This window comes from Tachypleus tridentatus, unplaced genomic scaffold (assembly GCF_004210375.1).
Source record: "Tachypleus tridentatus isolate NWPU-2018 unplaced genomic scaffold, ASM421037v1 Hic_cluster_2, whole genome shotgun sequence".
In the NCBI taxonomy this organism is placed as follows: domain Eukaryota; kingdom Metazoa; phylum Arthropoda; class Merostomata; order Xiphosura; family Limulidae; genus Tachypleus; species Tachypleus tridentatus.
Genome location: NW_027467782.1, coordinates 23,534,230 through 23,588,453, shown reverse-complemented (window position 1 = coordinate 23,588,453; position 54,224 = coordinate 23,534,230). Strand labels below are relative to the sequence as shown.

General features: G+C 34.4%; 1 protein-coding gene across 4 annotated transcripts; it reads left to right on the top strand.

The window, feature by feature from the left end:
* The first annotated feature begins 1,043 nt into the window (after positions 1-1,043).
* LOC143242839 (uncharacterized) lies at positions 1,044-23,226 on the top strand. 4 transcript variants are annotated; one of them, XM_076486439.1, is made up of 6 exons: positions 1,044-1,247; positions 4,180-4,284; positions 4,736-4,939; positions 14,030-14,295; positions 19,609-19,749; positions 22,646-23,226. In XM_076486439.1, exons 3-6 carry the CDS (start codon positions 4,888-4,890, stop codon positions 22,751-22,753), a joined length of 567 nt encoding a protein of 188 aa, XP_076342554.1. In that variant the 5' UTR covers positions 1,044-1,247; positions 4,180-4,284; positions 4,736-4,887; the 3' UTR covers positions 22,754-23,226. The 4 variants fall into 4 exon arrangements, with proteins under 4 accessions (XP_076342554.1, XP_076342551.1, XP_076342552.1 ...); XM_076486436.1 differs by lacking the exon at positions 22,646-23,226 and adding an exon at positions 20,375-21,566; XM_076486437.1 differs by lacking the exon at positions 22,646-23,226 and adding an exon at positions 20,375-21,566 and having other exon boundaries at positions 4,707-4,939.
* Positions 23,227-54,224: the final 30,998 nt, after the last annotated feature.

The following is a 54,224-nucleotide window of genomic DNA, read 5'->3' as shown; positions in this document are numbered from 1 at the left end:
AGATTAATAATGGTATAAAAGTATCTGTAATTTCGATCTGGACATTTTATTAAAAGTTTTATCTAGTGAGACAATTTATCATTTTATAAACAAAATCAGAGAATTAATTTACGTGTGTCTGTTTCGATGTGATCATAGTTTCATTTGATATGCAACTTATAATAGAAAACAAAAGATGAAATATCATATGCATATAGATGAACAAACTACTGATAATATGAAATACTTCAGGTTTAACGTCACACAACACACATGCTGTTTCGAAAAACATAACTTCAGCGGAAAAAAACAAAGTCACATGTATATTTTGAAACGTATTTTTAAACAAAGTTAATACAGAAACTTTTAATAGTAACCTTATAAAATTAGGTTATTATAATTATTTTATACCTTCTGTGTTCCATGATTCAACTTTATTGTCTCTTTCTCGACGCGAACAGAAGCGTCTAAGTCCGACTCACTTCTATAAAATTTCGGCTTTCTTAAAAGATGCGTTGTAAACACAAACCGAAAGTGACAAAAAAAATAAATTATTGTATTAATGAACAAAGTTAACTTATTTTTTAACAATGAATATAAACTTTGTAAATAAAAATTGTTTTTAAGAAAAAAAGGGTTAGTAAAAATGGACAATTTTAATAATGTACAGTTAACAAAAATTTGATTATGAAGTAGCAATATTATAACTTAATATATGTGTATATATATATATTATTTAAGTGCAAGTTAGTTTTCATACAAGTTGAAGAACATGTGATAAACCAAGCAGCCTGTTGATACTTAAAACTTTATTAAGTGTTTACTTTATCTTGTTTTAACTTACTGAGAACAAAACTCTTTACATTACCAATTACTATTATGTGAATTTCGTTTTCAAGCTGGCAAAGCACAATTATAATTAATTACACTTGTTATAAGACGTTAGTATTAAATCTATTGTATTTTGTAACACTACATTTTTATTCGGGCTCTGGGGGTTTGAAGGAGAAAAAGAATGTATAACAGTATTTTAACCTTATTAAATGTAAATAACATTTCTCTGTGTATGTTCTTATAGCAAAATCACCTCGGGATATCTGCTGTGTCCACCGAGGAGAACTGAAACCCTGATTTTAGTTTTCTAAATCCGAAAATTTACCGCTGTCCCAACGAGGGAAAGTGACATTTCTGATTGAAATACACAAACTATTGAACAACATTGGAGGTCATATTTCTGACAGAGATGATTATTACAAGTCTGTCAAACAGTAACTACCTTTCTAAATGTCTATCATTTAATATGGAAATGATAACTCGTATTCTCACCGAAATATCATGTCACTTTACATATAACGTATATAAAATTTAAAAAATATATATTTTTTTCTCTATTCACTATTCCACCTTCTAAATTAATAAAAGTGTCATAGAACTACCCTGATTTATTTGTCAGAGTATCAGTGTCAAGTATTTATAATCGAACAGCTGCTTTGACCTCATTCCAGTTGACCAGAACAACAAACTTATAGTTCTAATTTTGAAGAATGCTTTAAAGTATAATATGTGAAAGAATGAAACAGTTTTTAACAGTAACATTCAACTAATTAATGTGATTAATTATTCTATTTTTGTAGCTTTTGTGTTAAGAATTTAAAAAAATATATTTTTCTAGTTCTTGGTGTAATGATAAGTTAGTGGTAATAATTTTAAATCTTCTGAAGTGGATAGGGAGAGTGTTGATAATCTAGTTTTGTAGGTGTCTGCAACTTTCTAAATACAATCTATTTGAATTTTATATTATGAATTATAAGTCGAATGGCGATGATTGACAATACGCCTAAGTCACTTTCATTGGTGTCTTCTGAAAACAACTTGTACGAGCATAACGAATAGAAATACACTAACAATAACAATATAAAAAATTAAATCAAGAAAACCTTTAAAGAAATTATCCACAGGTATAGCTTAACTGAATCTTTAAAATCATAAAGCAAACTAAAATTCATATTTTCCCTTAAAGTTTTCTTACAGAGACAACTATTACTAATTCACACCAATAGATGACATTAAAGCATGAATATGTTATATTGCGATCAGTCGGATAATCCAGTTTACAGGTGGAGCCTATGTACAGTACTATCTCTATTGCATTGATAAGATCCCACGTGGCATGCATGTAACTAACTCTTCCAACAATTGGTCAAGCTAATATTTAGGAATGCATACAAGCCAAATATAGTATCCTATAACAAGTGAACTAATATTTTGGAATGGGAACAAGCCTATCATAACACCCCCGGAAATATCAAACTAGTAACAATAAAAATAACTGCCACTAATAAACATCAAGTCAGATTGCTGATCCTCATGATTATTAATGATCTACAGAGAAATGTACAGTAATATTTCATGTATACATGGTTTCATAACATTATGATCTGTATTATCTGAAGTATGAGTTTCGGTTTTATGTATTTTGCAGCTTGTGTTGTTCTTTATAATAGATATACATTACATGCAAAATAAATATTATATCGTAAAGCTAAAGTTATGTTATTGAATTACCAATTATCTTAGCTGAGCATTAAAAAGAGAAACTAAAAACTAAAATTATTTTCTGATGTATGAGCCTATGTTTGTTTTTGAATTTCGCACAAAGCTACTCGAGGGCTATCTGTGCTAGCCGTCCCTAATTTAGCAGTGTAAGACTAGAGGGAAAGCAGCTAGTCATCACCACCCATGGGCTACTCTTTTACCAACGAATAGTGGGATTGACCGAAAATTATAACGTCCCCACGGCTGGGAGGGCGAGCATGTTTGGCGCGACTCGAGCGCGAACCCGCGACCCTCAGATTACGATGCGCACGCCTTAACTCGCTAGGCCATGCCAGGCCATGTATGAGCCTACACAACTTCATCAGCACACAAGATACTGTGCGGTCACTTTGAATATAATAAACTCGTATTTTTAGATGGACCTTGTAATATAAATTCAAAAGGCTTCAAGTGAAGAAAGTCAGTGCAAAATTCATTTCTCATAAAAAGTATTCTTGTCTGGTAAACAATTATCAACATAATCAGTGATGTCGAGAAACCCACTTGTTGAGAAATTTATATGCAGAAACGGCTCGTTTGGGTTGAGAAATATTTTACATAGAAGAGCGAACAACGTTTCGACCTTCTTCGGTCATCGTCAGGTTGTTACCATGTAGAAAACGAAGCCCATGTTCAATTTCTTCTTAGCTGTATTCACACACGCTTTCTAACTTTAGAGTTCTTGTACAATAAAATTTGTCATTTTTTTCATATTGCATATACATCTACGTATGTAAAAATGCCAACTTTCTGTGCATAGTGAGAACATATTACAGAAAGAAACATTATCACCACTCGGAAATGCCCCATTCTACACAGAATCAGATCATGTAACCTGCCATAATGTAGCTGTAAATCACTGAAAACCAACACTATTATAAATGAACGTAAAAAGGTTCGATTTTCAAGAGGTGTATATAAATCTGGACTTGACAAACAACACATAATTATGTAATAAGTTCTTTTATAAACAATAACTAACTATAGGAGTCGTGTGTCCCCACCGTAATAACCTAAGGAACGCTCCAGGATACACGAAACAATTACATGTATGTGTTATTGAGAACATTTAAGTGGTAAATAAAGTTTCTGGGCTCGATATGGCCAGGTGGTTAAGGCGCTTGACTAGTAATGTGAAGGTCGCAGGTTCGAATCTCCATCACGACTACGCGTAGAAACTTATTTGATTAAAAGGGCGTATATAAATCTCCGGTGGCGCAATTGGTTAACGTACAGTACGTAGAAGACAAAGCTTGTGGGATATACCAGGGTTGTGAGTTCGAACCTCCCCTGGGGAATGTAGCTTTTACCCCCCAGTGGCTCAGCGATATGTCTGCGAACCAACCAGGCTAAAAATCGGGTTTCTGGTGAGGTAGAGCACGGATATCGTTGTGCTTAATTCAAAACAACAATAGCTTAACGTAAAACCTTCTGAAACAAACGAAACTTTAAATTTTGTGTGTGTATGTGCATGTATCACAGTTTGGAAATGAAAAAAACAATCTATAATTATTAATTGTTTTCAAATCACATAGTTTTTACAAATAGGTTTATTCAAAAGAAACACATTTAATAATTTGTTTTTGATGCTTCTTTAAAATGTAGTCTATGTGGAGTCGTCACAAAAGCTACTTGACTGGCATTGGCCAAACTGATTCAAAGGTGAAAGTTGTGAAGATCAGGCGGCGTACGTGAGTTAGGATATAATTTGTAAGTGTAGTCATTAGAATTTGTAATTAGCGTTAATCATTTGATTCTTGTTAATTAATTTTTTATAAATTAATAATATATTAATATTATTAATCACCACAATAATATATTATTAATCTGCTATTACTAGAATATCTTCATTATGCGGACATATTTAACACTTAAACTTTGAAGAAAAGATAGATTATGACTCAGAATCCAATTCAAACTGAATGAAATTGGATGTCTTATTCGATTTTGAGCCAAATGTCGCTATCTGAATACTGAAGTGACATACCAACTTGTTATGTACATGTAGGCCTCTTGTAACCAGGCTTAGATTTAATTATAATTTTATGTTGTAAATGTACATATTGTAAGTTATTAGTAATAATGAGCGAAGGAAGTTGTAACAATGTGATAAAAATGTAGTAATATTTTAGAGTTTCTTTGTTTTGAATTTCTCGCTGAGCTACTCGAGGGCTATGCGCTCGTCGCCCCTACTTTAGCAGTGCAAGGCAACTAGTGATCACCATCGACCGCCAAATCATGGGCTTACGTTTTACCAACGAATGGTGTTATTGATTATCACCTTATAACACCCCCACGGCTGAAAGGGAGAACATGTTTGGTGCGACGGGATTCGAACCCGCGACCCTCAGATTACGAGTCGAACGTAAGTTAAGAATTCCAGAATACTATATTAACAATAATTTGAGTAAATGAATAACATATATTGTTTATAATATTTACAGGGCCATTTTTCTATCGTTTTGTTATTTGAATTTTGTTATTTTATTATTTGTAATTAAACCATGAATTATGATGCTCTTGTTTCATGCTTGAGGTCTAACAAATAGCTTAATATTTAGTATTAAATATTTGTACTGACAGTACAATAATGTTTGATACTTAGAAGTTTTTACAATGTTAATAAAGTGTTTATTTTCTTACTAACTTATAATATTGTTTGTGAGGTTTATACAGTTTTTAAAGACATTCTCTGTTGATGTTAATTATTTTAATATTTTTGTATCATTCTGCATGAAACTTAACTATTGTATTAGTTTTTGTAGTATTAGTTGGAAGAGTTTCAGAAGTGAATAAAAATTTAATTATGTAGGAAGTAGAGTATGGTATAAAGTATACATCATTTGATTAGAATACCCATTATACTTTAAGTTTATCAGTGTCTTATTTTGGGACCTATGATATTTATGTCTTTCAAAAGCTTGTTTATATACTTCAGGGGAACTTATGGGTTTAAATGGGGAAACCTAGACATTTACAAGTTATACCTTTTTCTTTCATTAATGATGCATTAGTAAAGGCAGAAATGGAATATCAGTAATCATAAAATGACGCACGTGTTAGTTTGTTATAACTTGAAAACAAATTGAATAAAAAAAATGCTGCATTGACTGAAAATATCCCAGGGTACAAGCTACAGTGTGGGATCATAATATTTACCCTAGGTTTTGGAGGTGACTGAAGAAATAGGACCCACATTGCAGTGGGGATACACCATCTATCAGTCTTTATCTTTATTTGCCAGTCTCACATAAGAAATAAAGAGTAGCAATTGATATAGAATTAGAAATTAGGAGAGAGAGGTGTGGGTGCTCGAGTCCATATCGTCCCACATGGTTTTGAGTTATAACAAACAAGTATAATTAGTCAGAGGTTTAGGTTTGCTGTTTTTAATGCACTATTTAATTTCATTAAATGTATTTAGTTTCACTGATACATATCAATGATTGTGGTAAATATACTGACAGAAACAGGTTGTACATTGATGTTGTATAACTAAAGTTGTTAGTGTGAAATTTTATAAAATGAAAATCAAACAAATTCAAATGTTTGGAAAGACTTGAGACCTACTAGAGTGATGATAAGATGATGCTTTTGAGAAAGTCTTTAAAAGGTTTAATGAGTGAACATGAATTTTGAAAATTTTTTTCACTGATAAGATCAACAGGAGAGGAGTTTTATGGAGGATTAGACACTTGTTCTGCAAATATTAAGGCTAATTTGTGACACCTTTGCTATTTTTCTTGTAAGAGCAAAGAAAATTAATTAGCTTATTAAAATACACTCTATGATTTTAAAAATTTAAGAATGGGTTTCTCATGGTAAAACATACTATCTCAGGATATCCATCATAAGTATGATCTTTTACTGTCTTTTCATCATTGCTTTCAGACATGGGATGACAGCAGAATTTTGGGAGCAAGTCAACTTGTCAACTAAAATTAATCAGAATTGGTCTCTGTTGGTACTAAGTTTTGTAGTCAGTAAACAAATTTTCAATATCTTGTGCAAATGTGAACAACTATTTCTGTCTTTATCATGAAGCTAGAAACAATTAAGGAATGTTATGGAGAAAAAAGTATTTAAATGTGATTGTTTGTAAATTTTTGAAACATTCTGTTGTGTACTTGATTTGGGGGAAGGAAGTGAGTTTTTTCTGGAAGTTGAATTTCATGTTTAAGAAATAAGAGGATTTCTTTCAGTAGGTATGGAAAAACCTATGTTACATCATACATATAAATAGAATTGTATTATTAGGGTATTTGTCTCAGTTTATGATGACAGTATTGTTTGTTTATTAAATATAATCTTCTAATGTCTACAAATAATTTGTGGTCTACGTGGAAATGACTTCAAGATTATCTCTTCACATTATTGTAGTATGTATTGTAGTGCCACTTGCATGTTAAACAACTGAGAGAACTGTTTAGAACTAGAAAATGTAATTGGTTATCTTCAAGCAGTGTTTACATTGATTAGGTTTATACAGTCTAATCAAAACTATAACTAAATCAATTGTCAATATAATAATAAACTAATTGCAAATAGAGATAACAACTTTCTCTATTTTTGGTAATTCTATTTATCCAAGTAATAAAAATGTTACTTTGTTTGCTGCTGAGCACAAAGCTACATAACTGACAAATTAAATCATGAACATCAGATAATATAAAACTTTTAATTGTAAATATGCTTTAATATCTAGTTTATTAACATATAGTTAATAAATTTTGAATATAACTTATAAGGTGCACTTCAACTGAGCTTAGACTGTATGATTAACCCATTCCCATGATTCAGTTCTTCTATTTATGAAGTAATCCTAGTTCTGTTAATACTTTTGAATAAATACTATCCTTTCTTACACAATAAGAACAGGATTGTAAGAGAAAGTGAAGTGACTTTAACTAGTGTACAGATTGTTTACAAGTCCATGCTTTCTGTCATCCAACCTTTTTATAATCTAGCAATAGGGATTTTTTTTTAAAACTCTTTGGATGCCATCATTGGATTTATCTGACTTGACGTTTAAAGCTGTTTGGTACGACAAGTGGATTTACCCAACAGTGTTGCAAAAACATTTTATTATGGTGCAACAGTTGGGTTACTCACATGTCCTTGTAATTCCCACACTGGCACTGGGTGCACATACATCAATAGAAAAATGTAATGCTGTATTTTATTGTTTCTCAGGATCACTGAAATTACAAAAAAATTATTTTGCTGTTTGTAAAATTTAAACTGTAGATCTATTCCTGTACTTCAAAACTTTAAGTTATGGTTCTTGTTTCCGTTGAGAATCAAAGGAGTTACTGTGTACTAATTTGAAAGTTTAGTGCTCTGAGGAACTATTTTGGCATGCTAATAGTATTTTATTTATAAAACAGATTGAGCTTGTAATATGTTTAGACTAAATTTCTGATTTAATATAAATGTGCTCTTTTGCTTCCACAGTTTCTAAATGAAGATGAAATGAATTCTGACTTTGAAAAGTTTTTGTGTATTCCAAGTGTTATAATATATTATATTAAATTATTATCATATTTTAAAATTAGTTCACATACAATGAGATTGTCATTTGCCTTTTTTTTAACCATTAAAAATGTTTAATGTGATTGTTTCTCTCAATTTGCTCCCCTTCATTATTCTCCCATTTTTCATGGAGGGTTGACAATAATCCACGAGGCAGTGATGATTTTCCTATAATCTTGAGAGAGACTGACTGTGGTCGAAGCCACATGACCAGTGTGCCCCAATGGAAGCTGGATCAGGCAAACTAGCCCTCTTTCACTGCTCTTGCAGAACTTAATATTGTCAGCATCTGTAAACCGTCAATAGATGACTGTGCGGCAGCAGCAACTGACTGTATTATACAAGCAGCTGCTCAATGTATTCCTCAAACCTTGACACATTTTCCACTATATCCTCGTCCATGGTGGAATCCTGCCTGCCACATGGAACTGAAGGCTCAAAAATGGGCCTGGGATACTTTCTGAAGATATCCCACACTCTTGAACTGCATTGCTTTTCAGCGGGCCCGTGCACATGCTAGGTGGGTAAGATGTCAAAGCCAAAAGGATTCTTGGATTAAGTTCAGAACCAGCATATCTTCTACCATCTGTTCCAAAGTCATATGGGACAATATTAGAAAAGTCTGTGGGCAATATAATTCTGTCCCCTTCTTTATCTTGCCGTCTGATGACCAAGAAGTAACTGATACCCTGAGCATCGCTGATACTCTAGGTAAAAGCTTTTGCCAGGTATCTAGCACTTCTCCTTCTTCTTCCTCCTTCTTAGCCATCAAGACTTGTGCAGAGGAATCACCTCTTTCCTTTTGAGGTGATTGTCTCTATAACTATAATCGTCCCTTTACACTGGTGGAACTGAAACTGGCCCTTCATTGGTCTGGCAGTACATCGGTTGGACCAGATGATGTACACTATGATATGCTGTGCCATCTACCTCTTTCTTCTCTTGCTATTTTTCCAATTGTTTTTAACTGGACCTGGCAGGAGAATGTTTTTCCTATTGTCTGGTACCAGGCTATTGTCCTACCTTTCTCTAAGCCTGGGAAGGACCCCAAGATTCCTTCAAACTACCATCCAATTGCTTTGACGAGCTGTCTCTGTAAGACCTCAGAGAGGATGGTTAGTGCTTGTCTTGTTTGGTTCTTTGAATCAAAGAACCACCTCCTGCCCACCCAGTGTGGGTTCTGATGACAACACTCAACCACGGACCACCTGATACAACATCTTGTATCAATATTCTTTGACATTGAGAAGGCTTATGATACAACATGGAGGTATAGCATTTTGCGAGACCTCCATATATATGTGTTACGTGGCCATTTGCCATTTTTATTGAACACTTTTTTATGGACAGGCAATTTCAAGTTTGAATAGGTTTGACACTTTCCCATTCTTTTCTTGGAGTCCCTCAAAGCTGTGTTCTATGTTTCACACTTTTCAGTATAAAAATTAATGCCATCACTGAACAACTCTCTCTCACTGTTACAAATGGGCTCTATGTCGATGACTTTCATTTCTCACATCAGTCGTCGAGCATGAGGTATATTGAATGGCAGCTATAGACTGTTATAAAATCAAAATAATTTTTCATATTTATCCTTGGATAACATTGCTGTATCCACTGGTCAGCCAATCCCACCATGACTTCTTTAAGGTAGACATGCTTGATTGGAAATACTGTCTGCTATTTGCTGAACATCTTTTGAACCATTCTTCCATTTCCATTTATACTTACAGTTTGAACTCAGATGACTGTGTGGGCTCTGCCATGGTTTGTTGTGGTTCTGTAGTTGCTCGAAGAATACCCTCTACAGCTTCTGTGTTCACTGCTGAACTGTATGTCTCTTGCCCTGGGTTATGTAAAACTAAGCAGTACTCAAACTACCAGTGCTCTACTGGTCATGGAATCACTTCATGTTGGTTCTCACCATGTTCTCCCCAATATTCAAAATCGAATGTCCCATTTCCCTATAACATGTACTTCTATCCAGTTTTTCTGGAAACCAGGGTACATTAGTATTTGTGGGAATGAGATTGCTGACACTGTAGCTAAGTCTATCTGCTCTGGCACTATCACTGCTCTGCCTATCCAATACATGGACTATGGTCCTGTAATCAAGGCTATGTGTCAGCTGGTAGTTGACTTGGAGCATTATAATCTAAACTTGTAACTTTTAATATATATTAATATAAGATTTTATCATTCCATGGTAAATGTTTCAGTTAATAATTTTTTAAAGTAGTTTATGAACTTTACTGAAACTGCCTAGGCCCATTGGACCAAACCCATAACTATTTGTACCCATTAGTTTACATACTAGCAACTTCTAATATATTAAGTGTATATTCACAAAATTTAGTAGATTTTTACTGAACATTACAAGGCTGTTGCACACGAAAAGTCATAATTTTTAATAGATAATTTGTTTTATTAATATTTGTTCATGTGCATTTTAACCTGGGGATTAACTCTCAGTCTTCTACTTTGAGTTATCATTATTATCACAACATAACAAAAAGGATGTCTTTCAAAAATAAACCTCCCATGGACTTTGTGGAGTACTTTCATAAGAAATTTTGTAATACTGAATCAAGTAATACATGTTTTTAGCCTTTCTGCAATAAAATATAAAATAAATCAAGTATAAAACCTTGGTATTTTCGTAAATTCATAATAATACTTGGTTTTCAGAAATATAAAATTCCTGGTCTTAAAAGAGTTGGTTAAACAATATGTTTATAAAGATGCAAGTAATACATAAATTGCTCTAAAAATTAACATCCAGGAGTTGCAAATTATCAAAGAAATCACCATCAAATACTGGTTGCCAACATTCGTATATAGATTTAAGAACTAAGTTAATTCTAAATAAGTTCATGAATGTTAATCATACTGTATTTTTATCATGTGTAAAGTATAGGTTAGGTGAGGTCAGGTTTAGGTTAGGTTAAAGTTAGGTTAGGTTTAGGTTAGGTTACAGTTAGTTTAGGTTTAGGTTAGGGTTAGGTCAGGATAGGTTAGGTTTAGGTTAGGGTTAGTTTAGGTTATTTTAGGGTTTGGGTTGGGTTGGGTTAGGTTTAGGTTAGGTCAGGTCAGTATTAACAATTTGAGATGTTACTTATTTTTAGATGTACATATTTAGTAAGAATAATCACCAAAATATCATGAAAGTTCAATAATTGCAGTAAAAACTTGTATAATTTTTATTTCTGTTTTTTAAAATTTAATCTTTGGCAAGGGATGTGACAACTATACATTGTTATTTTCTTGAATTTTAAATACATGTTACAAATTAGACAATATTATAAGGAATTGAAATATTTGCTGTTGTAATGCTATCAATATTAATGTGTTCAATTTGTAAACAAGATGATAAATTAAATTGTTTTTAATTGGTCAGTGGAATGTGCAAGTTATCAGGAATGACATATTTTATTTGAAAGAACTCTTTGGTTCTGGTTCTGATACACTGCTTGCCAAAATCTTAAGGCCAATGAACATAAAGAGAAAATATGCATTTTGCATTGTTAGACTCAACCACTTATTTGAGAAGAGCTTCAAAAGAGGAAAATAAGAAAAATGAAAATAAAAAAAAAAAAACTTTTTTAGCATTTAATAGGGAAAATGAACAGTATGAAATTAGCCTAAATACAAGCTGGTCAAAAGATTAAGACCATACTGAAACGAAGTGCTAACCAGTAAACATTCAATGAAATTTAGTCATTTGTGTTCAAGCATTAGCATTGTCAACATTTCCCACTGATATCTCCTGTGTTACATTGGGTAAAAACATGGCAAAGGCTAAAAAGTTGACAGAATTTAAATGTAGCAGAATTGTTGAGCGCAAAAGCAAGGTCTCTCTCAACGTGCTGTAGTTGGTGGGATTGGGCGTAGTAAAACTGCTGATGCAAATTTCTTAAAAGACCCTGAGGGATACGGAACGAGAATTTCAAGTGGTTGACCCAAGAAAATTTCCCTGGTGTTGAACAGGAGGATTCGAGGGGTTGTCCGGCAAGACACCAGCTAATCGTCGAACTAGATTAAGGCCCTCACAGATGCAAAATGCAGCTCAAGAACAATAATACAGCATCTACGAGAGAAAGGCTTTAAAATCATAAACATCTTCAAAAGCCATGCCTCCTTCCACACCACAAAACAGCTGAGAAGCACCAAATATGGGATGTAAAAAAGTGGACGAAGGTTTTGTTCTCTGATGAGAAGAAATTTAACCTGGATGGTCCAGATGGTTTCCAATGTTACTGGCACGATAAAGATATCCCACCGGAGACATTTATTACACGACCCAGTTTAGGAGGTTCCATCATGATCTAGGGTGTTTTCTCCTTAAATGAAACAATGTATAACCATACAGGGGCATCAAACAGCAGCTGGCTACATTGGCATTTTGGAGAGAGCATCCTTATTGACTGAAGGCTCTCGCTTGTGTGGATACCACTGGATCTTTCAGCGGGATAACGCTGCAATCCACAATGCCTGCAAGACAAAGGACTTTTTCATGGCAAATAACGTGATTCTTTTGGACCATCCAGCTTGTTCGTCCGAACTGAACCCCATTGAAAATGTTTGGGGGTGGATGGCAAGGGAAGTCTATAGAAATGGATGTCAATTCCAAATCATGCATAATCTTTGTGAAACCATCTTCACCACTTGGAATAACATTCCAGCCAGCCTTCTGCAAATGCTTATATCTACCATGCCAAAGCAAATGTTTGCAGTTATTCACAATGACAGCAACAACTCACTACTGAGACCTCTTGTTGGGCATTTCCTACCCTGTTTAGGACTTCTTTTTGGTATGGTCTTACATTTTTGACCAGCTAGTATTTAGGCTAATTTCAGTGTTCACATTTTCCATATTAAATGCTAAAAAAGTTTTTTTATTTTCCTTTTTCTTATTTTCATCTTTTGAAGCTCTATTCAAATAAGTGATTGAGTCTAACAATGCAAAATGCATATTTTTTCTTTATGTTCATTGGCCTTAAGATTTTGGCCAGCAGCACATCTACTTTTCAGGCATTTAGTGTTCTGTCAGTTGTGGAATATTAGTGTTTTAGATTTTAATTGTGCATAAAATCCATTTTTCAAAAATGTGAAATTCAGGTTTTAACTTGTTCTTGTTTTTCAACCCTGTTGTCCTAATATGGTTTTTATCATTTATATCTTGTATACAGCCATTACTGACACATACTGTTGTTCTCAACACTGTATCTATGAACATGGTTTTTACCATTTATATTTTGTATACAGCTGTTACTGACATCTATTGTTGTTCTCAACTCTGTATCTATGAACATGGTTTTTACCATTTTTATTTTGTATACAGCCATTACTGACATCTGTTGTTGTTCTCAACTCTGTATCTATGAACATGGTTTTTACCATTTTTATTTTGTATACAGCCATTACTGACATCTGTTGTTGTTCTCAACTCTGTATCTATGAACATGGTTTTCACCATTTATATCTTGTTTACAGCCATTACTGACGTCTATTGTTGTTCTCAACTCTGTATCTATGAACATGGTTTTTACCATTTATATCTTGTATACAGCCGTTACTGACATCTGTTGTTGTTCTCAACTCTGTATCTATGAACATAGTTTTTACCATTTATATCTTGTATACAGCCACTACTGACATCTACTGTTGTTGCTCTCAACCATTTAGCTATTGATATGGTTTTTATCACTGATATCTTACAAATAACTGTTAGTAACTGGCTCTGTTTTCAGAACTAGTGATACGTTTTATAATAAATCCAGTAGTATAGTAGTTTGGAATGTCTATCATAGTTGATTACTTTGCTCATATTGTTTTTAGAACATGGTACACATACTGTGTTTGTTTTTCAATGTATATCAAACTCGAACAGTGTTTGTGCTCATGTTGCTAGTTTGTTATCTAGGAAAGCAGTATGGTAGTCATGCCGTATTTCCTTTGGAATGTTTACCACCACTATTCCAAGAACAGTTAGAACACTGTTGTCGTCAATTTAAAGAGTACCAAGAAGTTACCATTAAGGAGAACTTGCGTCTGTGGGACCAAATACAAGATGAAGACTTTTCCCTTTTAGACTACTTAAAGGATGAATGTGTGAAGTTCTTTCAGAAGTACAATATCAACTATCTAGAAACCAACAAGAGGATTATAAAAGATAGCAGACCTAATGTGGTATTTGTATAACTTTTTTATTTACAACTGATCATTCTAATTAGAGCAAAGTTTTTTGTTATAATTATAACATCATATTTATTATATAACTGTTTTACTCTACTTGATAAACTTTGCTTGTTTCATAAAAGTGGAATAAAAAATAATTTTAACTTTCATTGTTACAGAGATTTTTTTATCAGTTCTATAACTGTTAAAATGTACAAGTTCTAAACTGATTATGAGATTTGTAAAGCACTTCACTGCAATAGTAAGTGAACCAAATATTGATAAAAAGTTATTAGACATAATCCTTAAAAATGAATTGAGGTAATAGTTTTATCATTGGATTGAAAGTTTTTCAATTGGTCATTTCCTTTAAGTATTAACGTTTCTTATGTGCATTTGGTCATCTCCTTTAAGTATTAACGTTTCTTATGTACATTTGGTCATCTCCTTTAAGTATTAACGTTTCGTATGTACATTTGGTCATCTCCTTTAAGTATTAACGTTTCTTATGTGCATTTGGTCATCTCCTTTAAGTATTAACGTTTCTTATGTGCATTTGGTCATCTCCTTTAAGTATTAACGTTTCTTATGTCTCCTGTATTAACGTCATCTTTGGTCCTTTTAAGTATTAACGTTTCTTATGTTTTGGTCATCTCCTTTAAGTATTAACGTTTCTTATGTACATTTGGTCATCTCCTTTAAGTATTAACGTTTCTTATGTGCATTTGGTCATCTCCTTTAAGTATTAACGTTTCTTATGTGCATTTGGTCATCTCCTTTAAGTATTAACGTTTCTTATGTACATTTGGTCATCTCCTTTAAGTATTAACGTTTCTTATGTGCATTTGGTCATCTCCTTTAAGTATTAACGTTTCTTATGTGCATTTGGTCATCTCCTTTAAGTATTAACGTTTCTTATGTGCATTTGGTCATCTCCTTTAAGTATTAACGTTTCTTATTTGTCATCTCATCTCCTTTATTAACGTATTATTTGGTCATCGTTTCATATCTCCTTTAAGTATTAACGTTTCTTATGTGCATTTGGTCATCTCCTTTAAGTATTAACGTTTCTTATGTGCATTTGGTTTCATCATTTGGTCATCTCCTTTAAGTATTAACGTTTCTTATGTGCATTAACGTTTCTTATGTGCATTTGGTCATCTCCTTTAAGTATTAACGTTTCTTATGTGCATTTGGTCATCTCCTTTAAGTATTAACGTTTCTTATGTGCATTTGGTCATCTCCTTTAACGTTTCTTATGTAATTTGGTCATCTCCTTTAAGTATTAACGTTTCTATGTTTCTTATGTACATTTGGTCATTTGGTCATCTCCTTTAAGTATTAACGTTTCTTATGTGCATTTGGTCATCTCCTTTATTTGGTCATCTCCCTTTAAGTATTAACGTTTCTTATGTGCATTTGGTCATTTTTGGTCAAGTATTAACGTTTCTTATGTGCATTTGGTCATCTCCTTTAAGTATTAACGTTTCTTATGTGCATTTGGTCATCTCCTTTAAGTATTAACGTTTCTTATGTGCATTTGGTCATCTCCTTTAAGTATTAACGTTTTGGTCTTCCTTTAAGTGTATTAACATTTGGTTGGTCATCTCTTTAAGTAAGTATTAACGTTTCTTATGTGCATTTGGTCATCTCCTTTAAGTATTAACGTTTCTTATGTGCATTTGGTCATCTCCTTTAAGTATTAACGTTTCTTATGTGCATTTGGTCATCTCCTTTAAGTATTAACGTTTCTTATGTTAACATTTGGTCATCTCCTTTAAGTATTAACGTTTCTTTTCCTCCTTTAAGTATTAACGTTTCTTATGTGCATTTGGTCATCTCCTTTAAGTATTAACGTTTCTTATGTTTGGTCATTCCTTTAAGTATTAACGTTTCTTGTGCATTTGTCATCTCCTTTAAGTATTAACATTTTTGGTCATCTCCTTTAAGTATTAACGTTTCTTATGTGCATTTGGTCATCTCCTTTAAGTATTAACGTTTCTTATGTATTATTTGGTCATTCCTTTAAGTATTAACGTTTCTTATGTGCATTTGGTCATCTCCTTTAGTATTAACGTTTCTTATGTGCATTCCTTTAAGTATTAACGTTTCTTATGTACATTTGGTCATCTCCTTTAAGTATTAACGTTTCTTATGTGCATTTGGTCATTTTTTAAGTATTAACGTTTCTTATGTATTTGGTCATCTCCTTTAAGTATTAACGTTTCTTATGTGCATTTGGTCATCTCCTTTAAGTATTAACGTTTCTTATGTGCATTTGGTCATCTCCTTTAAGTATTAACGTTTCTTATGTGCATTTGGTCATCTCCTTTATTTTTGGTCATCTCCTTTAAGTATTAACGTTTCTTATGTGGTCATTCCTTTAAGTATTAACGTTTCTTATGTACATTTGGTCATCTCCTTTAAGTATTAACGTTTCTTATGTGCATTTGGTCATCTCCTTTAAGTATTAACGTTTCTTATGTGCATTTGGTCATCTCCTTTAAGTATTAACGTTTCTTATGTGCATTTTTAAGGTCATCTCCTTTAAGTATTAACGTTTCTTATGTGCATTTGGTCATCTCCTTTAAGTATTAACGTTTCTTATGTGCATTTGGTCATCTCCTTTAAGTATTAACGTTTCTTATGTGCATGTTTTGGTCATCTCCTTTAAGTATTAACGTTTCTTATGTGGGTCATCTCCTTTAAGTATTAACGTTTCTTATGGTCATCTCCTTTAAGTATTAACATTTGTGCATTTGGTCATCTCCTTTAAGTATTAACGTTTCTTATGTGTGCATTTGGTTATTAACGTTTCTTATGTGTCATTCCTTTAAGTATTAACGTTTCTTATGTGCATTTGGTCATCTCCTTTAAGTATTAACTGTGCATTTGGTCATCTCCTTTAAGTATTAACGTTTCTTATGTTTGGTCATCTCATTTAACGTTTCTTATGTGTCATCTCCTTTAAGTATTAACGTTTCTTATGTGCATTTGTCATCTCTTTATCATTTGGTCATCTCCTTTAAGTATTAACGTTTCTTATGTGCATTTGGTCATCTCCTTTAAGTATTAACGTTTCTTATGTGCATTTATCTCCTTTAAGTATTAACGTTTCTTATGTGCATTTGGTCATCTCCTTTAAGTATTAACGTTTCTTATGTGCATTTGGTCATCTCTCTTTAAGTATTAACGTTTCTTATGTGCATTTGGTCATCTCCTTTAAGTATTAACGTTTCTTATGTGCATTTGGTCATCTCCTTTAAGTATTAACGTTTTAACGTTTAACTTTCTTATGTGCATTTGGTCATCTCCTTTATGTGCATTTGTATTAACGTTTCTTATGTGCATTTGGTCATCTCCTTTAAGTATTAACGTTTCTTAATTTGGTCATCTCCTTTAAGTATTAACGTTTCTTTCTGTGTGCATTTGGTCATCATCCTTTAAGTATTAACGTTTCTTATGTGGTCATTTGTATTAACGTTTCTTATGTACATTTGGTCATCTCCTTATTAAGTATTAACATTTGGTCATCTCCTTTATATTAACGTTTCTTATGTGCATTTGGTCATCTCCTTTAAGTATTAACGTTTCTGTATTTTGGTCATCTCCTTTAAGTATTAACATGTTTTGGTCATCTCCTTTAAGTATTAACGTTTCTTATGTGCATTTGGTCATCTCCTTTAAGTATTAACGTTTCTTATGTGCATTTGGTCATCTCCTTTAAGTATTAACGTTTCTTATGTGCATTTGGTCATCTCCTTTAAGTATTAACGTTTCTTATGTGCATTTGGTCATCTCCTTTAAGTATTAACGTTTCTTATTGTGCATTTGGTCATTTCCTTTATTAACGTGTGTTAACGTTTCTTATGTGCATTTGGTCATCTCCTTTAAGTATTAACGTCATCTCCATTCCTTTAAGTATTAATGTTTCTTATGTGCATTTGGTCATTTCCTTAAGTATTAACATTTCTTATGTGCATTTGGTTATATCCTTTAAGTATTAACCTTTCTTATGTACATTTGGTCATCTCCTTTAAGTATTAACGTTTCTTATGAACATTTGGTGTTTCTTATGTGCACATTTCGTCATCTCCTTTAAGTATTAACGTTTCTTATGAACATTTCGTCATCTCCTTTAAGTATTAACGTTTCTTATGAACATTTCGTCATCTCCTTTAAGTATTGACTGATTAGTGTTTTAACTTTATATTTTTAAGTTATTTTCAAATATTTTTAATAAATTGATATAGGCTGAAACGTTAAAAGAAATGTATATTAAAAGAGATATTCTTACTTCGTCAACTGTATATTAATTAAAGAAATGTATACTAAAAGACATATTCTTACTTCGTCAACTCTATATTAATTAAAGAAATGTATACTAAAAGATATATTCTTACTTGGTCAACTGTATATTAATTAAAGAAATTTATATGAAAAGACATATTCTTACTTGGTCAACTGTATATTAATTTATGGATCTTATTTTAGGACTACATATTTTCCTGGTTTTGGCTGTTAACCTGCTGAGCTGAAGAAATGTGCTTTAATTTAGGCATTTTCAAAATTCAAATGTGTTATAGGTTAAACCTGCAGGTTATTATAAAGCTCTAGCCAAGGGTTCTGAGTGGACAAAGTTTATAGATATTGCATCAGTAGTACTATAATTTGATTGTACATGCTTGTAATTTGATCATTTTTTTACACAGAACTGGGTTAATTGCTTTTCTGTTAAATCTAAATGACTAGGAGGTTTGTAAGGTATTAGCTGTGGTTGTTGAAATGAATAGTGTATTACTCTTTATTATAATATAAAATCATTTCAGAAATGTTGTTTGTTATCAAAAGCACAAAGGGCTATCTGTGTTCTCTCCATCACAGGTATCAAATATTATTTTGTTGCTAACATGAAAAAATCATTTTGTACTTGGACTGACTTAGTAATGCTGTTGTAAGCTCAGAACTTTTATAAAAATACTTTATTAAAAATGTGATTTCTTTTTGTGTACAATAAGCATGTAATATTTACTTCTTTTTTTTATTTCATGAAGGTGCACTCAGCAAATTTAAAGCTATATCATGGTGGTTACAAGATTGGTCAAAATGATCACACCTGTACTTGAAGAGTTAAATTTTAATCTGAAAAATATGTTTTGATCATGTTATTTTAAAATGAAACCATTTTAAAATTGTATAAGAAAATTAAGAGGTGGTAAGACAATTTTTAATGTATAAAATTTTTTTCTTAGTAATACTCAGCTATAAATTAGTGAAAAATTACAAAATAAGGAAACTTAATACATATATGTATATACTTTTCAGTGTGGAGTTCCTATTAAACATGAAAGAATAGATTCCAAACAATGGGTAACTGCAGGGACAACCTTAAGAAATGTATGGAGTTCAAAGTTTTGTCAACAGCCTCTATTGAATCTATTTCATAGACTCAAAGTTCATGTTCAAGTATGCCTTATTTTTTACAAGTGACTGTTAGTATATATTAGTGCACGTTATTAAACATTAACTAATAGTTTCACTCCAGCTCTTCCTTTTAGTTTTTCATAAGTAATTGTCTTTAAGTTAAACGTGATCAGTGTTGTTCATAAACAATAACACATGGTGGATTGTGGAGAAACAGTGACAATCCAATCAGTCATAACACGCTCTTCACAAACCACCGGGACACTATTAAAGACTGACAATACCTATACACACGCACACTGACCTGAAGACGAAAAGGCGGAAGATTTTGAAACATCGTCCTCTACCCTTGTGTCTCCACAACAGGCAGTTGCCATCCATTCCACAAAGTTTCATTTTAAAATGTTATTTCAAAATTAGTAGGTTGACAGTGTTGTGATACAGCTAGCAAGAGATATAATTGTTTTACAGCCAATGAAAGTAAAATAATGGTCACAGGTGAGCCATCACAGTATATTAAGTTGTTGTTAGTAATGATGATACACCAGGTGAACCATCACAGTATATAGACAAAAATCTATAAGATTCCCACTTTGGTATTCTAAATTCAGATAATTATAAAACAAAAATAATTACAAAACGTACAACAAACCTTTGTTTATTATAGAACAGAATTTTAAGTACTGTCCTTGTAACAAGAACACGACTTTCACTGGGAGTAAACCAGGGATGGATACAGAGGGGGGGATGCATCCCCCACACTGACCATACCAAAATTGTGTACGATTGCTTGTAACTTGATATTTTGGAATAAAATCAATAAACGAAAATTCATAGTCATATATGTTTCTTTTATTTGTTTCTAAATGAATTTCATGAAATTTACGCTGCAGTAAAAAAAAAAAATTACTTCTGGTCAGGTTTAACTCACTGTTACTTAGTCGATCATACTCCCCCTACCAAAAAAATCCTGTATCCACCCCTGTACTAAAACTGAAGGTTTGATTACATCTTTATTGATGTAATTTATAAATATAATTTTAAGACATGGAGCTTAAAATACTTATTTTTTCAATAAACGGTACCACATTTAACAGATAAAAAATTACTGTTTATATTACCACAAACCGAACGCTTTTCCCCTGCAGTACTTTCTGTAAAATGATTTTTTTCAGAAAATGTTTACTTTTTCTAAATTTTTCAATACGACGCTATCTAAAACACTAATTACTAAGCCCCTCTCAGGTTTTAGAGTAACGTAATTGTTTCTCATTTCAGAAATGTAATTCAGATTTATAGAATGACCTTATGTGAACATACAATTAAAATATTTACACAAAACTTTATGCCTACAAATCGTACTTGTCGAAGTATCCTTGGAATGCAATGTGAGAAACCTTTTCATCCAAAATATTGTTCTTTCTTCGCACCGTTTGGTTTTTATTTTAATATCTGGTCTCCTTAGTTACTGTATAGAAATATTTACTAATACTGTGGTTCCGTTTTATTGTTGTCTTTCACAGTTTGTATTGGTTGGAGGTGTAACAATACTGGTGAATCAGTTTTGTAAAGATATGACGTAAGTGAAATAGAATGAAAATAACAGAAATATAAAACTGGTGAGGGATAAGTGGGAAAAGTTAGAAGACGTTAAAAGTTGAGTTATAAAAATATCCTTTTAAACTTAGTTAAGGAGTTGTACATAGTGTAAATAAAGGGTCGTTCTTCACGATCACGTGTGTAAATTTGTTAGTGAAGATCTCAGAATAACAAGTTTGATATGTGAAAAGTCATACTGGTCATCTGAAGATTTATATGTATATTTGTATTACATGAAATATAAAATAGAGAGAACCATAAAATGTTTTATGATTAGGTTAAAGTACACAAATAGATGCTGCTGAGAAAAAAAAAACGTTTAAAGTTGAAAGGATAATTAATTTACTCGCAGTGATAAAAACACTATACGATAGTGTGACACTCTAGAATAAATGTGTTAAATGGGTTTTGTTTTTCTGTTTAATGTTCCACATTTGTATGAAAAGCGTTCTATTACGAACCATTCAACAATAACACACCGTTACGTCACATGTTGATATGTATATGATAGTGTTATTAACTCATAACAAGTTAGTGTAGAACGTCCTGTTTGTTGTCAACATTTTTCATACCTGTTCTACAGTTATGTAAATAGTTAATATTGAACTTTACTTTCATCCGTAGCTTTTCACACTCAACACGAGGAGTGCCCGTCATATACAGAAGATAGATGAACTGACGAGCAGACACCACGGTTCACAGTATACGATGGCCCGGCATGACCAAGCGTGTTAAGGCGTGCGACTCGTAATCTGAGGGTCGCGGGTTCGCATCATTCCCTTCGCGCCAAACATGCTCGCCCTTTTAGCCGTGGGGGCGTTATAATGTGACGGTCTATCCCACTATTCGTTGGTAAAAGAGTAGCCCAAGAGTTGGCGGTGGGTGGTGATGACTAGCTGCCTTCCCTCTAGTCTTACACTGCTAAATTAGGGACGGCTAGCACAGATAGCCCTCGAGTAGCTTTGTGCGAAATTCAAAACAAACACACACAGTATACATAAAATAATCACATTCAGATGTTGACTACAGCTACTTTGAAAGTCGGTCTTCATTGGTGGTTGTTCAGTCTATCAAGTAATAAAGATTTGTTAACAAACACATCCATAGACTTTGAGATTAGAGGTTAAAATTAATTTAAAATATTAACTGTTTACTGTATAATCTGGTCACATGTAAACAAACATGAAAGTGTGGATGGATTTCATATTTCTTTGTGACTTACATTGAATAAATGTTACAAAATTATAAATTTTGAGTAAAACTGTTCGTACAGATTTATAATTATTTTTACATTTTACTTTAAATGTCAAAGTAAACCTTGACATTTGCTTTTTTTCAGAATTCAAGCTTCGTCACGTTATTCCAAAGTTTCTCCAATTTAAAGAACCAAACCAAAATTTTCGTTAGCTTATCAAATTTCTCTAAAGAGACTGTTGGTTTGTTTTAAATTTGGCTCCAAGCTACCCAAGGATTATTTTCACTAGTCGTCCGTAATTTAGCAGTGAAAGAAGAGAGGCACCTAGAAATCACTACACACCAACAACTCATTCACACACACACAAACTTACTGAAACAGTTCAATGTGTACTCTACTTACCTTACGATCGTTGTTACCAGTGTTCAATACACCGGTGTACTAAACAAGTGGTACCAGTGGACCGAAGACAAATTCCTCGACGTGAACATGTTCAAAATTTGAGGCTGAATTGATTGACTAATAGCGTTCATTCCTAGTTTCATCCTGGCGACCTGATTGTTAACCTAAGTAATTGTAACATAAATAATCAGAGTAAATCAGTTCTAGCTAAAGGTCTTTATTTCTCTTTTCCACCACTTAAATTCAGTGTATATAGTTTTAAGAAATGAAGTTTAAGAGAAAACTTCTTTCAATAAACGGTACCATAGTTAATACATAAAAAATTACTGTTTGTATCAGCACAATCCGAATACTTTTCCCCTGCAGTACTTGATGTAAAAAAATCTTTATTTTTCTTAGAAACCTTCACTTTTCTAAAAGTTTTCAGAATCACGCTATCTAAAACAGCTCAGTGTTCGCTAACACTAATTACTAAGCCTCTGGCAGAGTTAAGAGTAACGTAAATGATATTTCCAAAATGTGCAACTTTTGTTTCTTATTTCAAGAATTTAATTCAGATTTATCGAATGATCTTATGTGAATATACAATTAAAATATTTATACAAAACTTTATACCTACAAATTGTACTGGTCGAAGTACCCATGAAATGCAAGGTGAGAAACTTTTCACCATAAAATTTAGTTCTTTCTTCGCACAGCTCGGTTCTTACTTTAAGATTTCGTCTCCTTAGTTACTATATGCAAATATTCAATAATATTATGCTTACATTTTATTGTTGTCTTTCTCAGTTTGTATTGGTTAGAAATCAAGCAATATATCATGCTTGAAGTACCTGGCTGCCATATGTTCACAATGAATAATACAGTGAACAAGGAGAAACTCTGTAAAGCTGAGATCACTTTTCATAAGTGCAATTAATCCTTCATTTTTCCCCACCATTGCAGGTGCTACATCTGTTGCACACTGACGAGTTTACCCAGTGGAATATCAGTATTTGTTCTGTCAAACGCATATTTAATGTCAACACCACGAGTTGTTTTTTTTGGTGCCAGAAAGTCCAACATTTCTTTCACAGTTACATCAGAGGAAACATAACGAATAAATACCGCCAGTTGTGAGTTGTCTTGTATGACTGTAGATTCGTCAAGGGCTAAGCTGAATGCAAGAGAATTCTTTAAATCATTTTGCATTTCGCGTGCGACTTCAGTGCTGATCTGGGAGATACGTCTCTCTTTAGTGTGGCGTGAAGCTACTGGTTGTGCTGTTAATCACTGAAGTTTTGTTATTTGAAAGTGACACTGCAGTAACTTCAGCGATATTCTTGTTAACAAATTCACCATGATAATATAGGCGTTTAGTACGAGAAATATTCCATTATATGACAAAACTAGCTACATTCGTTGTATCAACTTCCTTACTGAACAGTGTAAACAGTATCTGCTGGCTATTTATTGATGATTTTAACACAGTTAAATTCTTTTTTCTGTAATTATGATTTAGGTGGATAATCAGACGATACGTTTTTGTGATTTGTTTCATAGTGGCGTTTCAAGTTACTGGCTTTGTAATGACTGAGTAACACGTTGCAGGTAATATATAAAGATTTACCTCCTTTAACGGTGAATGTAAAATATTCCGCCCACTCTGGCTTAAAATTTATGTTTTCATCTACACACTTTCGCTTCTTACAATTTGATGACGTCAACTTCCTTCACAAAATTTTCACAGACACAGTGAAAAAAAGCATTACTTTTAAAAAAAATTTACGTAATACATTGTTTAAACCATTGTTTTAAATATAAACGACAACAGCTAAGTATTTACAAATACAATGGTACCTCGGTTCTCGAAATTAATCCGTTTCAGAAGGCAGTTCATTAACCGAATCAATTTTTCCCACAAGAAATTTGTTTTCTTTTTTGAATTTCGCACAAAGCTACTCGAGGGCTATCTGTGCTAGCCGTCCCTAATTTAGTAGTGTAAGACTAGAGGGAAGGCAGCTAGTCATCACCACCCACTGCCAACTCTTGGGCTACTCTTTTAGTGGGATTGACCGTCACATTATAACGCCCCCACGGCTGAAAGGGCGAGCATGTTTGGCGCGACCGGGATGCGAACTCGCGACCCTCAGATTACGAGTCGCACGCCTCAACACGCTTGGCCATGCCGGGCCTTCTTGGAAGGAAGCAATAATATTAATGTTCCAGAAAGAAGGAAAGCCAGCGAATAAACCGAACAACTTCCGCCCAATTAGTCTAACCAGTTGTATCGGCAAAATATTAGAGGTAATTAGTAATCGTCTTTCCGTATACTTAGAAGAAAATTCAAAATTACCCGAAATTTAAAACGGATTTCGAAAAAACCGCCAAACTACAGACCACCTGATTCGACTTACAGAATCAATTATTGACAGTTTTAATAAAAATGAATGCACTGTAGCTTGCTTTCTCGATATTGAGAAAGCGTTTGACACAGTGTGGCATAATGGATTACGACGTAGGTTACAGGAAATGGCTTTACCCCAGGAAATTATTCGTTGGCTGCCCAACTTTCTGAACAACCGAATGTGCAAAGTAGATATGAATGGGGCCCACTCAGGGTCCTTTTCACCCGAAGCAGGAGTCTCGCAGGGAGGGGTTGTTAGCTCTATGTTATTTATCATGCATGTGAGTAATATGCCTCTGTCAGACCTAAATTTAGGTTTTGCATCACAGTTTGCTGATGATGTAGCAGTCTGGAAAAATCCCCCACTCCTTCAATAGCAGCAACGAACCTACAACCAGTTCTAAATAACATCGAAGAATAGTACCGGAAATATAGAATTAAAATCAATATTCCGAAAACCCAAGTTATATTGTTGAGCAGACTCAATAAACTGAAAAAAAGATCCACCAAAGCTATACATGAATGGTTCACTTTTACTGACTGCTACTTCTGCTAAATTTCTCGGTCTAACTTGCGATAGAAAATTAGCGTAGTTACCGCATATTAAAAATATACTGATACGAATCTGGAAAAGAGCAAATTATGCAATAAGTATTTTAGGTAAAAAACCAAGGAACATCACCAGACAACACACTTAAAATCTACAAAACATACATTAGACCCATAAGAGAATATGCATCTCCTGCATGGATAGCACCCACACATTTACAGAAACTACAACGTATACAAAATTAACTTCGGCATAAAGTACCACGCAGCACTTCATCCACATTTCTGCACAAGTATGCAAACATAGACACAATATCTGAAAGACTCTTGCATAATTCTATAAAATATTTTAATAAGAATTGACATAAGAATGACTTAATGTGTGATCTCGACAGATACCACGTACATGATGTAAATAGTCTTAAATATCTTTCCCCTTTAACATGTATTTAAGGAATGTTACACAAGCTGGCCACTACGCACTAGTTGTTGTTGTTTTGAATTAAGCACAAAGCTACACAATGAGCTATCTGTGCTCTGCCCACCACGGGTATCGAAACCCGGATTTTAGCGTGCAAGTCCGCAGACATACCGCTGAGCCACTGGGGGGCCTATGCACAAGACACTTAATTATTGTTTTCCATTATTGTTTCATAATTTTCTTTTATAATTCTCTTATATTTTTATATTAATTAATTTTATTTTATTGTTACGACTAATAGTAGTATCGTTTTCTCTATGGAGAAAAGTAACATATAAAAAAATACAAAAAATATATTGAAATGAAAATCAAACAAAAAATAAAAGAAAAAATATTTAAAAAATTCTTTTCGTGTCCATGCATGGACTGTGTCCTGAAGCGGGCCCGAGTACGGTGTTACACTCTATCGGCCTAGCCCAAAGCTATAACTAACAAACCCTGAACGTCATCAACGTTCGGGAAGGAGGAAGAGGCACCTGACCTTTCTGGGTATTTCACATCAATACCCAAATACCCACTTAGAGCGAACGAACGAATGTAGTAATTGAAAGCTTAGTAACAAGGTTTATTTGTAAGTGTAGTCACTGAAATTTGTAATTAGCGTTAATCATTTGATTCTTGTTAATTAATTTTTTTTATAAATCACCACAATAATATATTATTAATCTGCTATTACTAAAATATCTTCATTATGCGGACATATTTAACACTTAAACTTTGAAGAAAATATAGATTATGACTCAGAATCCGATTCGAACTGAATGAAATTGGATGTCTTATTCGATTTCGAGCCAAATTTAGCTATCTGGAAACTAAAGTGACACACCAACTTGTTATGTATATGTAGGCCTCTTGTAACCAGGCGTAGATTTAATTATAATTTTAAGTTGTGAATGTACATATTGTAAGTTATTAGTAATAATGAGCGAAGGAAGTTGTAATAATGTGATAAAAATGTAGTAATCATTAAGTTTGTTTGTTTTGAATTTCGCGCTAAGCTACTCGAGGGCTATGCGCTCGTCGCCCCTACTTTAGCAGTGTAAGACTAGAGGGAAGGCAACTAGTGATCACCACCAACCGCCAACTCTTGGGCTTATCTTTCACCAACGAATAGTGAGATTGACTGTAACCTCATAACGCCCCCACGGCTCATAGGGCGAGAATGTTTGGTGCTACGGGGATTCGAACCCACGACCCTCAGATTATGCGGGCCTTAACCCATCTGGCCATGCAGGGCCACTAAGTAAGAGTAAGACTTAAGATAATTTGAATTAGGTTGGTTAAGAATCCCAGTGGTAGTGATACTACATTAACAATAATCTGAATAAATGAATAACATATATTGTCTATAATACTTACAGAACCATTTTTCTAAAGTTTTATTATTTTAATTTTATTTTAATACTTGTAATTAAACCATGAATTATGATGTTCTTGCTTCATAGTTGAGGTCTAACAAATAACTTAATACTTAGTATTAAATATTTGTACTGACAGTACAATAATGTTTGATACTTAGAAGTTTTTACAATATTAATAAAATGTTTATTTTCTTACTAATATTCAAATTTTCTATAATATTCAAATATAATAAACCAAAATCTGTTTGTTTCAAGTTCTGTTCTTCATCTGAGAGAAGATTTTCCTGAAAGAAACAAAACAAACCGATTAAGTACTTCTGTCTATATGTGTGAAATTATTAATATCTTGTTAACAGTATATCACAAAATGAACACTGCAGAAGTTGGAAATATGTTTTGATACATGAAAAGTTACCTGTACACATAATATGGACTGCACAAGGTGAAAGTTAATGTGTGTATAGCTAACTCTAAAAAGATAATCTGAAAACAGTCAAGGATTCTCATTAAAACATTATAATCTAAACTTGTAACTTTTAATATATATTGATATAAGATTATTGTTCCATGGTAAATGTTTCATAATGGCAACTTCTAATATATTAAGTGTATATTCACACAACTTGGTAGATTTTTACTAAACATTACAAGACTGTTGCACACTAAAAGTCATAATTTTTAATAGATAATTTGTTTTATTAATATTTGTTCATTTGCATTTTAACCTGGAGGTTAACTCTCAGTCTTCTACTTTGAGTTATTATTATCACAACATCACAAAAAAAATGTCTTTCAAAAATAAACCTCCCATGGACTTTGTGGACTACTTTCATAAGAGATTTTGTAATACTGGATCAACTAATTCATTTTTTTAGCCTTTCTGCAATAAAATATATCAAATACAAAACCTTAAAAACTTTAATACACAAACAACATTAGACTCGGCATGGCCAAGCGTGTTAAGGCATGCGACTCGTAATCTGAGGATCGCGGGTTCGCATCCCCGTTGCGCCAAACATGCTCACCCTTTCAGCCATGGGGGCGTTATAATGTAACGATCAATCCCACTATTCGTTGGTAAAAGAGTAGCCCAAGAGTTGGCGGTGAGTGATGACGACTAGCTGCCTTCCCTCTAGTCTTACACTACAAAATTAGGGACGGCTAGCACAGATAGCCCTCGGGTAGCTTTGTGCGAAATTCTAAAACAAACAAACATCATTACAATTTATGATAATGGTTGTTACAAATAAATGATTTATTTATATAAATTTTACAAACTCACAAATAATTTAGTCTCTCTTTGGTTCAGAATTGAATATTGTATCGGTGATCCAGGTCCACGATTAGCGAATTAATTCTGACTTGATGTTGTTATACCTTGCTCAAGTTAACTTGCCCTTTATTCTTAGCTGTCCTTGCACCACTTACAAGGTAACTTTTACCGACGAAGATATTTAATGTCCTCTAAGAAATACTAACGTCATAAGTTAATTCACTTATGTTAAATGGATTGTAATGTTCGAAATCTATAAATATTCCTGGTACAATTCTGTGGTTTTACGACGTTGATCACATTACAGCTTACGAAGCTTATAGTGTACTGACTCTTGCGACCAAACAACATACTATTTTTTCCCGCGTTTTTGCGATAGCTTTTATAGCTCATAGTTTCTAGAAAGTTCGGTAGACAACAATTGTTGATTTATGCTCCACCAATCAACATACTATTTTTTCCCGCGTTTTTGCGATATCTTTTTATAGCTCATAGTTTCTAGAAAGTTCGGTAGACAACAATACTGTCAATCACTGATTATTACACACGTCATACATTGTTGATTCTATGCTCGAAAATCTTCTAAATATTTAGAAACAGTTCGGACATGCGCAATACACATTTACAAATGTACGTTACGTTTATTAAACTTAAATAAATGTATAATAGTAAATCCGTGACGTGATGGATAAATTTTAATGTCAGAGAAAAGGAGAGCTGGTGAGTAAAAGTGGCTCACAGAACTGTTATTGCAGTGGTTCTCAACCTTTTTGTATGTTTCAAGAAATCATTCTCTTCTTTAAGGTCGATTCTTGACAGTGTTTCGAACTCTTTGGCTGACATGTTGTAGATAACTAGTTTTTCTTCGTGGTCAATGTGGAGCCCAAGACGTTACCAAAGATGTGGGAAATGGCTTGTGTCCATAAAAACTTTAAACACAATACAATAATACTACGAAATACTTAACAACTATAGTTACCTAATAAACGGTAAGATTAATCTTTCACTGAATATCAAAATCAATACTCATGAATAAACTAACTTTCATTTAAACAAAACTATTTCTTAAATAAATTTGTCCCGACGAAAGTTTCGAAATTATTCAACTGAAACTTAGGTTTAACGTTGAAAATATGCCTCTTTTTAGAGTAAATTGGTAGACATCACGAAAAACCATGAGGTTTTAAAAGTCTCGTTGTAAAAAAGGGTTTCATATGCTAAATAATTACAATGGTCAACACATTCAACAAACATTGATATTTTTTGTTCACAGAATTCATTTGACTGACGTACAATAACGTTCTCCATTTTTTAAACTGTTTTGACCACTTTTGTATTTACATGTTTTAACTCTCTGGTGTAGTATTTATCTATTATTTAGAAATGAAAATGTTGTTCTAAATGTCTGTTCATAGATCCTACACAGTCTCCTGTGTATATATGTTTCTACTTAACAACAAACAAGGCCCGGCATGGCCTAGCGCGTAAGGCGTGCGACTCGTAATTCGAGGGTCGCGGGTTCGCGCCCGCGTCGCGCTAAACATGCTCGCCCTCCCAGCCGTGGGGGTGTATAATGTGACGGTCAATCCCACTATTCGTTGGTAAAAGAGTAGCCCAAGAGTTGGCGGTGGGTGGTGATGAATAGCTGCCTTCCCTCTAGTCTTACACTGCTAAATTCCCAAACAAAAAACAAATCAACTAACTACTCACAGGACCAATGGTTAACAATTTTGTTGGAAGAAAGTCTTCTTTTATGAGCTAGAAACATCAAACAAGACCAGCACCAATGAAAATAGGTATAACATATGAAAGATAAAGACCACTATCGACACATAGTTGTGCTGCGTATTGACACTGCTAGAACCCTGGTTTTGATACCTGTGGTGAGCAGAGCACACATATAGATCTTTATGCTTAAATATAAAACAAAAGATAAAAGTGAAACGCAATTGAATCCATTCTTGGAAATTTTGCTTCAGTTCATATTAAACAGTCAACGTACCAACAAAGTTTTGAATTCCTCAAAATCTATTATAAATAGGTAACCAGGAACAGGGCTTATAAACCGTGGAAGATAACGATATTTACTTTCTGATCTTATATTTCTCAGACAGCTCATAATCTAGAACTCTCAACTATTTTACATCAACATAGAATGAGGAATAGCAGGATAACATTTACGTAACTTTCAAAATAATGTAATTACATTTTTTTAAAATAAATGTTTCTGTGAATATAAACCTAAAATTTGTGTCAGAAAGAATTTACCTAAAATAGTTATTGTTTATTTAAATACAAGGGTTTTATTTCCACAGTGTGCTTCGACTTTGGAAGCAGTATTTTTAACATACGAAAACAGAGTACCTGCTAACATTTCATGGCTTTAACGTTTCACTTAACTAAAACTAGAATCTCCAATCATCTCTTAAATAACACTTTGACTTTATATTTGTATTTGATATGGCTGTTTAGTAGGCATTTAAATGTGCTATGCTGATAAAAAAGAAAATAATGTGTACATTCGATACGACAGAAAAGTAATTTCTAACGCCAAGAATAACTAAGAAATAATTTAAATAAACGTACCCACTAAACTGTGGTGTTTTCATGTAAGATCGTTACTATTACTATTTGTAAAGCGATACTGTAGATCAAATGAAAAGAAATAATCTGTGTAAGTTTCAATGTGTATTATTGTACTTATTATAAATCATACTTTCACAATCTAAAACTGAATCATCTATTAAAACATACCTTTTCAGTACGTCACTATATTACTGAAAAGACAAGGGTTCGATTCCCTGGATGGGCTCAGCAGATAGCCGATGTGGCTTTACTATAAGAAACACACACACACACGTGTGTTTTTCAAAAGAATCTTTATTTGAGCTACAGATACAAAAAAGACATTACACCAACATAGAATGAGGAATAGCAGAATTACGTAACTGTTTCTTTATTTAAATTTTACATAATTTTGTTTTTAAACGTTTATTCAATTAGTGATTTTAACATCAAAATAAATTTTCCACACAAAGCTATGAACTTCAAGGAAGTAGTCATGGAAATTGTACTGTTCTCAAATAACATGAGCAAAAACTATTAATTTGGTTAATATTAGTACACATAAAGTTGAAAGTAGTAACTACTAAGTCTAATTCAAATTAAAATATACTTCTTATGTTTTCCAAAATTTCAATCTCTTTATGATACGATGAACTGCATTTTAATTGTAGTCATGTTTGGCCTTGGTTGTTCTTCTCGGATGATGCGTTCGTTGTCTGTAAAGCAACCATTGGGTTGTGAGATTTTCAGTTGATTTATTGCGCCACTCAGAAGAACACGTGATGGTGTATCCTAGTTTTGACACAGATTGAAACAGAAGGCAATTATATATTGTCTTTACAAACTTGTAATACTTTTAAAACACGTGGACACCTTCCATCCAAGATGTTTAAAGTGTTTGTCAGCCTTTGGTTTCACTTTTGGTAAAGTTTCCATCAGACTTTTCTTTGAGCCGTGAATCGTCATTAAATATCCACGATCAGTAAATTCCGTCTGAAACATTAATGTTTTATCAATGCAGCTGATGAAATCATCCTCACGCTCTTTTTGATCTTGAAGAAGCTTTGGTGATAAAATAACTTCTGCTGGTTCAGTTTCATAACATGTAATTCCTTGTATGAATGTATTAATACTCGTCTTCAGGAATAATGAAATGTCTTTATATAATGAATAAAGAAAGGGAATATGGTCCCACATCCTTGAAACTGATATTTCTTATCTTCAGGAAGATACCAATGTTGTTCAGGTGCTGGAGTGGTAAGTGAACTGCCTAGTTTACATTTGGAGAGCGTTTCAACTGGAATCCTGTGTCTGATTCCACCAATACTCAAACGTATAGTCTTTATTCCTTCAGGAAACATGGAAAAATATCAAGCTCTACTTATTTTACCTGAGATTTTTATTTCTCAAAATCTCATTATTTTACTTGCTATCGTTCATTAACTTGTCATGTAGTAACTATATTTCATAAATGTGTACATATTTTCATATCTAAGCATTACTTTTTTGATTACTGATACGTAATACATTGTTTTATCAATAAACGACAATAACTATCATTGAATAACTTTTCTTTCCACGTTTCCTCATTTCGTAACCAATCAACAAAATACTTGACAGAGTGACGTACGATGGCTTGAGGGGTGAGTTGGAACCTTCATCTTCTATTTAAATAAACGTCACTATACGTGTGTATCTGTTCATTAAACGTTTCCACATTTATTGATAAAAGAGCACCAAACTTGACATAGTGATTCAGTAAGACATGGGCTTCTCTTTTACCAACGAATAGTGAGATTGACCGAAACCTTATAACGCCCCCCACGGCTAAATGGGCGAGCATGTTTGGTGCGACGGGGATTCGATACCGCGACCCTCAGATTACGAGTCGAAATGCCTAAATCGACTTGGCCATGCAAGGTCACCAAGACTTAAGATAATTTGAATTAGGTTGGTGAAGAATCCCAGTGGTGGTGATACTATATTAACAATAATATGAGTAAATGAATAACGTTAATACGTAATATTAATAGTAATTCAGTGGCATGGTGATTTGACGAGCTGTGAAGTGTGATAGATACAAATACAATTAATTGGATACTTTATCATGATAGTAGTTTCATACTTTTGACTCAGAAGTTCCAAACTTATAAAAGGCAATTGTGCAAAGTCAAGTAACAAAATCTTTCATTATAACACCCATTTAATGTTGTGGAATTGTTTGGTATCCTAATAACTTTAGGTTTCAAGCAAAGTAGTTTAACTGTATAGTACTGATAATAGTGTCTCACAAATAATCAGTTAATATTAGATTCACATAAAACAATTTATGGAATAAATATACCCTCCAAGACCAACATATATTGTCTATAATATTTACAGAGCCATTTTTCTATAGTTTTATAATTTGAATTTTGTTAGTTTAGTACTTGTAATTAAACCATGAATTATGATGTTCTTGCTTCATGCGTGAGGTCTAACAAATAGCTTAATATTTAGTAGTAAATATTTATACTGTTGATGTTCATCATTTTAATATTTTTGTATCATTGTTCATAAAACTTAATTATTGTATTAGTTTTTGTAGTATTAGTTGGAAGAGTTCCAGAAGTGAATAAAAATTTAATTTGTAAGAAGAGTATGGTATAATTGTCACTCTGCTCTAGTGACAATTCTCTAAGCTTTTTGGGCAATGAAAATAACACTTAATATAATGTGTTAAACACTCTCTGTGTGAAGGTTTATTTGTGAAGTTTTATGAAATTTATTTCTAACATACACCGGTACCATATGTTAGTTCCTTACTAGCTTCTTTCTATATAGTTAACACACTGCATTGAGCACCATGACAGTTATTTCAGATTTTAAATTTAATCACTATGTTCATTCAAACAAAACCCTTATGATATGTCCTTGGTACAAGTTTGTGGAAATTCTAAAGAATGACAAGTATTCTCATACTGATTCATCGGTTGTCAACAGTAAAGTATTACCATGTTGATTTTGGTATAAAATATTTGAGTTTTTTTACGTGGTGACATGGAAGAATTAGCCCCACAAAATGGAAAGAATGACAAAATATTTTCTTGTCTTAACACTTTTGTGTTTGTGTTTTCTTATAGCAAAGCTACATCGGACTATCTGTTGAGTCCATCGAGGGGAATCGAACCCCTGATTTTAGCATTGTAACTCCGTAGACTTTCCACTGTAACAGCGGGAGACAACACTTTTGTTCAGTACTATAATTGAATACTTGTTAGATATGATTTTGGTTTGTTTTGTTTTAAATTTCACGCAAAGCTACTCTCTGCACTAGCCATCCCTAATTTAGCAGTGCAAAAATAGAGAGAAGGCAGCTAGTCACCACTAACCACCGCCAACTCTTGGGCTACTCTTTTATTAACGAATAGTGTGATTAGTCGAAACATTATAACGTCCCCACGACTGAAAGGGCGAGCATGTTTGGTGTGATGGGGATTCGAACCCACGATCTTCAGATTGCGAGTCGAGTGCCTTAACCGCCTGGCCATGCTGTGCTCACTCGGGAGTTACAAATTTACATAAAATTTAGAGATTTATAGAAATATCTGAGACAAAACAGAAAGAACGATAACACCCAGAACAATATTTATTAGAAATACAGGGTTTTCGGAAAGTCACTGTGCACTTATATATTTATTAACAGACATGTTTCAATATCGAATAGGAGGTAAATATGAATGATAATTGCAAAAAATGTTGAAAGTGACCCCCGTTGGCATCAATACAGGCTTGGATCCTTCTTATTTTGTTTCTAAACACCGCTATCAGTTGCTGGCTTGAAATAGACTGAATGAATGCTGTTATCGCTGTTTTCAAAACTACACAGTGACTTTCCGAACACCCTGTATAATCTCACAAAAAAAGCAAATTACAATTGTAGTGTGTTGTAAAATAGAAGGAAAGATAGTTTCACTTGATAACGAACCAGTAGACAGTAGAGATCAAACTTTAACAGAAACTGAAGGACGGTCTTTAACAGGATAATTACAATGTGGTTGGCACAGAGAAATAGCAAGCTTTTCGTGGAACTGTTGACAGTTTAATCCACACTGAAATACAAGGATGAAGGTAATATTGACAACAGTAAGATACACATTTAGTACGAAGTAATCCAAATGGGTGTATAGCCACTATAAAACTACCACTGACAACAGGTGACAGGATGAAAGGTTTTAAGTGGACAATGAAACACACACAACGAGATGACCAAAGTTAGAAACGTGTACTTTTAGCAGGTGCATTCTATATCGAATTATCTGGTAAGGATGAAAGACATTTTGCTTAATGGGATAGAGAAAAATGGATCAATGGAATATTCACAACAATGGTTTGGATTTCACAATTAACATGTTTTACGCTGAATAGGCTTATATAAAAACTGAGAAAGTCAATTAAAAGGCTTAGCTGAACTGTGGAGAGTAACACGGGACATTTGTAACGATAATCCACAATTACATATTGACAAACGGTAGAGCAGCATGAGAAAACGGTGTGATGTTTCATGTGATGAGAAGGTCTCACATGAAAATGATAATCACGCCCCTCGTCATGTTGACAAAACGTTAAAATCCCTTCACTATAGATCTCTTTTAGTAGGATGGTCAAATTCCTGAACTCTTTATGGTTATTATTCTGTTAAAGATCTCAATGCCGTAAGATAAACCAGATAGTAAAACTTGTGTCTATAAAGATAGTAACGAAGATGGTACACTACATGGAAATTTCTAAAAACGCTTTATCAAAAGTATAGCATCTTTTTACGCAGTTATTTCATGACTTCCTTATATAGAAAAAAAGATTTTCCTTTCTCTCCTATTACACTATTTTTTCTAGTGATGGTGAGCTTTTGGTAAGATAACACTGGTATTGTGGTAAAACTTTCTTTTGGAATACTTAAATTCTTTTTTTCTCTCAATCTTATCTTAATCATTGGGATAAAATATTATGGTATGGAAATCTATACTCTAACATACTCCATTGATAATTAGAGAGTTAAACAGCAGTATCGAATCATATGGCATGGTAATCTATACTTTAACATACCCATTAATAGGTAGAGAGTTAGACAGTAGGATAAAATCATATGGTATGGTGATCTATACTCTAACACACCCATAAAATAGCAATGGGTGGTAAGCAGTGTCGGAAAAGTCCCTAGTAACGGGGGGGTAAGCAGTGGGGAAATGTCCCAAGCAACAAGTAGATAAGCAGTGGGGGAAATGCCCCTAGCAATGGAGGTAAGTTGTGGTGGAAATGTCTCTAGTATCGGGAGTAAGCTGTGTGTCAAATGGCCCAAGCAACGGGCGGGTATCAGCGGGGGAAATGTCCCAAGCAACAGTGAGGTAAGCAGTGAGGGAAATTCCCTGAAAACGGGGGTAAGCAATGGGATGTCCCTAACAACGGGGGGTAAGCAGTGTCGGAAATGTCCCTAGCAACGGGGGGTAAGCAGTGTCGAAAATGTCCCTAGCAACGGGGTAAGCAATTTTGGAAATGTCCCTTGAAACGGGGGGTAAGCAGTATTGGAAATCTCCCTAGCAACATTTGGGTAAGAAGTGTTGGAAAGGACCCCAGCAACGAGGTGTAAGCAGTGTTGGAAATGTACCAAGCAACGAGTGGTTAAGCACTGTTGTAAATGTCTCTAGCATCGGGGAATAAGCAGTGATGATGATGATGATACTAATGATGATGATACCAATGATGATGATACCACTGATGATAATGATGATAACGACACTAATGATGATGATACCAATGATGATGATGATGATACCACTGATGATAATGATGATAACGACACTAATGATGATGATACTACTGATGATGATGATGATGATACTACTGATGATGATCATGATGATACTGATGATGATGATGATGATACTTATGATGATGATAATGATGATGATTATACTATTGATGATGATACCACTGATGATAATGATGATAACGATACTAATGATGATAATGATGATACTATTGATGATAATGATGATGATACCACTGATGATAATGATGATGATACCAATAATGATGATGATGATGATACTATTGATGATGATGATACCACTGATGATAATGATGATAACGATACTAATTATGATAATGATGATGATACCATTGATAATAATGATGATGATACAAAAGATAATAATGATGATGATGATACAAAAGATAATAATAATGATGATGATGATGATGATGATGATATTAATGATGATACTAATGATGATGATACAAAAGATAATAATGATGATGATGATGATATTAATGATGATACTAATGATGGTGATGATACTTGATCGTCAGCTTTTAGATTATTATAATCAAATCACAAGGGTGCCAGCTCTTAGACTATAATAATTACATCACTTGACCGTCAGCTTTTAGACTATTATAATCAAATCACATGACTACCAACTCTTGGACTATTATGATTACATCATTTGACCATCACTCTTACGGTATACTGAAAACCACAAAGTGCTTGCGCCATTTGTTTCTGCAATGGGATGCGAACCACGGATCCACAATCCAACACGTTAAGTGCTAAATCACATCCTGCCCAGAGAGAACGAGCGAGCCACATAAGAGGAAAAATGTACTTGAGTAAAAGACAAATGTTGGAAGAGAATTCTTCTTTAGATACGGTGTGTTTTGTTTACATTTATATTGCATTAAAATATTGTAAATAAACAATGTATATCAAAACTTTGTTTTCTGATGTCATTTGTGTTATTTATACGATAAAACTTAAATCATCAATCTCATACACTGGCACAGTTTTCTTTATTCTTATACAAGACGGTAGAGTACGTTTTGACACCGGAAATCCGATAAATATCTTTAATGGTTCATGTGCAACATGTTTGTTTCACACGTCTCACGCTACTGTTTAAAATAGCAATATTTAGAATGTGAAATTATATTGAAAATTGCTTCGGTCACGGATGACGTTATTCACAGTTCTTGCTCCTAAAGGACAAGAAAGGATGTTTAGTTACGTACAGGAGAAAGTTATTCGTCAAGAAGAAAATGATCGAAACCGAAAAAGTGAATTGATTGTCTACCGTGAAACCACGATAGCTCAGAAGAGAGTTTTAATATCAATAACAGTGGTTGTACACGCACGACACAACCTCGGACATGCGCATTTTATTTCACAGAAGATGTTTATCTTCTGTTTACTTACGAAAGCTTAAAGAAATTTAGGTGTATGTTTTTTGACAACACTGGGAAAAGTCGGCTATTTCTATAATTCGTTTTTGGTTTGTTTGTTTTTTTGACAAACTTCAGAAACATTTCTATCTTAAAAATCTAACCGCGTCTTGACCATTTGGCACGATCGCGAAATCTAATATAAGAATCAGAGTACTTTATTTCTATGAGGGAGTTAATGTGGACAACATTACATTCAAGAAAGTGGCGCCACAATAAAGATTTTCTATCAGAAATTGGGTCAAAGATCAAACTGTTTCAGGTCAACACTACATTCCAAAAAGGTGGATAGGTAATACAGATTACCTATTAGAGATTGGGTCAAAGATAAAATATTTCGGGTCAACATGACATTCGAGAAAGGTGGCGTCACAGTAAAAATTTCCTGTTAGAGATTAGGTCAAAGTTAAAACTGTCTCAACGATTTCTGCTTCGTACCGCCGTTTCATTTCTGTATGAGAAGTTAAAGTTTAACGTGATCATAAAAGATATTGTGTAGAAAAACCCAGACTAACTTTCGGTTGGGACAAGTTCTTTTGTTGAAGACTACAGCAATAATTATGATCTCCACGCCCCACAGGTTTATAACCAATGTCACTCCCTTGAATTAACTCTAGTAACACTCAACAAGCGTGTTAAGGCGTGCGACTTGTAATCTGAAGGTCGTGGTTTCGCATCCCCGTCGCGCCAAACATGCTCGCTCTTTCAGCCGTAGGGCGTTAAAATGTAAGGGTCAGTATTTGTTGGTAAAAGAGTAGCTCAAGAGTTGGCGGTTGGTGGTGATGACTAGCTGCCTTCCCTTTAGTCTTACACTGCTAAATTAGGGGCCCTCGAGTAGCTTTGCGCGAAATTCAAAAATGAACAAACACTCAACAATGTTTAACCTCCAGAACAGTATAATTATTCTTAATACACTCCAACAAATAATATCAACAAAAGAGTGTCTTTCAGAGCTCAACCTGTGTTATAGCAGAAACAATCATATTGTAGTGTCTTTCAGAACAATTACTGGTGATTTTAACAGGGCGTTTCGGATGAGAAACTTTTACAACAAACGTGAGCAAACAAGTTGTAATGAGTGTCATTGTAAATATACGTTTTACTCAAGCACGTGAATATTGTATGCGTACTCTCAGTTTGTGTATACAAATATTTCTACAATAAATTTTAAAATTATAATCACTGCCGTATAACTCTGTTTTTACACAAGGAAATCAGGAACGTTTTACCTAAGATTAAAAGAGAAGAGAAAATGTAATATTTCGTTTTTAAAAACAACATATTTTGATTGATGTGTAGCTACGCCTTCTCCGACCTCTTTCGTTTAACATTTTATTGCCTTGTAACTAGGCCTGTTGCCGGGAGTGTAGGTGTGTCATAATTATTTTGTTCGAATCAAAAATGTTGGTTGTATTTCTGTTTGTATTTATTATATGTGTGTATTGCATGCGACTCCCACGTGGTTAATGTCGTATCCTAAACTTAGTGTTAAGTTTTTTACAGAGAGCTTTCGCTCTAGCTTGTGAGTATTGAATATAATGATCATGCGGCCCGTGCTTCTAATTCCCTGAGTAATCTTTCCCCTGTGAAAAAAGTTTGGTGACCCCTGAGCTAGAAACAAACAGAAATACAACCAACATTTTTATTTACCAAAAGGTTATCAAAGAAGGTGACATTAGCAAAAGCAATTGTCATATCGCACATAGTGAGTACACATCTAAATTTCACTAAGCTGCAAAAAAGTTAGTGAGATTTATGAAATTGGCGTTTGGCTTTTAAAATATCTTCAATGTTCGGTTCTGAATTGCTGCATCCAATCATTAGAATTGCTTTCAAATGTTCATCAGTCAACCTTGATCGACGTACCGACATCACATACTTCATTTTTGAAAATGCTTATTCACAGACATAAGTTGTTCCGCACATTCATGCCATACCAGATTCGTACTGCTTCAGCTTTGGAAAATCATCATCAGGTATGCAGCTGTAAAATGCAATAAGTTGCTTCTCTCTGTGTTTTGCTTTCAACAAGTCATTTCCTTGCAAATCGATGACCTCCAGCTGAAGTTCCACTGGCACGTCATCAATGACACAATCAAAAGAATTTTGAAAAGGAGAACGTCACTTTCGATTCTGTCGAGATCCAAAATCTCTCTAAAATGCTTATTTAAATCACCAATAATCTTTTCTGAAACTCCAGGTTGACATCTTCTGTGATTCCAGCATGAAACTCATTGAAACACTAAAATGAGAGAGGTTCCTCCTTCCAAATGTGCTTCAAACAATGACAGCTTTCTCCAAAATCCTTTAATGATTCTATAGAGAACACAGGCAAAGTTATTCTCACCCTGAAGTTTCAAGTTCAATTCATTCATGTGATGTCAATCAAAATTGACAACTTTGACAACCAGGTTGGATCCGACAGAAGTGGATCGGCTCTATATTTCTCGATAAAATTATATCTATTTCTCTTCTCAGCTTATAAAAACGAGACAAGACGTTACCGCAGCTGAGCCACCTCACCGCCGTGTGATAAGGCAAGTCACAGAAATCCGAATCAATTTCTTCAAGAAACACCTTGAACTGGCGATGATTAAGTGCATGACTCGAATGAAATTCACTGCAGAAATGACTTGTTTCAGTACGCAAGAAATATCTAAGTCTTTTCTACAGAGTGCTTGCTCGTGTATGATGCAGTGTATGAACAGAGCGCTTCAGAGTTGAAGATCTTCCAACTGTTTCCTGATCAGACCCGTCTTTACTCCAGCCATGTTTCTTCCTCCATCAACTGTAACACCTCTAAGCTGATTCCACTGAAGGCTATAGTCTTTCAAAGTTTTATGCACTTCCATGAAAATGTCTTCTCCACTTGTTCTTCCGTGCGTGCTGCAAACTGATGCCAACTCTTCCGTGATCTGAAAGTCCAAATTAACTCCACGAATGAACACGAGAAATTGTGACGTACTTGAGAGATCAGTAGACTCATCCTGTGCCAGAGAATACCATAGGGAGTTTCTAGCTTTTGGCGTATCTGTAATGCGATGTTCTCTCCAAGTTCTTCTGCTCTCCGTACAACTGAAGTTGCTGAAAGGCAAATTGTCTTTTCAGGACACAGCTCATTTGCTGCTTCCATCATACGCTCTTTGATGAAGTTGTCGTCAATAAAGGTTTTCCTCGCTCTGCCATCCTATGCACTATTTTGTAACTTGTACGAGTGACAGATTCATTTTCAGCAAACTTTCTCGTGAAGAGATTCTTTTGAGATTCAAAACCACGTATCATGGATTCAAATTTCTCAGAACGGAACTTTCCTGAAAATTTCAAATATGTTGATCGATGTTTTGTTTCATAGTGACGCCGAAGACTATACTCTTTTAAAATGGCAACACTTTCTGTGCATATCACACAAGTAGCTTTCTGTTTTATTGTTTCCACAAAGAAGTGCTTTTCTCCCCATTCATCATTGAAAGCATGACACTCAAAGTCCACTTTTCTTCTTTTAAAAGCAGTCATGAAAAAAAAACAGGGTCTGAAAATGAAAACACAGATCGCTGTGAGAAAAGTATTGTACTGGTCCAAGAACGCACAAACAAAATATATTGAAACGTACCTTTGGCACGAAACTTACCTAAGAACGAGTTACGAAAAGCTCATAACCCGACTACTAAGAGAAATGAGCTTGCTGAAGCGGTAACCCAAGCCCGCTGAATTTACAAGACGAGTCGATAGGACGAGGGTTAAGTCTGTACTTGTTTTCGAAATCCAAATGCTTTTATAGATACGTGCCCCGATATGAATAAACGGGCAGCAAGGACGAAAGAAGAATTTTCCTATTGGTTAAAAATGCGCGTGACAGCCTTGTTTCTTTTTATCATAACGTCTTGTATTTGTCAGCTTGAAGCGACCATCGGTGTGATTTATTTTGTTATGACAGTCGGACATTTTAATTTCAAGCGGCTAGCTGCTGGCGGGCCGGTCAAAATTACCTCGAGGGCCGTAGTTTGGTGACTCCTGGCCTACAACATTCAGTTTGATTTTCTCCTCCATATTTGAGGGTCAAGCAATTGAAAAGTCGAAAGTTCGAGCGACCATGATACTAAAGACGTTCCTTTTTTTTTTACAGCTGAGAGTGCTTTATAAGTATGATCGTCGATTACATTGTTCGATATGATTTTAAACAACATCTTTATTGCGGAGGGTGTTGACGATTATTTGTCTTTCCTTTCTCGTGATTTGTGAGTCAAAGATAGAGACGGCTGCATTCTATGGCGTTTCTCACCTGGTCATTAAGATTCGTGTTCCCACAGGGAATTTCACATTCAACATCAATATTTTCATGCTTTCTTCCATAAGTGAATTTATTTATTAGTTGGATATTTAATCAGTTCCAAGTCTCTAACCTTGTATTCATTTCTTTTGGTATTCTAACATTTTGTTTGAGATCTCATCTGTTGCAAAGTGCTCTGTTTTAGTTTTCTAATTCCTCAGATTTATTCATAACCTTTTAGTTATTTTATATATTTTCATTTTAAGACGAAAAATAAATAAAATCATTGTTCATTAGTCACAACCGATCAACAATAACAATAAGAAGTGCTTCAATGTGTTAAAAGTTCAGCTGTCTTTACCTTTCCATCTTCCTATCTTTATCAGGTTGTTTTCCTGTCTTTATCTATCCGCCTGTCTGTCTTTACCTATTAGTCTTTGTGTCTTTATATACCAGTCTTTCTTCTTTTTATCAATGCGTTTTCTTGGCTAATTCAACAGTTTTCCTGTTATTATACACCTGTCATCAAGGTACTGTTAATATAATCTATAAGTGTACTCACCCATTTCAGTCTCTTGGTGTTGGGCTTCTCTGTGTCACATTTTAACGATCCACAGAAGGTAAAGTTACAGTAAAGTGTGAATGTTGTATTATGTTCTATTTAATATTATAGAGACAAGTTATGGCAGTATCCGTGTAACAACTTAAACAAATGTTTTTCTTTTCTTTTCGAGTTACGAAGGGAGAAGTGTAATGAGTAGAAACAACTGTGTTAGAATTAAAACGTCGTTCCAAACGAATAGTGGGATTGGCCGTACCATTATGACGCTCCCACTGCTGAAAGGGCGAGCATTAAGATGTTTGGTGCGACCGGGATTCGAACCAAATCGAACGCCTTAACCCACCTGGCCATCTTAATGGCCAACCATCTTAATTCAGTGAAGACAGGTTGAGAGGATTACTGTTAAGTCAACAGTGAAACAGCTGTTTCCTTTTGGTTCTGACAGACAACATAACGTATGGACGTTTAAAAGTTTGATTGACGATAAAAGACAAACTGAAAACACGCTTAAAGTTTGTATTTATGATTAACTGCTTATTTTAAACATTAGTTTATTCAGAACCAAAGTAACCAGATGTAAAACTGAACCTGTCAGGATTAGAACCTCCGATTCTCCAGAGGCGTGGGTTAGAATACCGTTTGATTCTAATTTCTACGAAGTCAGATTTTGGAATAAATGAATAAAACGTGTAAACGGTTCTGTTTCCTGTTAAAGTATTTATATTTTTAAGAAAACCACCAAGCCTAGCCGTCCCTAATATTGAAGTGATAGTCTAGAAGGTAACAATTAACACAACACCACCTACCGTCTACTCTTGGGCTGCTCTTTACCAACAAAAAGCGAGATTGATCGTCACATACAACGCTCCGAAGGCTGAAAGGATGACTACGTTCGAGTACGGGTTTCGATCATGTGACCAGCAGATTGCGAGTCTTGGGCACTAACCACCAGGCGATGCAAAGCCCGCTAAGGGATGCACTGTCACTCTTATAACGCACCAATATATTATAGTGCAGGGAATATTTTACATTATCGCGCGGAATCGAAGTAGATTCGATAGCTCCAAAATCCAGAGATCTACTAGCCCGGACTCAAATTCTAATAGAAAGAGTTGTAAAGTAAACTGTTATGATATGGGGAAAGAGAAGGTTTACAGTGACGTAATATTAAAATGACATCTGAGTATCTGAAGGAAAATCTAATAACAATCAGCGAGTCTTACGGGTCGAACAAGTGTATATGTACATTAACAAGAGGGCATAAAGTTAGGTCAAATACTTTTCCTTTACTGACACGTGCATATAAAGTTCTTCGTGAAGAATGTAACCAGACCCTCTGTCAAGTAATGAAAGTGACTTAGAAGCTGTGGGTAGAGGAAAAAGTAACGTAGACACTTTCCATTATCCGGCTGTAAAACTACAAATCGTTGTTGAGTATTTTAGTTTATGGTCTGTCTCAATGTGGCAGCAGTTTGAAAGTTTAAACAGATTTTATCGGATGATTATTCAATTGCAAAATTGAAGCACACACACTGTGTTGCATCTGGTAGTTTATTACTACAACTGTAAAGTGTGGGTCTAAAAATGACTTTTATTTTAGCACACTCTTACAGTTTGTGTCTCGGGATTAAAAGTATTGTTACTGGTGCTTATAAAGAATAAATTCTGACAATTCTCAAATTATGTTTCGTCCTGTTGGTTTATCATTGAACTGTTTCCATGGATAGTATGGTATTATCTTAACAAAGAATTGAGAAATAACTTTTATCAGAGATGTGAATGGTTGTTGATAACAACAGTATCAAACATGCAATCATTAAGTGTTAGAAACAGATTCGCATTTGAAAGATTGGAGAGTACATCAGAAGAAATCAGAGACAAAATACAACTTGGTTATGGAAGGTTATCACATGCAGACTTTAATAAATGATGAACACATTCTTCAGTTTCCTTACATATTTTTACAACACTTGAAGTTACCTTTTCAAGCCTCTCTGTCGTTTTTAGGTACAAAAGCTTTTCTTTCTTTATTGGACAATGTGTACACCACAACACAAGCTTTCTGGTTTTTTTTGTTAACCATTCAAATTTTATACTCTTCATTATAGAACATTGATATGTCCTTGTAAAAATACAGTTTATTAAATTTGGTACTTCAGCATAATCATGCCCATTCATGACTGACTTTTAATAAAGTAGGTCATAATTTTTGATGACTGAAATATCTGAACATGCAGTGACAGTGGGAGCATCAGCTACAACATCAACATCAATTAACAGTACAAATGTTTTTGTTGTTGAGGGTATAATTGCCCAGGTCTCCCACTCTACTGTGATATGAAAATAGCCTTTTCTGTGTAGCCATGAATTGTTGATCAGTGGGGTTGTTATTGAAGCCACCTTTGACACGGATAGCTGAAAATAATGGCTCATGGTAATCCTGACCCATTTTATAGGTCGATAAATACCTTATAAATTGACTTGAATCTTCCACCATTGGTGTTTTGCGAGAGGTTAAACATTGACTCCATGAAAAAAAAACAAAGAAATACGAGGTCAGAGATCGGTTAATTCTAATACCTGATAATTTAGCTGTGGAAGGAAAACTGGAGTGCCACGAGAGAAACCCACTTTCACAAACCAGATGCCAAAATATATGTGGATGGGAAGGTCTAAACTAAAGTTGGGAGTTAATAGTTCTTGATTCTGCCGAAAAATATATCTGGTTAGTGCTTGACTTGTAAAGAAAAAAGATAATTGGACAAGATAATCATTACTAAATTGAGATAAAAGACATTAGTAAATAAAGTTGAGAGTATTATTGGGTGAAATGTGCGTTTGCCAAGAGGAGGGAGTAGCTGATAGATCGGTAAACTGGGTTGTAAGCGAGTTATGGTTTACTGCTTCGTTGTAAAATTTAGTGACTCGTTGAAGTAAACGTGTTTTAATAGGTGATATGTTGTGTATTTTATCGAGGTAACAATGGGGAGTATAGCATGGCAAACGGAAGGCAGTCCTAGTAGCCGTGTATTGTAATGTTTGTAATTTTTTTGGTGAGAGAGTCGGGCATGTTACAGAGTAGCATGCAACTATACTCGACCGAGGGGTATAATGTATACGAATATAATAGTTTGAGGGGTACATCCTTTGTTCATACCGCTAATCCTTCAAAGGAAGGAGATGCGTTGACTGAAACGTGATGCAATTATGTTAATATGGGTTGGCTAGTAAGTTTAGAATTAAAATGGACACCTAGAAATTTAACAGATTTTGAGAAGGGGATCACAGTATTATGGATTTTAAGTTGTACCTTGGACATTCTTTTCTTTTACTTTTAAAGCATCTATAAAATAAAATGGCTTGAGATTTGTGAGGATTAAGTGCTTCCTGCCAGTTGTCGCACCATTGCGTGATGGTAGTCTGTACACGATAAGCGGGTTAGTAGACGTACTCCAAACAGCTCTGTCATCGGCGTATTGTGAATCATGAGTGTGAGTAATGGCATGGAAAGGAATGCCATTCACAGAGAATGTATAGCAAAGGGCTGAGCACGGAGTCTTGGGACTCCCGCTAATATGGGAAACGAGTGAGAGAGTTCATTGTTAACTTTAACTCTGGCGAAAGCTACCTATCCAACGGGTAAAGGTATACGGACTGTTCATGGAGAAAAGCTTATAGAGCAGAGCGTTATGCCACACCGAATCAAAAGCTTGCCTGATATCAAGGAATACGGCTACCTGATTCCGGTTAAAAGTTTGAAATGGAGATTCAGTAACTCAAACGAGGTGATTAGCAGTTTGACGTCGGGAGGCTTTCTGAATATTTGCCAGGAGATTATTAGTCTCAGCGAAGAAAATAAGTCTATTTGTAACTGGGGCGTAGATTTTATACACCCGATGGGGGGAGGATGATTTTTGCAACCACTTAGGTGGAATACCGAGCCGACTGACCACCTGGGCATCGCTGGACAATAATGTGTGATAGCTACAACACAAGTAATTGCAAGTTTCTCGAAAATACTTAAACAATCACAAATATATTACATTCCTGTTAAACGCTCATCAAACACGTTGTGATATAATGTCTATAAGCACGTCTATTAAATAAAAGCGTATTACCGTAAAGCACAAGCACTTTATTAGAGGGCAGTTATAATCTGAAATTTCATGGATTAATGAGGGCCACAAACACAGATCTGATGAGCCCTGTTGTAAAATCGAGGCTCAGACTAAAGGGAGCGTACAGGGGGGGAGGTGATGTAGGGCGCGTCTGGATCCAAGCAGCCCGAACCTGTCGTTAACTGTACACTAAACGTACACTATGGTCAGCGACTTCGGCAGCTAAGGAGAGTAAGGCGTTCGACAATAAAACCGGCTAGACATGCATGAGAATAAATGGCGTAGGAAAACCGCACAATATAAACATAAGATTGATGCAGCTACAAGCTACAAATGGCCTGCCAGATCCAGATCACAGGAGTTTACGCTTGGGAGCAATATTTTCGAATTTCATGCTCTGTTCAATCTGTTGTGATGAAAAGTTTACTTAATCTTACACCACGTACAAGACGTAGGTAGATTCTGTGATAGTGCTTGCAAGCCTTGCATGTATACTTGGGCTTACTGACTGATACTTAGGAACTATCGCTGAGATCGAAAAGTTTAGAAACATGCCTATATTCATCATCATCATCTGCCACTCGATTCCTTAAGGAACATAGGACCGCAATCACTGCGGTTTCCGTAACAGGTTTTTTAAGTGAGTAGGTTGTTAGCCCATTGCACCTAGCCGTCCGTAATTTAGAAGTGTAAGACTAGAGGGAAGGTAGTTAGTCATCACCACCCACCGCCAACTCTTGGGCTACACTTTTTACAAACGAATAGTGGGATTGCTCGTGACATTATAACACACCCACAGCTGGGAGGGCGAGCATGTTTAGCGCGACGCGGACGCGAACCCGCGACCCTCAGATTACGAGTCGCATGCCTTAACGCGCTCGGCCATGCCTATATTAAAGATGTACATTTAGGTTACTGAAAAAGCCTACATCTAAGCCCAATTATGTAATTCGATTGGCAAGAACACGAGAATCACAAGAACAAACACAAATTTGTGAGCCTGTAATGCAATAAAACAATTCAACTGACCAAACTGTAGGGAGGGATGATTGTATGCACCGCCCCCCACCTAAAATGAAGGGGGGGGATGTATCCCCTATTTCCCAGATCTACGCCCCTGCTGGTGGTAATTCTACGATACCCGATGTGTTTGTTTTCTTGTGGGTTTTTTTTATTTTGCGCAAAGCTACACAAGGGATGTATGCGCTAGCCGTCCTTAATTTAGCAGTGTAAGACTGGAGGAAGATCAGTTAGTCATCATCACCCACCGCCAACTCTTGGGCTTCTCTTTTACCAACGAATAGTGGAATTGACCGTCGTAGTATAACACCCCTACGGCTGAAAGGGCGAGTATGTTTGGTGCGACGGGGATTCAAACCCGCGATTTTCAGATTACGAGTCAAGCGTCTTAACCACCTGGCCATGTTGGGCCCAACCCGATGTGTATATAGTGTGATCACAGTAATGACCAAAACTTTGTATGTGTTTTAAATAATAGTCTTCGTTACCGTAAAACCAGTTACATGTAATAAAATAATACTTAACCAATAAGTAAACTTAAAACGAAACTATTAAAGTGAGATTTGCTTCTGAAGTATTTTGATACACGTTTTCACATGCTAATACAATTTTGTGTCTTTCAATAAATGCATCAGATAATACGTAATAATTAATACGTATATTAATTATTTTGTCCCAACAGCTTTCATTAACTCTTTTCTTTTCTAAAAAAATATTTAAAAATATTTGAAGTTTGATATTTTTAACCTGTTCGACACTTCAAGCAATACATTAATTAAAGGACTATATTAGAAATCTCCAGGTTCGGAAGCAACCGTTCCTAATTTACAACTGGTGGTTAGATGTGGGTGGGAGAGTGAATCATTCAGCAGCACCCACTGCATACCTTTAACGGAATGTACCGACACTGAACTACTGCTTTTGTAAAATATTCACTGCTGAAAGTATAAATCATGTATGACAACATTGTGTGCTCTCGAACGTTGGACTTTCGAATATGCAACCTGACATACTAAATGCCCAAGGCGGTGAGTAGTAATGACTAGCTGCCTTCCCTCTTGTTTTACACTGCTAAATTAGGGACGGATAGCACAGATACCTGTCGTGTAGCTTTGGGCGAAATTCAAAACAAACCAAACCAGTCTTTTTGTGTGTGACGTATATTCATCACAGTTAACAGGTGGATCATTGTTGTCAAGTAGACTTTCGGAAAACTCGCGTGATTTGTATAAAAAGCAGCCAACCAAGAGTCAAGAGAAAATATTATTATTGGACAGCTACAGTCAGTGTGCTATAGGTGTATGAAGCCATAACTGTGATTAACGTCTATATTTAATCGGAAACTACAGAACTTGACCAGAAACATTATAGATTTCGAAAATTATCAACCGTTCAACTTCAGTGAGATACTTCGGACGTTATTATTTACGAGGACATTAAATGTCTCCCTCGCCGAAAGAAGTTAACTCGTGTGATTGTGAAGCTATCTAAGAAAGGCGTCATTAGTATAGACGCCAACCAAACTAGCTAACTTAAGCAAGATGTGTGACAATATTTACTCAGAATTAATTTGCTCGTCGTGTATCGTCGATAGAATATTCGGTTCCAGACCGGATATAAGACTCAATACTGTCTGTAAAACTGTTCTTTTTTAGCCGTCATTTGTAATAATTATTAGTAATAACTGTTATTATAAATTGTATTATTTTTATGTTTATATAATAAAATATATTTGTGTTAAAAGAGGAAATTGTGAATATCAATCTTGTTAGCAAATATAAATTTCATACATATTAATAGTTAATTAACAACTAAATTTAAGTTTCAAGTAATTTGGAAACTCTTTTTAAATAATAATTCGTAACACTTGTAAGCTAATTTAATTTGTTTAGAATTAAGCACAAAGCTACACAAGAGACTATCTATGCTGTGCCAATCATGGGTATCGAAACCCGGTTTTTTAAACGTTCAGGTCCGCAGACATACCGCTGTAAGATAAATGATAAATCAATGTCATTATTTAAAGCACAAACTCACCAAAATAAACTCAAAATTGAATTGAAAAAGGCTCAATTGAATCTTAACAAAATCTATAAGATTTCTACAAAACCTCAATCAAAACATGTCTTAACATCTTTAAAAGATCTATATTATTTGATACACGACAGTTAGAAATAACAATTACACTAAATATAATTATTTTGGATCATACATTTCCAGTCATCATTTGTTCACTATGCAATTTTTCACAAACCACACTGGCTGTACAATGTTTCTTTCATTAAAATTATCGTAACAGCAGAGATATGGCAGTGAAGTCATAACACAGATCAAGCGTTATACGTATAACACTCCTTATATTTTATGAGTACAACCTCACGTGACAGCTAAACAAGTGAGTCTCACCAAACATGCTCGCCCTTTGAGCCGTGGGAGCGTTATAATGTTATGGTTAATCCCACTATTCGTTGGTAAAATGGTAGCCCAAGAGTTGGCGGTGGGTGATGATGACTAGCTGCCTTCCCTCTAGTCTTATACTGCTAAATTAGTGACGGCTAGCACAGGTAGCCCTCGAGTAGCTGTGCGCGAAATTCAAAACAAATCAAGTGATTCGTGGGAGTATTCTTTAATGAACCTGTTTTAGTATGAACAGTTGTAACACTGATGCACCACTCAACGGAAAAATAAAAGATCCCTGAATAAGGTTTACATAAATGAAAATTGTTTTGATGTATCAGTGTTGTCATCACTGCTGAGCAGTGTTGATAGTATGAAACGACCAGAAAAGTGTGTTTGAAAGTGCTATCGACTGACATTAGTCACTGCATTCTAACACTTTAAAATTACAATAAGTAATTACGAACAACATTTCCTATTTACAAAATTTAAAATTTTAATGAAGCTGTACAGCTTCCACTGAACATTCTGTTAGTTGTGTTTCTCAAAACGTACTGGTATGGGCGTTAACACTTTATTATTAATACAGCAAAAAACAACGTTTCGACCTTCCTTGGTCATCTTCAGGTTAACAAATAGAGAGTTTGCAACTGACCGTTGCCGGCCGTCCTGAAATACTTTTTATTTCAAGTAGGTTTCTGGTAGTCAAGAAGAATTCTTTTAGTTCCATGAACACATCAAGCAAGAATTAACTCCTGACTTCACATTAAATGGTATAATAAATTATTAAGTTATGAGACTAATTATATCACCTGTCAGGTGGAATTAATGTGTATATATACATATACACGCCTCCCTCGTTAGTCCAGCGGTATGTCTCCGAATTTACATCGCTAACATCAGGGATTCGATTCCACTCAGTGGGCTGAGAAATTGTCATCCCGGTTGGGGGGTTGTGCAGTAGGCTAACAATTGTTGTTGTTTTTGAATTTCGCACAAAGTTACTCGAGGGTTATCTGTGCTAGCCGTCCCTAACTTAGCAGTGTAAGATTAGAGTGAAGGCAGCAAGTCATTACCACCCACCGCCAACTCTTGGGCTACTCTGTTACCAACGAATAGTGGGATTGACCGTAACATTATAAAGCCCCCACGGCTGAAAGGGCGAGCATGTTTGTTACGACGGGGATGCGAACCCGCGACCCTCAGATTACGAGTCGCACGCTTTAATGCGCTTGGCCATGTTAACAACTGTTGGCTTCTTGTAAGGGTAAGGTTCAGTAGCCAGTGCAATAAATACTTACTGGATAGAGGAACTACATTTCTCTTCTTAAAATGTCATGTAAGAGGGGGATAGGAACAAAAGAAATGAACCCTTTCATTACAGACTCGCTGTGTGTGACTTTGTTCATAATCATCAGTTTCCACACTGTAACTTTTAAAATGATATGTGTATCTTCACAAAATCTGACTAGCTTTCTGTAAATATTACTAGTATTTTGTATACAAAAAATTAAAAGTTTTTGATCAAGTATTTTCACTAAAATTAAGTTATCTTTTGAAATTCAAGAATTGTTCAAACTAGTCCACTTTCTCTTTTCCTCCTCTTCGAAAACTGCATTACAACAAACTTTAAGTGTTTTCAATCAATGGCAAGTAGTGTAGTGACTAAAATATATAAGTTCAGGGTTGTAAGATAAAATACACTGTTTAATGTAAGTAGTGTTAATTTTGTGAGTTAATATTTCATGACTGTTTTGTTTCACAGTAAGAAAGTTGAAAGCAGAAGGTTATTGAAAGTTGTGTAATTCATATCAAGGCTACAGAGATTTCTAGAATGCCTCAATGCAAGAAATAAAAAGTGTCAACAACCATATTAAAGATCACAGAGTAGGAAGTGAGCCAAAAGTAAAACCAAGGAAAAGAGAGTTTCAGTCAGAGAGAAGTTAGAAAATGTGAAATGAATCATTTAAAATAGAGAAAAATAGTTTGACTTGTCAACTGCATTTTAAACCAATTGAATTTGGCTAAAATGGATTTTTGTGAAGAAGAGAACCATACAGTATTTAGATCCAGTTGTGATACATATATTGTGAAGAATTTGTCATGTTTCACTTGTTTTGAACATATTTTAAAATAAGTGGAATGCATGCTGTTCATTTATTTTTGAATTTATCTCCAAAATGTGGCAAACACCCATTGTAAAAGAATCCTTAGTCCAACACACCAATTTAAATGATTATATATACTATTTAAAAGTAAGTTTCTAACTGGAATGAAATCAGAACATTGGAATAATTGTGGTTCTTTAAAAAGCTGTGGGAGTGGGTGTGCTTTTAGGTCTAATACACCAGTGTCCAAATGTATTTCATAGTCACCAAAACTGTTTAAAATGTGTTTACATTTTCACCATTTGGAAAAACTGCATTTTATAATCACCAAAACTGTTTAAAATGTGTTAAAAGTTTTTCTATGTGGCAAAAAATTAACTGTGTTTTACAGATGGGTAAAAAATAAATAATAATGTTTTCAATTATTTATTAATAGAATTAATTATACTGAAAAATAGGTGGTAGAAGTAAAGCACCAGTTCACCACAGGTCAATAGCTGTTTTGGCATGTGTGAAGTGGTGACCATGTGAGACCCTATGGGTCTGAGGGATCCAGGGCATGTGAAAACAATATTCTTTTCTCTCTTCACATATCTGGTACCAATGAATGTGTTTGATTGTCAAACATAATGAATCTAATAATTACATGTTCTTATTCTGTTTGAAAAGAAGAAAGTCGTGTTTATGTTTATTATTTCCAAAACAAATCTGATTGATAAAATGTTTTAAAATGAATTTATTGCAAATAGAAACAGTTAACTGCTTTATAAGCTTTAATACTTTTAAAGACAAACATATTTATCAATGCATTTGATGCACAAGTAAAAGTATCACATGCTGAACTGGAAACAAGTGTTGATAAGTGGATATTTCTAGGCATCTGTTAAAAAAACCTTGCAAGAATTTTTTAAAATTATTTTCCTGATTCAGTAAAGTGAAACTTCAATTACTCAGGAGCCTCTTGTTGGGAAAGTTTT

Coding starts and splice junctions, on each gene's coding strand:
- LOC143242839 (XM_076486436.1), top strand. CDS start 4,888: ATGTTTGGTGCGACGGGATTCGAACCCGCGACCCTCAGATTACGAGTC. Junction 4,940..14,029: donor CCTCAGATTACGAGTCGAAC/GTAAGTTAAGAA, acceptor TTTGTTATCTAG/GAAAGCAGTATGGTAGTCAT. Junction 14,296..19,608: donor AAGATAGCAGACCTAATGTG/GTATTTGTATAA, acceptor TATACTTTTCAG/TGTGGAGTTCCTATTAAACA.